The 61,297-nt window shown below is 39.3% G+C and overlaps 7 protein-coding genes across 8 annotated transcripts in view; 2 read left to right on the forward strand and 5 right to left on the reverse strand.

The window, feature by feature from the left end:
* The window catches only part of LOC145227543 (uncharacterized), a 6,373-nt gene extending 5,857 nt beyond the window's left edge, over nt 1–516 (forward strand). The window contains exon 7 of the mRNA XM_080092390.1: nt 1–516. This exon is cut by the window's left edge and continues 1,391 nt beyond it. The gene's annotated coding sequence lies outside the window, so the exon portion shown is untranslated.
* The window catches only part of LOC145227542 (collagen alpha-1(XII) chain-like), a 10,726-nt gene extending 1,579 nt beyond the window's left edge, over nt 1–9,147 (reverse strand). Inside the window, exons 1-26 of the mRNA XM_080092389.1 lie at nt 8,966–9,147; nt 8,531–8,682; nt 8,298–8,400; nt 8,067–8,236; nt 7,809–7,971; nt 7,352–7,474; nt 7,167–7,286; nt 6,913–7,035; nt 5,885–6,004; nt 5,597–5,761; nt 5,093–5,206; nt 4,876–5,033; nt 4,672–4,810; nt 4,473–4,606; nt 4,262–4,406; nt 4,009–4,145; nt 3,702–3,846; nt 2,945–3,099; nt 2,793–2,872; nt 2,652–2,727; nt 2,173–2,303; nt 1,935–2,061; nt 1,726–1,880; nt 1,289–1,555; nt 1,142–1,232; nt 570–688 (exon numbers count right to left, since the gene is read on the reverse strand). Of these exons, the coding sequence (XP_079948515.1) occupies nt 570–688; nt 1,142–1,232; nt 1,289–1,555; nt 1,726–1,880; nt 1,935–2,061; nt 2,173–2,303; nt 2,652–2,727; nt 2,793–2,872; nt 2,945–3,099; nt 3,702–3,846; nt 4,009–4,145; nt 4,262–4,406; nt 4,473–4,606; nt 4,672–4,810; nt 4,876–5,033; nt 5,093–5,206; nt 5,597–5,761; nt 5,885–6,004; nt 6,913–7,035; nt 7,167–7,286; nt 7,352–7,474; nt 7,809–7,971; nt 8,067–8,236; nt 8,298–8,400; nt 8,531–8,682; nt 8,966–9,047 (3,494 nt within the window). The 5' untranslated portion in view covers nt 9,048–9,147. The remainder of the gene's footprint in view (nt 1–569; nt 689–1,141; nt 1,233–1,288; nt 1,556–1,725; nt 1,881–1,934; nt 2,062–2,172; nt 2,304–2,651; nt 2,728–2,792; nt 2,873–2,944; nt 3,100–3,701; nt 3,847–4,008; nt 4,146–4,261; nt 4,407–4,472; nt 4,607–4,671; nt 4,811–4,875; nt 5,034–5,092; nt 5,207–5,596; nt 5,762–5,884; nt 6,005–6,912; nt 7,036–7,166; nt 7,287–7,351; nt 7,475–7,808; nt 7,972–8,066; nt 8,237–8,297; nt 8,401–8,530; nt 8,683–8,965) is intronic.
* A 2,074-nt stretch (nt 9,148–11,221) lies between these two features.
* Nucleotides 11,222–16,374, reverse strand: LOC145227544 (uncharacterized). Of its 2 annotated transcripts, none has more exons than XM_080092391.1 (14): nt 15,605–16,373; nt 15,323–15,527; nt 15,037–15,127; nt 14,604–14,725; nt 14,404–14,526; nt 14,193–14,342; nt 13,945–14,042; nt 12,845–12,972; nt 12,526–12,621; nt 12,418–12,452; nt 12,224–12,291; nt 12,017–12,129; nt 11,866–11,934; nt 11,222–11,804 (listed from the first exon to the last, which is right to left on the reverse strand). In XM_080092391.1, exons 2-14 carry the CDS (start codon nt 15,352–15,354, stop codon nt 11,697–11,699), a joined length of 1,233 nt encoding a protein of 410 aa, XP_079948517.1. In that variant the 5' UTR covers nt 15,355–15,527; nt 15,605–16,373; the 3' UTR covers nt 11,222–11,696. The 2 variants fall into 2 exon arrangements, with proteins under 2 accessions (XP_079948517.1, XP_079948518.1); XM_080092392.1 differs by having other exon boundaries at nt 11,743–11,804; nt 12,073–12,129; nt 15,605–16,374.
* A 2,399-nt stretch (nt 16,375–18,773) lies between these two features.
* LOC145227547 (salivary plasminogen activator beta-like) lies at nt 18,774–21,159 on the forward strand. Its single transcript, XM_080092395.1, has 6 exons — nt 18,774–19,010; nt 19,077–19,235; nt 19,608–19,685; nt 19,972–20,106; nt 20,464–20,566; nt 20,653–21,159. The coding sequence occupies exons 1-6, from the start codon at nt 18,866–18,868 to the stop codon at nt 20,702–20,704; spliced, it is 672 nt and encodes a 223-aa protein (XP_079948521.1). The 5' UTR covers nt 18,774–18,865; the 3' UTR covers nt 20,705–21,159.
* A 2,775-nt stretch (nt 21,160–23,934) lies between these two features.
* On the reverse strand, nt 23,935–26,046 carry LOC145227545 (carboxypeptidase B-like). Its single transcript, XM_080092393.1, has 11 exons — nt 25,988–26,046; nt 25,841–25,919; nt 25,695–25,765; nt 25,470–25,632; nt 25,185–25,385; nt 24,955–25,065; nt 24,673–24,876; nt 24,453–24,539; nt 24,302–24,386; nt 24,071–24,183; nt 23,935–24,001 (listed from the first exon to the last, which is right to left on the reverse strand). The coding sequence occupies exons 1-11, from the start codon at nt 26,044–26,046 to the stop codon at nt 23,939–23,941; spliced, it is 1,236 nt and encodes a 411-aa protein (XP_079948519.1). The 3' UTR covers nt 23,935–23,938.
* Nucleotides 26,047–28,070: 2,024 nt separating this feature from the next.
* Nucleotides 28,071–30,193, reverse strand: LOC145227546 (carboxypeptidase B-like). Its single transcript, XM_080092394.1, has 11 exons — nt 30,135–30,193; nt 29,985–30,063; nt 29,825–29,895; nt 29,601–29,760; nt 29,344–29,544; nt 29,158–29,268; nt 28,877–29,080; nt 28,621–28,707; nt 28,463–28,547; nt 28,200–28,312; nt 28,071–28,133 (listed from the first exon to the last, which is right to left on the reverse strand). Exons 1-11 carry the CDS (start codon nt 30,191–30,193, stop codon nt 28,071–28,073), a joined length of 1,233 nt encoding a protein of 410 aa, XP_079948520.1.
* Nucleotides 30,194–34,888: 4,695 nt separating this feature from the next.
* LOC145228126 (collagen alpha-6(VI) chain-like) lies at nt 34,889–48,809 on the reverse strand. Its single transcript, XM_080093118.1, has 33 exons — nt 48,713–48,809; nt 48,569–48,651; nt 47,766–48,394; nt 47,421–47,574; nt 47,158–47,269; nt 46,957–47,075; nt 46,585–46,735; nt 45,584–45,835; nt 45,136–45,260; nt 44,636–44,873; nt 44,427–44,567; nt 43,898–44,088; nt 43,098–43,190; nt 42,475–42,631; nt 42,207–42,375; nt 41,693–41,870; nt 41,496–41,627; nt 40,911–41,019; nt 40,444–40,631; nt 39,642–39,851; nt 38,943–39,105; nt 38,823–38,867; nt 38,311–38,443; nt 37,980–38,153; nt 37,693–37,915; nt 37,307–37,402; nt 36,957–37,247; nt 36,759–36,812; nt 36,447–36,695; nt 36,331–36,391; nt 36,076–36,270; nt 35,827–35,999; nt 34,889–35,485 (listed from the first exon to the last, which is right to left on the reverse strand). The coding sequence occupies exons 1-33, from the start codon at nt 48,807–48,809 to the stop codon at nt 35,357–35,359; spliced, it is 5,514 nt and encodes a 1,837-aa protein (XP_079949244.1). The 3' UTR covers nt 34,889–35,356.
* Nucleotides 48,810–61,297: the final 12,488 nt, after the last annotated feature.

Here is a 61,297-nt window from a genome sequence, read left to right on the forward strand (position 1 = left end):
ATGTCAAGCAGAAGTAACCAACCTTGACAATTTCAAGCGTGCGGTTTGCGATTAGGGTTTGGTCCCCCGAAAATCCCGGGATTTAAAGCTTAAAAGATTTTTTTGAATCCCCATCCTGGGATTATTTTTGTTGAAATACCGCGATTAGAACCTAGCTTATATTACTTAATGGGGATGCGTGTTTGTTCAATTGAAGAAAACTTTATATTGTGGCAGCTGCGGCATACAGTTAAACTTCAAGTTGCGCGGTAAACTGAGGAGATAAAAAACGATGGTTGCATTGCGGTGTCTACTACCATTGCATTAAACCGCTTGTTGGTTCGTGCACCCGACCTGCGCTGTTCGTGTTCTATATGTTTCTACATTCGCATATTTCCAACCTTAGGGTTTTCACGACCGTTTCCTTATCCTCTGTCACTGCAATGTAGTGTTTTTGTACTAAAGTAGCCTACCTACTATATTATGCTATGTTCCGTTTCTTTATGCGCAGAAAATAAATTTATACAATGCAAATTATACATTGGTTTGATACTTTATGAAGAAAACTATAATACAAGTCATTTTCTTACCTTTCGGAAAGTACTTGGATCTGCTGGACAAGTTGAAACACTGTATCATGCATGCGAGCTTGAGTTTTTAAATACGCACGGCATGAGCATCCTCCAGGTATTGAACTGAGCGTGGTAGCCTAAATATGTTTTGTGTAAAGTGTGTAAGCTAAGGAGCCGTAAAAAAAAGATTATTTCCTTGAAATCTAAAATAGCACTCTTTGGTGGTTTCTAAGGTCTGGTGCGAGCCGCAAAATAAGTAGTTGGGAGCCGCGTTTGAGAATCACTGCGTTAGAGCCTCGTGGAGCCATTTGTGTCCATAACCAGCGGGTATAAGGAAAAACACATATATTGTCTGATTTGTACAAACATGGTGAGCTTTGACGCAAACTTTGTTCGGCAAATTGAATGAAACTTTTGGGTCCTAACAATTTGGCTGATCAAATATCGCATTAAAGCCCTCCAGTTTGACAATATAGCATGTGTTTTTCCCCAAACCCGCTGTGTTACTTTGGACACAAAATGGCTCTATGGCGTAACAATTGAATGGACAACTTGTGTTTTATATTGATTTTAGGGTAGTGTAAACTTACGGTTCCCGTTATCGAATTGCTTTTGCTATTGCCTGGGTATCGGGCAAACACTGTGACGTTGTAGGTGGTTTCAGGAACGAGCTCTTCAAGCCTACCACAATCACTGATTAAATATTGAGTTAACGCAACCATGCACATGCTACTTACAATAAAAAGCTGTTTATGACGCCTTGCATTGTCAGTGGTACTGAACCAGGCGAGGAGTATGTTACAACATAACTAGATGGCACAACGTCACTTTTGGGCACCATCCAGCTAACAAGGAAGCTACTTTCTGTTAAATCAGAGAAAGCCAAGGGACCGATAGGGGGCAGTGCAAGTGTAGTAACTGTGTCACTGGACTCATTCGAGCTGCTGCTTGACGAATAAACCGCCACAAGCGTAATACGGTACGTTGTTGCCGAAGAGAGGTCTCTAGAACAACAATAAACAAATGTTAATCGCAGAAAACGTTAAAAAATACAAACTTGATCTTTAATGGTTAGGGATCAAAATTAACGTAGCTGCATACACGAAGGAGGGTTAGTTATTTGCAATGGGTTTTATTTAGTCTCATTATATAGGCCATAGGCAATATTGTCAACCTGAAGGTAAACATGTTTGTGTTATTGGACACAGTAAACTCTGCGACCACATTCTGCTTGGACAAGGGATGAATAGTCAGTACGTAGTGCTGTGTATTCTCTGCTCTCGACATTGTCCACGACACATTGATGGTGTAATAATCCACTCCATTAATCTAAAAATAACGAGCTGCATTATGTCTATCTACGAAGGTTATTTTCAATTGTACCGTAAGTAATATGACATCGTCCAGTGTTTTTCCCGAGCTTGTCTGAGGTTGTGAGTGTTCTCCATTAATCACTGCAGTTACTTGAACATTGTACCAGGTGCTTGGGATAAGGTCTTCCAAAAGCAGCCTATACTCAAAATTAGATAGGAATTTTATAATGCCTTCAATGGAACACACTTACCTCAAAGACTTGTAATAAAATAGGAACAAAATATTTCGAAAATAGCAAGTGACTTACGTATTTAGATATCCCGGTACAACGACAGTTTGCGTATCGCTTAGCGATGAGTGGTAGGTCACGTGGTACTCGATGACGTCATTGTCCATCTGTGGAGGCAGCCACTGCGCCAACAAACTTGTGGGTGATGGCTGTAAAACATGAAGAAAAAAAATTAGTTGTTTTACCCCATGTTGATGTTATTGTTTTATCCTGAGCGCAACCAGATAAATGACATTTACCCACTTCAAAAATAATCGAATATGACCTCACGGTACTACGAAATGATAAAACAATTACCCTTTGCAAACGATAAATTATCCATATTAGGGAAAAATTTCCCTTGAAGGTTCAGAATCATTGTCATATTGCAACACCATGTAGAGCTTAGTACATTTAGCAAAGTGGTGTCTTCGGTGTGATTTCAATTAATATCTTCACTTATACCTAGGTCACAGTTTTCTGCTAACTGTGGAAGCATGATCAAAATGGCCACTTACTTCCAAAAGAGTCAAACCGCGTGGTGCAGGGGACAAAGTTTTGTTGACTGTTGAAACATGCGAGCTTTCCATGTCTCTGTAAAACAACTCTTATAGTAATCACGATGTCAAAATTTTTGCCATTATATATGTATACGCAACCTGTAGATAGTCCACACAAACATGGTGTAATTGGTAGCAGGTTTCAAACCGTCGCAGCGTATCTCGTAGTTTGGTGGATCCTGCAAAACATAATCTTCAGGAATAGCAAAAAAATCGACACAACCCTTTTTGTATGTAACGAATAAACCCACCCCAGTAACTGTTGCTATCACCGCGGTTTTATCTGGAGTGCTTGCCACACATTCTGCCTCATATCTGTCAGCGTCTCCACGCGAAGACCGAAAGCTTGCTACGAGATATGTGAAGCCTCTGTCAGTGACTCGTATGTTGTTCGGAGGTGCTGGCACTGCAACAGACGAGCGGGTAAAATAATATAAACGGACGCCCACTTTTTACAAACACTGAGCGATAGGCTCTGCTAAGTGCGAACTGATTTCTACACAGAGTTAGGAAACTGTTGTTTGCCAACATTGTCCCGGTTACCTTCACTAAAGCAAAAAAAGTCAGTGCCATTTAGTAATTGGCAAATAGTTATGTTTTAAGGCGTTTGTGCACAGATAAACTGTACACTCATTGACAACAGTATTCCAAAGAACGGCCGGCAGAGGGCAGATACATCTAACGTAAACGGCCGCTTTGGTGGTTTTTATTAACACCAATAAAGTTGTATCAAAACAAGTAAATGTTCCAGCTGTCTAATGACGAGAATAATGAACCAAATAGACGTGTCAATAAACGGGTGCAACTGATATGATCCCTCATATCATCCACGATGGCATGAGCGTTTGCCGAAACGTTTGAGTGATAAAGCATGTAGCCGTTGACGTTTATTTAGGCTGTTATTATCGTCATCAGACATGAAGAGATCCGAGTATAGTGTTCCAAATATCGGATGTTAATATAAACAGTTTTTGCAGTAATACCAGCATCTTGCTTTCTAATAAATACTTGTAATTGCTGTGTCTCTTCCTGGATCGCTGTTAAAGGTTTTTCCATTTTCGCGAACATGGCCGATCACTTCCACAACGTACTGCGTAGCGGGACGAAGTTGCTGGAATGTCGTCGTACGCTCGTTTGCATCCACTTCCACAGTCTGTAATAATGATAAATGACTTACGCATTGTTCTACCAAATGCTTATGACACATGCATTCTGTCGCCTTTACCGAAAAGTGTCAACCAATTGTGTATTAGTTTTATTTGTGTGCATTATGGTAGATTTGAAACTTTATCTATAGATAACATTCTTAACGTACCTCGACATGGCGGTTTCGTCCCTTCGGAAAAATGCGAACAGTCCAATAATCTACAGGACAGTTAATGTCACGCCAATCAACAGTCAACGTGGATTGCGTGGTATTGGTAATATTCACCAATGGTTGATTCAAGGATTCTAGAAAACAATGTTAGGAAATATTAGAGTGAATTTTGTAATTTGTCAGTTGTGTTGTATACACATAGGGGGAGGCCAAACATGTCGTTTGACGTTGTCATCAAACCAGAACTTACGTGTGACGCCAGTTGCACTTCCGGCAAGACTGTCAAATGTTTCTCCACGTTCAATCACGTGACCAGTCAATTGCACAGAATACCTGGTTGATGGCAAGAGATCATTGAACCGGAACTCGTTCATGTCGCCGCTTATTTTAACCGACTGTTAAAAAATATCATGTCAAACCAGCTAAAAAAACGTAATATGTAAAGGTAAGTAATTGCGAACCCTCGTTTGTCCTGTGATATCTGAAGTGATAACAGCAGTCCAGGCTGAAACTGCATAACTGATATTTCCCCATGCTGCTTCAAGGCTCGAAAGTGTAGTGTTGACAATATTTACTTTCGGAGCACCAAGGCGATCTGCAGAAAATAAGCGCAGATTTGTAACCCTATTTCTATATTTTTGCTTTTACTTTAGATTTAACCTGTTTTTTCTTCGTCCATTCCGGTTGTCCCAGATAACGTCCCATACAGAGGGATCACTTTTACAGCGTAAGGGGTGTTTGGTGTCAATCCAGTGAGTAGCAGCTGATGAGTATCCGCCCCAACGAGGCGTACGATTGCCTTTAAAGTAAAGTTTAAGTTTATCAAGCAATCGGTGCATGCTCATTTAGTGCAATATTACTTACCACAGGCGGGGGACCTACACCCGCCGAACTGGGATCCATTTTCCGTTGGTACCTGATCTCGTATCCAGTTAAACCGTGTCCTCCTGCTGGCTCCCAATTGGCTGTCAAAGTCGTCAGCGTTGGGTTGCTTAGAGTCACCACCGTGTCACCAAGCGATACTACAAAATGTTTAGTGGTTAAAAAGTTATAATAGGCAAGCTATATTTAAGGTACCTACGAGCGGTAAATGCTCCTGTAACGGGCCTGGATAAATCCTCCTGTGTTGCAGCTCTAACCGACACGTTGTACGCTACAGAAGGGTCTAAATCAACCAGATCGGCACTTCTATCAGCTTAAGAAAAAGTACATGAGTTGAGTTTATTTCCTCAGTTTCTTAGCACTTATATCCGAGTCCAGCTATTATCAAGCTATGTTGATCATTCTTGCTTGTACATGTATTTTATGACTGTTGGCCTCAAAATACAAAAGACAGATCAACATAGGTGCAGATTTACATGTATTGTGATATGTTTGTGTTGAGAGTTGCCAGCAGGCGCTCAATTGTTGGCCTCAACCCGACGTTTCGGCACAATTAAGGCCCAAAAGTTTTATCAAAATGAAATTATGACACCAATGAGGCGTATAGTGTGGAATCGGACCCGAATCAAGGTGGTTATTAAAACCCAACTTAAATACAGCAGCCTAGTTTTTCACATTTAGCAAGAATACTGCGTTAGCTTACTGATCTGCAAAAGAGTGTTTTCGCCTTCGCCGTCAGCTCGAGTGTAAACAAAAAGATAGTGGCTGATGAATCTTTCGTCGTAGTCGCCGATTTCCCAACTGGCTTTGGCACTGGTATGCGTAATACGGCTGAACCTCAAATTGCTTGGGGTTGGTGCAGGCAAAGCTAGAGCGGTAAAATAGTGCGTTTACACTTAAGTTTAGCATCGGTAAGTAAAAACTACATCGAAACTATTATACGTTTTGTATGATTGTTTTAAAACGTTAAATTACATTGTTGAACACCTACCAATGCAGTTCACTTCGCTGTGGTCCAATTGCATATTGTTAGGACAAGAACAGACAAATGTCCCGGGTGACTCCACACTACAACTATGCGAGCAAGGATCAGCAAGACAAGGGTTCATTTCTAGTGAAAACACGAGTAACTTTAGATTGGAAATTAAACAATATTTACTACACTGATATTCACACGAGGAAAATATTTTATGGGGGAATTGTCTAGTTCAGGGGCGGGCAACATACGGCCCGCGACGGGATTTTGACCGGCCCGCAGACAGTTTCCGGGTCATACATGGTAATGTGGCCCGCGGCCACGGTCTGCCGCAATCCCCCACTACTTGCATACTACGTCAAATTATAGTTGTAACGGACAGTAACGCTCCCCAATAGCAAAAAACTTTCCCGCCGTTACTATCTAAGCAAAAAAAAAACTATCTAAGTCTGTGGTGTATGCATTAAATTGGTGTATGCACTATGTATGGTGACCGGCTATACCTTTTTAATATAACGGTAACGAGCTTCCCTCAAACTTGTTTCACTTTTACACTTTCTATAGGTCTGCTAGCGCTTCAAAAACTGCGAAGTTTTTGTATCATCCTTAAATTTGATAAATCTAGTGTAAGTTATTAATGTGGAATGTATAGGTTTCTCTTTTGCCGAGTAATGCCCCATTACTTTTAATCAAAATAACAAAAATAGCTATTGTTTGCGCATAATCGTATGATGTTATCTTGTCTATGACGTCACAAACTTTGCTTGGATGCGTTAGAATTGCGTGAAATTGACCCTCAGTGTTGTTGTAGCAATTAAATTGGGTTTTAATTCGATATTGAGTCAGTGCCCTAGCAAGGGGGCGATTTCGCTAAAATGGTTGAAGACCACTGGTTTAGGTGGTCAAAATCCGTTTTAAATCACTGGATAAATACGCGATTAATGTATCGATTCGGGAATCCGGCCCGCCAAGTACTTTATTTTCCCATATCAGGCCCGCCGACTGGAGAAGTTGCCCGTCCCTGGTCTAGTTACTACACTTACTGGTACAGGTTCTTCCATCGTCTTCCAAAGTGTAACCATAGCGACAATCGCACTCGTAAGATCGATGGGTATTGATGCAAATCTGATCACAATCGTGCTCGTTTTCAACGCATTCTTCCAAATCTACAAAAATAAAATTATTCGTATAATGTCTGCATTGACAATTAATCCTTCGGTTTATCAAAAGTACTAAGTGACACATGAATGAGTTCATAAGTTGAAACCAGTCACTTTGATACGCATTAGTAGCTTACCCACGCAGTTGACGGCACTAAAGTCAAGTCGCATTCCAACGGGACATTCACAACGAAAACTTCCCGGTGCAACTGAAATGCATGTGTCCGAGCAGGGAGCAGAGAGACAAGGGTCGTTTGCTGTTGGACAATCGATACCAGTTAAAAGTTTTTTCATAGTTAAGTTTAGTACGAAAGTTGCCTACCAAAGCAAGAATATCCATCTGGTTGCAGGGAAAAAGTGTCGTAGCAATCGCATCTGTATGAACCAATCGTGTTCACGCAGCGTTGACTGCAGTTGTGCGTTTCCAACACACACTCATCGACATCTGCCAGAAAAACATTAAAATAAAAAAAACTAAACGTTGCACATTTTCATTTAAAATTTATTTCTATGCAGACCAATTGACCTATTGGGTCTAATGTATGTCATTTCGGAGCAGTGCACTTAGCACAAGAATGAACGGAAAGGATAGTTAACGCAAAAAGACGTTAGGGTAATTTTACACATAAATGGTCAACTGCAGTGAGATTCTATTTTTAGTGACCAACATGGCGTAGGATTTTTGTGTTAAACTAGTGTAGGTTTGGAACCAGATTTTAGGCATAGTTATGTTTTTCAGTTAAAATATTTGGTTAACCTCAAACATTTTTGTACTTTACCGCATATAGTAGTGTCGTGGACATTCACATCGATCATGTGGATCGCGTCAAAGTTTCTGACGTGAAACTTATGTTCTGCTGTCGGCTTTGAAGCGATTTCGGTCAGTTCTTGGGCATTTGCTTTCCTTCCAATTCCAATGGAGTATATCTCGATTCCAGATTCCTAAAAAGATATTTTTGGAGTAAGCCTGCATATGTGGAAATGAACAATGATTTGACACATGACGTTTTACGAGTGCAACGATTTTAAGCACGAACCTTTGCCGTTCGCTGCCATTGGGTAACAGTTCCTCGAAAATAATCCTGGGATCTGCCGTCAGTGATAATTACAGCGATTCTATGAACCATAGGATTGTCCAATCGTGCTCCATGTGCTTTAGAGAAGGACCGTGTGGTCATAAACTTTAGCGCTTCACCGGTCATAGTACCTGGATGCATAAAATCATTATACCACCGCCAAAGTGTTGAGTTACCAATAAGATCGTTTACCAGTTTGCATATAAACGATGTTATCAATTGCGTTCATGAGATCACGTTTGTTGTCGAACTGGTTAAGTCGTATTTCTTCGCGAACCACGCTGCCGTATTGCACCTGTATTACACAGCAAGGAAATGCCAGTCAAAGTCAAGTTGCGGTATCCTTTCACACGGTGACCGCAACAAGGCAGTACTAACTATCGCAAGACGCCTTCAACAACATATGCGTAATACTCTGTACTCACCACTCCGATTTGATTCGTTTCCGGTCCGATGTTGTGAAAAATCGTCGTGAAGTTTTTCACGTAGCCCTTGACGAGTTGAAAGTTCCGCGGCAATACGCTGCGCGAACCGTCGAGAACGAACACCAAATCGAGCGGGCGCGCATGACAGTTGTCTGAAAAACACCGGTTGTCAATCCTAGTTTGGGCACTACAACCCTGAAGTTGTTTGTGTGAACTATTAACGTTTCCAATTGGGCATTTCTAGAGGTTCAAGGTATTTTGGGGCAATGTGGTCAAAATATTAAAGTACCACCATCAAATAGAAAGTGTTCGGCTTACGAATGAACTCGTTGTCGATTCTATAGTTGGATAAAAAAACCATCCGACACTACATATGCGGTATTTAAACATTCCTGTTAAGCTTCTTAAACTATGTACAATATTTTTGTGTCTTACCTCCGTTGTCGGAAGCCGCTAGTTTCATATACACCACAGAACATATTACAGCACATCTTATGGCCTGACTGTACCAACCCATGTTTTTAAGTAATTTTAATGACTTGTTTTTGTGTGAGAGGTCACGAACAAAGCGTTTAGCGTCGTATCGAGACTATAAGGTAACGAGTTCTAGACCAAACAACCCTGAAACAATTGATGCAAAGAGTTTTAATCTTAAGTTTAAACACTTTGTTCACACAAGTCGCCCGATTTTTTTAAGAAACAGCATAAGTGGTGGCGAGACCGACACCTCAAACCCCGATAAATAAGGCTTTGAAAACAACTACTATATATCACTGTCCAAAAAACTTCTATACATCACTACACACACAAAAATTTTGCGATCCAAACGTCTTGTATATAACACATTAAATAGAGCAAAATGTTGTCAGCTCCAACTAAGACTAAAACCAGACCTAAAAAATGAAGTTTCCTAAACTTCTTTTCCACGTAAACCAATCTGCTTTGTTTCTAAACTGCCTTGTTACCGCGTTTCTAGTGTTGACTTTCTGACGGAGATTGAAACCATTACACTATGCTCCAGAGCAAAATATGCTTTGTGCGAAACTAGAAACAGAATACATTTCCAGGCAATAATACTCCGCATTGCATTCAGCGCAATTCGTTGGTTTTTATATTGACGCAAACCACTGCTGGCCAACTTTTTTCTGTCCCTTTTCCCTTTTCCGCGATGGATGCAACGTCGTCATGTGCGTACTTGAACAAGAACCAGACAAATTAAAATGCAACCCGACTCAGTGCGAAATAAGGAACCTGTCTGAGCAGAGAGTTAACCATGTTGCTTCTGGGTGCAATTCATCGTACAATGCTTTCGTTGATTCGAACCCAGCTGGATGGCGGACTAGCCACGAACGACATACACCATTACGTTCACCGCTTCAAAGGTCAAGGGTGTTCAGTTTCCAGCCATTTAACTAAACCGAGTTCTGTTGGTGGCTGGTTTGAAATTGTTGTCGAAAAATGACACGCTTGACTATGCGGCGAAAATAAATACAATTTGAAAGAGCTATGGCTTCACACTTACAAAGCTTGTGTTGTGGCAAGCGGTCATGCCACAGATAAAACTGTTGGTATATCGCATTCTACAAATACTTGTAACATGCAGTTACCTTTAGCGTGTAGAGTTTTTAAATGATGGCTCATGCAATATCTTACACTTACAAAAAAGTGTTTTAGCTAAAACTCTACCAATACGTTACATTCCTATAGCCTGCAGTCGTCCAATAAGTTCAAACGCCACGAGAACTTTCTCCCGCGGTCATGAATGCAAGTGCATGCATGACATCACAGGCATTTACGTCAGCTTATTCGGTGCTGTCGCGACGATGCGTTTCCTAAACGACTCTTTGATGTTGAAAAGCCGGCAGCTATGGGCTCCTCCCATTTGCGACCCTGGTCAGTACCGGTGTCAGTAAGCATTGAGAAGCGACATTTCAATTTTTCCGGTTGTTTCGGACGTGGACGTGAATCTGTGGGAAGCAATACCTCTTGGAAATGCATATGTCTGCCAATTGACGCGATCAGTGGTAGATAAAAGCCATTACAAAGGCATGTGGTGCTTGTTTCGGTACGCTTTGACGTACGTTGACACTTTTTATTGATTTTTCTAGGAATTACTTGCGATTTTATCTCGAAATCACGAGGGAAAAATAGTTTTGCAGGTGCAAAAATCGTTTGGCTCTTGGTTACCACTGTTTGAACTATATGTCGGCACTTCTTTCGTTAAGACCAACTTGCAAGCATGTATTTATATAGATATATTCGTAACTATACTCCTTTGTATCATTGCAGCTTATTACTTTGAAGCACCACACGAAGCAACTGCTCATTTGAGAAGTTTTTGTAAGCCATGGTTTAACAAGACAATACATTGCTGTTTGCCATATCCTAACTGCGTCATTTCACCAAAAGTACCTGACGCAGTTCAATCGATTTCGAGACAACCTAACGTTATGTAAATGTCAAACGCGTAAACCAAACGCAGTGACGTCACGACCCAATGCCACCGGCTGGGAAGGAGGTGTGCTAACGAGACAAATCCAAATGCAAACTTGGCAAGCGGAAATAACTGTGGCGTACATGACCGAGTCGATTGTAGTGTTCTCAAAACCCAAAACCCTGATATTTTGGAAGCTTATCGACTTTTCGGAAAAAGACTTCATAGGTAAGGTTCCTATTTCGCCGAAACCCATGTGGACCTGACAAAGTAGTATTTTTAGATTCAAGGCAAAGCAAGGCAAAGCGACACCGAATGACAACTTTTAGCTAAAGGTTTGTTTCAAAAGTAAGTGAGACGGGTACATGCCACTTAACGGTATTTACAATACACATGCGAATTCCATTACGGCCTTTTAAAATATACGCTGCAACAAATACTGACTCAAAGCACAATAACGGGATGTGATAAACCAGTCGCCAGTAACACAGTGAGTCAGACTGGCAAAATGTGCCGACAAAAACTTGAAACCCACAAAACTAAAATATACAGCACAGTCAAGCAAGTATACTTCCCTGAAAATCGAACAAGCGAAGTAAAAATATAAATAAAATACACAAAACCATGAAGAGCTCTTAGTATTTGTTGCCGCTTCATGTTTTCGTCAAAGTAAGTTGACATTACATTACATCCTGAGTAATGTTTATCACCGCGGCGGCCGCAAAAATCAGTTCAAGATTTGATAATCGCGCGGTGTTTTTTGACGTCATCGCTGCTTATCACTTTGCTCTGTGCTTTGTTCCGGCCGGTGCTCACCGAATTTGCAACTTCGTGGTAGCACTATCAACAAATCATAAACATGAGTTGGATATAAAGTAAGAACAGCCTATAACAATAATACCTTTAGGCAAAACGGCAAAGCATTCAGCTCATATATATTTTCGTTTCCATCCGGTGCTCGTCGGCATTTCTAAGCAAAAATGTAAGTGTGAGATTTGAGTTTGCACATTCAGTTCATACGAGGCTGTATGATGCTCGTTATGCAATTTTACCTGACAAACAAAGCAGTCAGGGTGCCAAAAGTTTGACATCGCTTCAATGTACGAACCCGTAATTATTGTGTCGCAACCATGACATGTCCTCGCGTGCAACGTGAAAAAATCGTCTATAAACGAACTTTGCATGTTAAAATCGGTTTACTTGAGGTTAGTTGACAATCCATATGCCACTTTAAACAAAATTACACAAGTGTCGTTTACCTAAACAATACGGCATTCCGTCTTTAACGATGTACGAGTCCATTAAAGGTGTGTTGCAATGGCAGCACCTTCGTTGAAAAAAAAGAACAAATAAAGTGACATTATTCAGTGATCTTTGTATTGGTTGTTATAAATGTAAACGCTAATTTGATTCGCTTGTTTTGTGTTACATGTGTGAAAAAAAGTGAAATTACCTAAAATGTTTCAGATGCCAATGTCTTCCAAGTGCCTGCAGAACAAAATATGCATTTAGTGTGTTGTTTGTCAAAATGATATGGCATGGCGCATTACAGAAACATAACCTTTATATAACCCTGGTCGGGGCGGATTCGCTCTCCACAATTACTGCATGATGTCCCAAACCACTTCGACCTTTCTGACAATGCAATGGGTAGCAGCTACATGCAAAACACAAATCGTATAAATAGCATAAATAATGTAAATCAAATGAGATTAAGCAATAGGTAGCCACAAATTTGCGACCCCATTTAGTTTGCCGTAAGATAAATATCCCCTCATGCTATGACGTACTCTCGGTCTTAATTGAATTGAATTTTCTCTCAATTCGATGGAGTTATGATTCTATGGCAGTTGATCTCAGTTTTAACGGGTTATTTATACCTCAATTAAACGAATCCTTTTTTCACTTCCATCCACTTTGTGTCGACCTGTATCGTTGTGAACACACGGGGTCAGCTGGGATCGTTGCAACTCTGTCCATGCGCTGGAATTGGCTAAAATCTGTCCGCCTGTATAACAAGGCATTGTTACGAAGAGGACATGTAACGACAAACTTAGTAAGAAGAAAAACATCCTAATAATATAGTGGTATTCATTGCGACACTGGAATGAACTGTTTTAAAGCAAAAAGTTTAAACCAGTGCACATTAATGTTTCAACATCTACGAAAGATTTTGTACAAACCACCCATCAGTGGGCAATTATAAACAAAAATGCTTGTATATAATAAGTCATTGTTACAAAGAGCATACCAGTTGACTTAAACTGAGTTAAAATTTGATCATAACGATTATATAGTCCAACCCGAGCACAGATAATATCAGTTTTGATGTCCTAATAATGTGTAATGCAGGGGTCGGCAACCTTTTAGGCGACGCGTGCCAATTTATGTGTTATTTCCATGTGTTAATGAACTCGCGTGCCAACGTTATTCTAAAGAATAGTGGTTCGTGCCAGCTGATATCAATACTAAAGAGAAATCGAAAGAGTGTTTTGTGCATGTAAGGCCGAATTGTATAACAATGGCTTGATAAAAACTACAAATAAGCAGTGTGACAGGTTAAATTGTTACTTCAATATAAACACGCAAATCGGTTGGCGTGCCATGAAAAACCACCTCGCGTGCCAAGCTTGGCACGCATGCTAGGGGTTGCCGACCCCTGGTGTAATGTATTCATTGCATAAGAACAATGGAATAAACTATTTTGAAGTAAACGTTTGAACCAAATTATTTTGGCAACATGTACTTACCCCAAACCACAGTTTAACCCAAAATCACACATAACAATGCCGGTTTGATTCGATCTAGTGCCTCTACAAGGTCTGGTATTTACTTTGATGTGTATATTTTGTAATGACATTCACTTAGCCACTGAACTAATGAAGCATTTCAAAAAAAGCAAAACACTCCAATCGCTCTGCTTTGTATGGTGGAGCGGGGTCGTGTCGAATTTCATTGTAAATTGGTCTCAAAAACCTACCTTTTGCTGTTCGTGCGATGCCAACAGCTACGTCTAATTCCGAGCCTCCGTATTTCGTATTGCCCGTTGGATAATCGTACTCGGAATAAACTTTACCTCTATCGAACAAATACTTGTGCTTACAGACACCGTAAGACACAGTTCAAAACTCAGTCGTTAGTCAAAGCTCATTACGTTGCTATAGTTCATAATATTGTAGACTCAGGTTGCATAACAAGCCGAAAACCGCAAAGACGTTTTGCTAATACCTTGTTACTCCCATTTGAACTCGAGGTCCGCTAAAAAGAAGAGTAGATCCTGCCAAACCTCTAGACTCATCTTGTCGGGCACAACTGGGACAAGCCAGAACGTCTTTGGCCCACGAAGTTTGCACCAATGCGGATTGGATAGTCAAGCAGCTGTGAAATTAACATAATGTTAAATATGTAATTCGGTTGTTGGATAACGTTGCATCTTTACCAGTTTAGGGCATCCCAAGGCTTCTGGAACACGATTAGGAATTGATCCTCGTAAGACGATATTTCAAATCCGTGAAAATCTTTGGTGCAGCGGTTGATCACGTCACAGTACTGGTGCAAAGTACTGAAAATGTTACAAAGGTCTGGTGTAAGTTAAAGGGGAATCATTTGTGGCATGTTACACCTGTGAAATTGGCGTACCTGTTAAATGTGTCGGGAGAGCATTTGTGCATCAGTTCTTCTATACCGTTCATTCGTAGCGAAACTATAGTTACCACCCCACTCGGACCTCTTCCTTTGGATACGAGGGGTGAGGAAACAATCTGAAATTTCGGTTTAGTTTATTTGGGTTAGTGAACAAAAGAATTTCATGCCACATATAGTTTTATACTTTTCCTACTGCTGTTATTGAGTTTACCCGGGGAAAATAACGTGTTTGTAAACCATGCGTAAAAGTAAAATTAATAACAGATATATTACACTAACAAACAACAAAAAGAAGGTTAATTAAGGATTTTTTTAAACCGTTTTCTGCGACGATAACAAAAATGTTTTGAAAAAGAACGACAATTTCAGCAAAAGGGCGACGTATGGCTGCCCTATCTTTATGATCGAGGAATACACTGGAACATACCCTAGTTTCAGGTGGAAGGTTGCTGATAGGGGAGTTGTTCTTGTTCATGGTTTGTGTCTTGGATCCCATTTCACCATCGGCGTCTGACGAACTGAAAAAGCAAACATGAAAACTATTGATTCTTTGTCCCTAAGTGAAGGTACTTATTTACCTAACGCTGATATCAGCTCACACTATCTTACTATGACGTATTGGCAAATAAACACCAATTTAAGAGGTGTCGCTGGTACAACTGTATTAAGTCTCGTACCTCAAGAAGAGGTATAAAAGTGCTTTAAACCTTTACCTCGATTTGCCAGTCATTGCCCCAACCGCCATTCAGCGGTATGGTCTCTTCTTTACGGTTTACTGCTGGCATATGACGACGAAACAATGCCTGTGTACTGCAACTGTATATTCCATACTCTGTGTATTTGCCAGAATGACGACGTCCTTGAAAGAACTGGCGGTTGGCGAGGCCTGGTCCTCAGTGAAATATCGAGTATCGTTCGCTGAAATGACAAGAAATGAACATCGTCAATTAAGTAGCAAGTGGCAAGAATTTAACAAAGGTTTCCATTCAATTAACCTGGCCACGGGCGAATGGCAATGACAGGCAATTTTCCAGACTGCCTCTTTTGTCTTGTCTGTCCAGAAGCCGCCGCCGTTGAATAGGGGGAAGCGAAGGCAGGTAAACAATTTGATGAGATTAAGTGAGTGGAACCAACAAAGTGCCTTTATTGCGATATACTCTTACAATTCGCGCCAGCAGAAGCTATTCGTTCTATCACTATGGCATACAAACACTTACTACCCTTTCAATCATTGCCTGGCATTTTAACAAATGTGATTGAAAATCCTTTAAAACCTATACACTTTTCTGTACGCTAAGCCCTGTAGTAGCTTACACCTTGTGTCATTTTTAAATAAGGTTCTTCCTTCGAATTCGAGGTTAATATAAACAGGCTTTCTCTGCTACTCTTGTCTCAAGTAGTGAAGATTCCATCAATGAAGGTTTCCACAATAGGCCCAGCGCGTAGTTGTATTGTTTATTATGAAACACGCGTAAACCAGATGAATGCGGGTTAACCACGCTAGACTTCTCATGTATCCACATTTTGCTGGGGTGTTTCTTTTGTGCACGAATCGCTTGGACGTGATTACAGAACAGCCCGACAAACAAGCAAACATCACATATATACAAACTTACACAGTCAATCTAAAATAGCGCTTAACAAAAGCAATGCACCAACTATTACTACACTTGCACCCTGTCTGTTAAGGCTTGTCACCAGTGTGCAAAGGGGTACATTATGTACGTCGGAGTGCCTTTAGCTCTATTTGTTTAGACCTAGCATAGAATACGGTGCGGCTTTTACTAACTTGGCTTGTTCGATTGGAAAACAAACAAGCTCGCAAAACGTAGTCCGAGGTATGTTTCTGGTGGAGTAAATAAAAGCTACCAACAAGGCTTCTGAATTTAAACGAAACAGGTCTATAAAGAAAAAATAAATACCGCATAAGAGACATACTTTGCATCATATTGTTGTTTTATTGATTGAGTCAAGGGTATTTACCTTACAGAAATCTTGTTGCTCAATGTCGCACAAAGTAACCTTGCATCTAATCTCTATCGACGTTGCTCTAAATCCACTCAACAAATCAATATTGAATTTAAAAATGACATTGTAGCGACTCTTTGTACAAATGTTCGTCGAGTCTTTGTGATTCCCACAGCTGTCATGTAAAGGTATCATATCTTAGCAGTGCGATGCATAGTTTATGAAACCACGCTTGGACCAGTGCAGTCTGTTTCAAAAGTTAGTTTACCTTGTTTTGAGAATATCCTGGGTTTCCTCGGTTGTTGCATTTGCTGTATTGTTTTCAAAACGCAACCAACATTGGGCAGTCTTGCAAAACACAAGTGTTATACTAAACTAAATCAAAATCCCTGAATGTATGTTACCTGCAGTGCGAATCGCCCCATAGGGGGCTGAAGAATTTCCAAAATACAAACATTTACTTGTCCAATGCTTACAGAGCGGTTAGTAGTTTGTCGGGTACTACAGTTCATATCATTGCAAAAGGCCAAATTGACTTCCACACTGGTGGTAAACGATGCGTTCACTTGCGTTGCCCTACAAAATGTTTAAAGTAACACAATATTACCTAAAACCTTAAAGATTACCTTATCAGTGATTACCTTAACACGATTAAACGCTGTGTGGCTGAAATCACGCCCTTCGTTCGGAATGAACATGTTTTAACCAAATGTATATTGTGGATGATTTTTGGATCTGTATTGTTTAGCCCTCTTGCCACAATCAAGTACGAAACATTGGTAAAAGTTTCTGTAAGCTGCTCAAAGTTAGTTTTGTATCAAAAATTCATTACAAATTAATTGCAGAAATGGCACCGTTGCCTTTCAAAATGTTGGGCAACAACGTTTAAAGCTCAAAAATGATGTGGCAATGAGTTATAGTTCCGGTGTGTGTTTTGCGGTTGGCACGTACCGAAAAGGAGGCACACTGCGCGAACTCCTGCAAGTTCAGAACAAACTCATCTCCGGCATTCAGCATTGAGCAGTTTCCTGTTTCGGTCGTAATCGTGGCATCAATCACACTACTAATGTTCAATGTCTCGATGAGAAATGATGTGTTTAACCTTTATAGAAGACACAGATCTGCTCACAGCTTTAATAATATATATACAAGCATATGCAATTTTAGGGTGTACTTAAGTGTATGAGTAAACTCTCTAAACTGTGGTTCTCAACCGCGGCTCTCAGGGTCGCATGCGGCTTCCAACTACTTATTTTGCGACTCGCACCATTTAAACATTTCTAAATGAAACGTATACAGGCCATGCAGCATATTTATCTCGTCTTTAATTATTACCATCACACTTTTAACGACTTTTTCACCTGACAGTGGTGGTGTAAGGTCGACACGTCACAGTCACAAATGCATTGGTCTAAATAAAAAAAAAACTGTTACCAAACCATTAGGATATCGCACAAAACGTTCTGTCACCTGTATCACTGGCGCAACATGAAGTAAGATTATGCTGCAAACAGTTAAAAGTTTGATCATGTTTACGACTATGCTTGCCATCCGTTGTTAATATTGTCGTTTTGCAGTTCACAATATATTGAATGAATTTCAAACAACATTTCCGCTGCTTTATTTTTCTCAACTGTATTTCAGTTGTGGCCATTCGTCACTTATTGGTCAGCCATTTACGGCTTATAATTGAAGCTTTTTACTATTTGGTATGTTTTTTGTTCAGTGTAATAAATAATTGCGAAACATTGACTTGGACCATTGTCCAATAGCCTAAGTTATCGACCAATTTTGAAACACATGTCTATCTTGTAGTTTTAAAGAGGTTTTTGTAGTTTTAAAGTGTCAACCCCTAAATTCTATGGAACCAAAATAAAATCTAACATAGCATTTTTATTTGTCCGTGGCAGAAATCACTCGGAACGTGCTATCTTGATTGAAATAGAATTTTATTACTGACAAAATGACATGCGGTGCAGAACACATTACGGTAAACGCATGACACCAAACGTCGCGCCCACAATCTTTAATGCCTGCCAAGTATGCCCTAGGGCCGTTGTTGTTCACTGACGATACCTACGTTTTTTCTCAGTTTGACTGAAAGTTAGTGCCTGAATACTGTACCTACTTTTTATATTTCAACCTGTGAAAAAGTGTTTGTAGTTTTAGGCATGATGCCAAGATCAGTCTTTTTAACATAAATAATCTTTGTGCAGCTGTGTAGGGACGCTTTGAAACTATAGAATATATAACTATAGTTACATTTTTTGAGAAATGTAAACACAGGCATGGTTAGCATTCCTACTGTTTTGCTTCTTGTTTTTGTTGCGCACTCGAACGCTCAGGTATGTCGCAATGGTGGAGAACTACATAAAGAACTGGGGTTGTGTATTTGCACGCATTCTTGGACGGGAAAGGACTGCTCAGAGTGGAGTATGTAACACAAACCGACATACCTTATACTGGAAAGCGAGTTAATGTAATTCTCCTTATTCTCAGAGCACCATCTTTGCTATTTCGACGATGGTTTTTCGTACAGGGGATTTTTGAGCCGCACCAAAAATGGCTTGAGGTGTGCACCATGGACTACAGACAGCAACAACCTCTACCCTTTGGGAGAAAATGGAGTTGACGTTCATAATCACTGTCGCAATCCCGGTTTGTTGTTTTGTCACATTACCAGAGTTGTGATTTAGAGTTGCACCGGGTCTAAAATTGGGGACCGAACCCGGGTCAAGCCAAAAAGTAATAGCCCGCAATCGGCCCCGAATCAATTTCGTTAAACATTGTGTTAAAAGTCCAAATTAGGCACGAAGGCTGGTGAAATAGCTACAAAAGTGAAACCCTAAGTAAAATCAAGCCTGAATTCAATCCGTTTGATTCAACCTGAATCATGCCTGAAACATCTGGCTAGACTTATAAGTCTGTTTTGATGCCCAGTACACATAACACTTTTTCAGTCCTAAAACTACACATTTGGTTAACAGATTGTGACAAAATCTTGGGCTCATAGATTTTTTTGTATTACAGATCATGATCCGAAAGGGTTGTGGTGTTATGTTGAAAGCTCTGAACTCGTTGGATACTGTAACGCAACGGTGTGTCCAGGTACTTGATGACATTTATGACATATTTGAATACATTATATTTTTCAAGCGAAGGCTAAAAGCTGCGACAATTTTGTGTCAAATATGTTGTTAGTAGTAACTATTAAAACATTGAAATAAGCTATTGCTGCCAGGCATAATGTATGACCAAGTATTGCTCATCCAGCAGTTTTAATGTAAACAATCGACGTTTCGACGTCCTATACAAGACGCCTTCATCAGGATAATGACATAACTTGCAAGACAAAAAAACATTGTTTGTGCAACGTGATTTGTTTTCCATCCAGACCACTACAAGTCCCCACCTAATATCACTGTGAAGGGTCGAGGAAAAGACGGTAAAGATAATACAGTTCGATTTCTGTACGGACCATTGGTGTCGGGAATATGTGGTGGTGTCGTCGCTCTTCTTTTAATCATAGGTCAGTTTCGGTTTCTCTACCATTTATTTGTAATTACAAAACTTGAGTGGAGTCTCTACTTTAATCGAATCAAGCGTATTGCTGGAGTTTTCTTGTTTCTCGGAAACGTCCAGTGAAAGAGGCTGTGTCCATAATCATTACACCTTTAGCTTCCCTTAGTGTTAAGCATTTTTTGGATAATTTAGGTTCAAGTTGATTGTGATATCTGTTTAATGCGTTTTGTAAACAGCTTCTCGCCTTCGGTCGACCTTTGAATTACATACTGACATAGCAATAGATTGTACAAAACAATGTATTATTGGGCTGCAAAATGCGTTATTTTTGGTTATTGTTTGGTTGCAACTATTTTAAATCCAGGCTTGGCCGAATATTGTCGACGAAGGCGGGCAATTACCAAATCACCACAAAATGGCACCAAACACCTTTCTTCGAAAAGTGATGTCAATGAACAACGCAAGAGGTGATTTTGTTGTTGTAAAAATCTGTTTATAATGTTAATCTAAAGGTTTGTGTACTTCATAAAGCTATGTGTTTTCATCCACAAAGGGGCGTCATAACTGTGAATATGGATACAGGAGAAAGTAAAGAAGTACAATAAAAGGGGCAGGAACTTGGCCGAATGGCCTGGCGCGCCTGACCCACATACAGACATAAAAACGTGATCGGGATTCGTCCCCGGGAGTGTCCTGGGTTCGATACCGGGGAAAAAAAGAAGTACAATAAGATTTGTTGTTGATGAAAATCTAGAGGTTTCCTCTCTTCGATCGTTATGTATATTGTCATTTCTCAATACATAACTAATTATGGATGAACCTCAAGCAAATAGCAAACTAACTGTCACAAACAGTTGTTGCTGATGATCTAATACCACAGAGTGAAAACGTGAACAAACCTTTTAAAAAACAAGTTATTATCGTTTTTATACACTATTTGTTTCATTGTTGTCTTTTTTGTGAATGTTGTTTTTTTCCTTGCTACTAGTTTACTTCCCCAAAGAGTCTATGTGTGTGTTTTTCATACATACTCTTTAAAATTAAACTTATTCACGTGCAATACCGTTTTAAAGAAATAGGATAACTTGTTGCCCACTACAGACCCTCCCATGTTTTTCATGACGAACACAAACCACATACAGTCCCACAATTGTGTTGTTAGTTTATTACGTACTAACACTCGACGATTACATGACGTGTTTAATAATGACGTCAAGGGCTGCATACACCTCGTTACAGCTGGGTTCGATCTGGAATACGAAACATTTGTGGTACGAAAGTTTTCAGCCAGTACACATAAGTTTACCTGATGGGTCTGCGGCAAAACGAAACCATAACGGCCTTCATATCTCAACACAATGGTGTAAGAAATGCTAACACCGTTATCGAAAGCAAAGTCACCGGAATCACCAGAGGCAAGGACTGTAAAAGTAAAGGTTTGCTACAGTGGAAAAAATAATACAAATAGATTTACAATAAGCTGCAGACAGTGCACACTGTTTCGACCTATAAGGTCTTATCAGTGCAGCTGGTGACGAGAGATCGGCCGCATTGGCTAGTGTAGCCATTCAACGGCACTCCAGTTTGTTGGGAGCACAGGGTACAACCCCATGCATCACCTAGTCCGTGCGATGCCACAACTGGACATACAGCACAGGTGAAACTGGCTCACAATGGCCAAGCAACTGCTTGGGAACCACAGTGAAGTCGGCTCAGTGTCACAGTATCAATGTAAAAGCATATAGAGCCAATAAATGATAAGCTGCAGACAGTGCACACTGTTTCGACCTATAAGGTCTCATCAGTGCAGCTGGTGACGAGAGATCGGCCGCATTGGCTAGTGTAGCCATTCAACGGCACTCCAGTTTGTTGGGAGCACAGGGTACAACCCCATGCATCACCTAGTCCGTGCGATGCCACAACTGGACATACAGCACAGGTGAAACTGGCTCACAATGGCCAAGCAACTGTTGGCTACACTAGCCAATAAACTAGTAAACTAGGCCCGCAGAAACTACCAATTTTAGGAGTATGGTCACACTTTGCAAGTAAATAACTGTTACCTTGATGCTGCCGTTATGAGCTTTAACGAAACGCTGCAGAGCGTTGGTCAATTTTTCAGAGGCCACTTCAAGAAGTTTCTAATCATTTAGAATAAGCTTGGAGACGCACGCTTTTTTCTTATCAACAGATAACAAAACTTTCAAGTTACCTTGAGCTGAAACTCTCTAAAATCTAAAAAACAGTTTAAATGCATATGGACTCAATCAAGGTTTGGTGTAGTGTAGAACAGCTAACGAAATTCACGAAAAACTTTTAACAAACAGAAAAGGGTCAATTATGAAAGCAGTAAACGTTTATAGGCCTATGAACAAAAGAGGCCACAGCTAGGTAACAATATCGAGTGAAGAAACATTCATTTGCACAAACAATCACACCCACAAAGTGTTTTAGTGTGCTAACATCAGTTGCTACGTAAAGATTTAGATTCTAGACGCATGTTGGGAAGGGAGGAAATTGAAATCGTATATTAATTGTTCTTTTTCACATGAAATACAACATTTCTTTTGCATAAAACTAAATAGGAGGGGATGTACAGTAACTAACGTGCTGTATCCCGTGTCAATCAATAAGTAACAAAATTTACAGACTTTTTTCGATGCGCGGTCGGGTTTCGCTAAAGTAGTTAGAAGCGCACCTGTGTCTTGGTCAAAAAAACGTACATGGTTCGGAAACAACAACGCGTCTCGCTCTACATCTTTAGTTTACCAAAGCGCGTCAACACCCTATCCTATAGACACGCGAAAAACTAAACTATAAGGACATGTTGGTTGGCTGGCAGCTGACGAAATTCTCACATTGTCTTTCCAAACGCTATATGGTGCATTGTTCTTGGGTGATAAGTACAGGTGCACTGCAAACCCAAACCTTATACCGATGTTACATGCGCACGCAGAAATACGTCAAAATCTAAAGCGGACAATTAATCAACGACCAGAAACAATTTGGAAACAGACCATTAGAATAGGCTAAAACTTCTTGATGGTGTTCATTTTGTCTTTACTGTTTTTAACCGCGTTTTCGATAGTTTGCACTTTTTCTTTTTGAACGGTTTTGCTAACCCAACACGTAAACATTCTTTGTTTTGTATTTTCTTAAGTTTGCATTTTTTCAATATTCTGTTTGCACCGGAGTTTTACTTGAGGAAAACCATTAGTCTTTAAACGTTTCGTACCAGTTAATTTGCGGACAAAGATTAGATTTTCTATCTTGTTTTTAAATGGTATACTGTCGTTGCTTGATATTACTTGAATTACGCAGCAGATTTGTTTAGCTGTTGTTTAGAAGCTAGTAGTCCATATGTTCATCTATTCTTTAAACAGTTTCTAGCATTTGGCGTTTGATTTGCCTATTGACGAAACTGCTAATTCTGCAAAAGCTAAACAATGTATTGATAGATTGATGAATATCAATGGGAATTATAGTTCGTTACTTTAACAAAAACTATTTTGAATACAGTTAGAGCAAAATATTAAAACGCCTGTTGCTGATGATATAGCAAAACGTTCCCAACGTTTTGTGAGCCTTATTCGCTTTTTGTTACGATGCTGTTTCTTGTGTGATTTACTTCTTTTTTTCGAGCAAGTTTACTTGCCTCAGAAGTATGTCTTTTAGTGTTTTTAAATATCCCTGTAAAACTATTTTGTGTCTAACCGGTTTGAAAATAACATGTCCTCTCCGATCGAACCCAAACATTCGCATCGGTTTCGCAACTTTCGATATCAAATGCACTATTTCTGATGACAGTTGACGTTTATTACGTACTAACATCTTGGCACCTACATGATGTATTTTGAAATGACGTCAAGGGCGGGATAAATCTCCGTGCAGCTGTCTCCGATCTTGGAAGAAAAAAACGTTTTAGGTCTACAACTGTTTTTAAACATTGCAAAACACAGGCTTATTCTTACTTGGCTTTCGGGCAAAAGAAACCCGTAACGACCTTCATCTCTCAACTCGATGGTGTAAGAAATTGGGACACCGTTATCAATGGCAAAGTCATCAGAACCACCAGCCGCGAGATCTGCGGCATAAGGGTAAAAATGATATATATGTCTTTAAGTTGCGCCAACACCACATTGGGAATAAATATGCAAGACTGTAAACTGCATTGTTTTACAAGTTTACTAAAGATAACGTACACATTGTCGCGTGTCCAGATCCGAAGGTAAAAGTTTTCTTATTCACGGCATAGATTGCTTCAGTGGAATCAAATGCAAGGGCAGCCTAAATACATAACAGTTAAATACATAACAGCACACCAACCTAAACGCTTAATTCGACATTTCTTACCAGTTCGTCTGCATTTTCTGCGTCTTGCCTCTTGCATGAGTAAGGATAGATATATTGTTGACCGTAACTGTGGAAGGTGACGTAGGCCTGTCAAACGCAAGGAAAATAGAAGAGTAAGTTTAATTTTTTTTTCTTTTTTCTATAGATTAATAGTGGAACAACTCGATAAACCAATACAAAATTTTAGGGTATAACAATTTACCAACAAGAACCCTATTACCCTAATGTTTCCATTGTTGTCCGTAATGAAGTCTTGCAGAACATTGGTCAGTGGCTCAGATGCACATTGTGGTCCGTAGTAAGTCTCGGAGCAAGGGTTTGATGAAGATCCCGGGCCCGACCATTCGGCATCAAAGTTTCTGTTGGGGTCAACTCCGTAGCACACTGTGCCGTAGTTGGATCTAGTTTTTCTCCACATACGATCCTGTATAATTAAATTTGCTGCAAACTTTGCCAACAGACAGGACATTTAAAAGAAATACCAACATCACAATTGACTTACATCGGTCCAACTGTACGCGTATCCGTCCACGTTCAAAACCGGAAAGACAATAAAAGTAAGAGCATCCATCATGGTGGTCACTTGAGAGTCTGTTCCGTAGCTGCTTAACATCTATTTCCAAAGATAATTTTAACACAACAGTAAATTCTGGGCAAGTTTATTATTAATAGAATAAACCTAAATTATTTTGTTTTAATAACAACCCATGCAAATAAAGTCAATTAACTTACGCGATTGACGAAGCATTGGCAAACTGCTGGGGAAATCCATTCTCGCGCGTGAATGCCGCAATCGATAACGAACATCGGGTTTGTAGTTTTGGAGCCAAGGGTTAGCTTTTTGATATCTCTGCCTTCCGTGGTACTTCCCGCGGTTTCACTTTTGGCAAGGCTTGGATATCTTGCGGCTATGTCATCACTCCACGCTATAATCTTAATTTTAGATATATTTTAGATTATAAAATGTAACTTTCATCTACACACAGAAAGGCACATTTATTATGTTTAATGCTTTACCTCGTCTGCAGTGTGATAGACGTCGTAGTCGTAGGCCAAAGCAGCTTTTGATTTGCGTGGGACGTCGAATTGGTTGTCGATCAGGCTTTGAACATTAAATATTTTTACTTCGTATTCCATGCCGACTTTCTCGAGTTTGCGTTTGACAACGCGAATGTTCTTGCTGTGAAAAAAAAATATTTGTTCACCCAAGACTTTGCAGGTATTTATCATTTACGCACTTACGTGGAAAAGCGAACATCGACAGACTTTCCAATGCTAACAAGATCGGCGGAGTCTGGAGACCAGAAATCGGCCTTCAAACAAGTTACGTTTTGCGTAAATTAAGACAAACTTGTAAACAACAAATAAACTGAAGTACTAAATCTTACCAATCCATCAATTGATCCAAACTCTTTAATTAGCTTTAAATGCGCTGGAGCTTTGGGAAAGAGGGTTAGTACCTGATCCCTGTCACACAGTTTCCACAAATAGTTAAGCGATAACCGATATTAAACATAGTTTTAAGTGTCACTTACCCATCAAATCGTTTGGCGCATGTCAAAGCAATGCAACTTAGGAGCAAGACAATCTTCATCGTTATTTCAATGTCGTTGTATCGAATACTAAAATAATATGAACTTGACTGCACTTAAATAACGACAAGGTTAACGATAAATGAAAAAGGCTACCTGGCATAAAATGTTTTTGTGTGGTGAGGTAACAGTAACACAAACACTGCAGCGTCGCTTCGATCCACTTGTGGTTTGCTCTCGGAACATATGTTGTTTCTCACAGCTATGTGGATGGAGTTGTCTGCAATGCATTGAATAACGACGTTTCAAAGCATCTGGAAAACACATTATTATTTATTATTATTGGGAATATATCATTCACTTACATGTCGTCTCTGCTATACAGTGTTCATATCCCGCGATTTTTCGAGAACGAACTTATCTACCACGTGTCTGTTGGTTGGTTGTAAAAGTAATGGTAAACCTCTCTGATACTGTGTCATTAATACTCTTAAATCATTCTGATGAGATATGTTCTAAACTCGCAATCACATAAGACAACTCAACATAGCTAACACATCGGCCCAAGATTTTCGTCCTGGGCTAACACACAAAAAGATTCATCAATGTTGGGGTAAGTCGTGATTTTTATTATGGAAAAAAGAATAAATATTTAATTGGGCATAAGAAGGTTAGAATAGTTATCTTTGGATGTTAATATGTTAATACAATGCTAGTCTAATCTCTGCGCGATCCCAAACAAACTGTGTAGATTTCAGCAAAATGTAAAATCGGTGTGATGCGCAGATCATTATTACGCGACTCAAACGAGATTGGAGTAGCATAGCTATAAAGGAATATAAAACTTTGACAAAGCGCTCCAGCTAACGACAAGAATTGACAAAGCGCTCCAGCTAACGACAAGAATTGACAAAGCGCTCCAGTTAACGACAAGAGTGCCAACAACATAGACGGCAGAGATGTATTTTTGTTCGGAAATAGGTAGATATCGTTTATGTCGGTCTTTGTAAAACAGGGAAATGACACATTTTCTTTGGCATGGTTCTAACAATATCGATATGAAAAACATCCTTAAAATAGTGGTTCATTTGGTGGCAATTGGTAATAAGAAAGATCTATGTACGTCGCTTCGGTAGAGCTAATAACACCATAAATCACGTCAGTCCCACAGTTAGCTAATTTTCGTTTGGTGGCGTAATAAGCTGATTTATTAATTTGCAGTTAAAGAGGGGTAAGGTTTAGGAAGTATGTCTTTGAGATTTAGAGTTAGTTTTATTGAATTTTTATTAATAAACCCCCAACTCTAATAGCCCTGGCCGTAAATATGTTTCGAGAAATACCATTTTTAATAGGTATCGGTACTTTTTGCGAAAAAATTAGATATATGTGCGGCTGACGTAAGTTATGGTGTAAATAGATTTCCCCTCCGCTTTACCTCATAAACCCTTTCCTCGTCTGATCGCTTTTCGCTAACGTGGCTAAAAGCGCATATGTTTCTTGAACGTACACGGTTCGGCAACAACAGCGCGTCTCGCATTATAAATTTAGTGTACCTTATGTCGTCACCACCCGAATTATTGACGCAGGGAAAACTAAACTAACACAATAAAGAGTTGTTGTTCGGCTGGCAGCTGAGGAATATCTCACATTATCTTTCTGCATATTAGGTGATACATTGTATTACCTGCGTAATAAGTACGGGTGTACCGCAAGCCAAAAACTTGCTGCTGTTACATGTGCACGCAGAAATGAGTCTGTTGAATCGAACGATTGAACCACAATCACAAAGTAAAACTTGGGAACGTAACATTAAAATACTGCTTGTTTGGTGGTCGTTTTGTCCTTTGTTGTCCCGATTTTTTTTTTCCGAACGCGTTTAATTACCCAACGTATGAACATTCTACAGTGTTTTAAATTTCTTGTTCTATCTTATCCCACTGTGATTTAAAACAAATAAATTAACTAACGGACTTTAAACCTAAAACATATTTAATGATTTCCACGTAACGTTCTGACAAACGCAGTCATTCAACACAAAACCATAACTCGTTTAGTCGTAGTTTATTACGTACTAACGATTCGACGCTTACATGACGTGATTAATGATGACGTCAAGGGCTGGATAGATCTCCTGGCAGCTGGGTTCAATCTGCACACAAATATTTGAGGTGAAAAGTTGTTTTTGCCACATCCTGAAAGGCAAAATAAATTATACTTGGTTTTCCGGCAAGACGAATCCATAACGTCCGGTATCTCTCAACTCGATTGTGTAAGAAATGCTTACACCGTTATCAATAGCGAAGTCATCAGAACCACCGGCGGCAAGGTCTGCAAAAAACATTTGATCATCCATTAATGGGGAAATTACCGTGGTACGCAAAAACACCACGCTGTAAAACAATTCGCAAACAGGCAATACGTAAAGAATACATCTTACCAAAAAAAATAGAATTTTTTTACTGTGTATTGCAAACTTACACATTGACGAGTGACCAGCTCCCCAGGTGAACCTTTTGTTGTTTACGGATTGGAGTGCTGCAGCAGAGTCGGCTGCAAGGCTATCCTATATACACAACATTACATTAAGCACATTAAGGTTTAAATTAAGGAAACCATTAGTCTTTGATGTATCGTACCAGTTCTGCTGCGTTTGCCGCATCTTTGTAGTCGTAGGAATAAGGATAGATGTACAATTGGCTGTAACTGTGGAAGGTGACGTAAGCCTGTAAAAAAACAAGCAAAATCTGGGCGTATTAAGTAAAATTTCCTTTAAAATACAAAGATTAGATTTTCTGTCTGGTTTTAAATGGTATACTGTCACTGTTTTATATTACTTTCCATGACCAAAAGTAATTTCGAAACATTTCCGACGAAATAGCTGACTGACATTACCTTGATGTTTCCTTGGTTCGCTCTAACGAAACCTTGCAAAACTTGGGTCAACTGCTCGGAGGCCATTGAAGGTCCGTAGTACGTGTCTGAGCAGGGGTTTGATGAAGATCCCGGGCCTGACCATTCGGCATCAAAGTTTCTGTTGGGGTCAACTCCAGTGCACACTGTGCCGTAGTTGGATCTAGTTTTTCTCCACATGCGATCCTGTATAATCGCATTCCTTTCCATAGCCACAAACGGCATATTTTTAAAGTACTTTTATAACAGGACAATCCACTTACGTCCGACCAACTGTACGCGTATCCGTCAACGTTCAAAACAGGAAAGACAATAAAAGTAAGAGCATCCATCATGGCGGTTACGTCAGGGTCAACTCCGTAGTTGCTTAGCATCTATTACGGTGATCAACGGTGATTTTGAACCCAACGGTAAATTCTGGGCAAATTCGTTTAATGACAATAACTTACGCGATTAACGAAGCACTGGCAAACTGCTGGGGAAATCCATTCTCGCGCGTGGATGCCACAATCGATAACAAACATCGGGTTTGTAGTTTTGGAGCCAAGGGTGAGCATTTTGATATCTCTGTTTTCCTCAGATTTTCCCATTATTTGACTTCTGGCAATGTTTGGGTATTGTGCGGCTATGTCGTCAGTCCATGCTAAAACCTGAATATAACATCATGGAGAGTTCGAAGAGGTCTTAAAAAATTCAAAAACTTTACCTCGTCAGCAGTGTGATAGACGTTGTAGTCGTAGCCAAGAGCTCTTGATTTTCGTGGGACGTCGAATTGGTTGTTGATAAGGCTTTGAAGATTAAGGATTTTTACTTCGTATTCCATACCGGCATTTTCAATTTTGCGCTTAACAACGCGAATGCGGTTGCTGAAAAAACATAGAACAACATCAATTTAATTTGCGCATACTGATTCCGAGCTTTATCACCTACCTTGGAAAGCGAATATCAACGGAACCTCCGATGTTGACAAGGTCGGCAGTGTCAGGAGCCCAGAAATCGGCCTTTAACCAAAAGTAATTGTTTTATTGTAAGCTCTTTGTTGCTGTTTGTGCAAGTCGAGCACAAACGTGTAACAAATACATGATCTTACCAATCCGTCGATGGATCCAAACTCTTTAATCAGTCTTAAATGTGCTGGAGCCTTGGGGTAGAGGGTTAGTACCTGATCCCTGTCACACAGTTTTAACAAAAATTAGTTTTTTTTACAACGGGAAAAAAGTTTTTATAACTTGGCACTTACCCATCAAATCGTTTGGCGCATGCCAAAGCAATGCAGCCTAAGAGCAAGACAATCTTCATTGTTATTTCAGTGTGGTTGTACCGAATACCAAAATATTGGTACGTGAACGCACTTTTAAATGCTGTTTGAGGAGAATCGAAAAAAGTTGTTTGAGGAGAATCGAAAAAAGTGGACAAGCCAGTTGTTTGTCCAATTGCCGTCTGTAATGTTTCCCACAGTTTTGTAGGGTTGCGTAACGCACAAAGACACTTGTTGTTTTAACCGCCCACAGTCCATTATTTGTATTATCTCTATTTGTACTAGTGATGTACCGAATCGGCTAAGTTTCGATTCGGCCGAAACCGAATATTCGGCGGTTTTGCCGAATAAATTCGGCCGAATCAACCGAATCATTTATGACGTCACGCGAAGTCGTACGCTACGGGTTTGACATGAAAAAATGTTTATCTACCAGGCAATTAGTGCAGAATAGTTCTGTTTCGTCCTCATTTAAGTTCTGTGAGGTTCACAATTGCCTCAAGAATGATTGGCAACCTGCCAATGAATTACTAATTTTTTTGACTACAGTGGGAAAAACGACAATGTGTTGAAAAAGGTAAAAATCGACGCGATTTTCGTTATGTTTGGGCTTGTGAAAGATTGCGTGGAGCTTAATAAGCAGCAAAGACACGTTTTACGCTTCAAATTTGTGTTCGTAAAAGATTCGGTTTCGGCCGGATCGCAACAAATTATTCGGCCGAAACCGAATCTTTGCACAAATGAGCGATTCGGCCGAATAAATTCGGCAAACCGAATATTCGGTACATCTCTAATTTGCACCTCTTGCTTCTAAGCGGAAGAAAGCGAGTATTGTTTTTTAGTCTGTTAAAAAGCATTTTGCATTCATATACGTTTAAAACGCACGAATGTAACACCAGTATTATTGCCTATTTCCATAAAGTACCCGCTTTATCCAGTAATCAAATTTTTTATGTCCTTGCGTTTCCCGTTTATAACTGAACGAGGCTCGGATAGTAGTTTCAAATAGTGATGCACCGAAGTTTCGGTTGGCCGAAACATTTCGGCCGAATCCGCTGTTTTCCAGTGTTTCGAATTTTTAAAAAAGTTCGGGCCGAAACCGAACTTTTTTATTGCATTGAATTTAGGCCTTAAATTTCATTTTCGCCCATACGAAACATCAGGAACTAACTATTTGTTGTATCTATAAAATACGAGCCACGTTGTCTGCAAAATATTGGATGTTTACTAAAGCTTATACATTGTGAAAGTGATTTTAGTTTGTCAAAATTGAGTTCTCTCGCATAAACAACGCAAGGTTTAGTTGAAAACATCCATAAGAAAGGGGATTTTAGGTTCGGCCTGATTCGGCCGAAATTATTCGGCCGCATGGCCGAATATTCGGTTTCGGCCCGAACCTTTTTAGTCGGGTTCGGTGCATCACTAGTTTTAACCATAGCAAAAAAGTAGCAAAATAAAACACAAATGACCAAAACTAAATTTAGAGTACTAAAATTACCTTCCAAGTTGCGACGATTTTACAACGAGAAGATTTCCTGGGCATGGTCTCGACTTCAGAATGTTATTTGCAAAGTTTCGTAACAAATTTAGCTGTCCAAGGATCAAGATATGTTTTGTTTTTTGCAACAAAACCGTCCCCTATGACCAAATCTAACTCAAACCTCTATTATCTGTTCTTTGAAAAACGCTATGTCCATGTAAATTGTTTCCCCACGCTTTAATGTAGACCAGTGGTTCTCAAACTTTTTTTTGTTGCGACGCCTCTGGAAAAGTTTTCTGGTCTTGCGACGCACCAGCAAATAAAAGTTAATGAGGAAACTTATTATTAAAGTTGTGTTTATTGATACAACCACAAAAAGCCACGAAACGGAACTATTCTGCGAAGCCCTTGGAAAATTGAAACGACGCACCAGGGCGTCGCGACGCACAGTTTGAGAACCACTGATGTAGACTATTAAGATAAGCTGGCGGTTTCGGCTTTACCAATGTGAAAAAAAACCGTTTTATTCTTTAGTGGCAAAAAATGCTTACGCAAGTAAATTTTCTTTTACATTAGTTATCATAGTAACGAATTTTAAACCACAAATGATGGTGAACTACAACTACAACCCTACACCAAAATTGGTGCCATAAACTTATATAGACGCAAAAAGCAAATTTTGGGATATAAATTAGGTGAATGGAACACCACATAAACTGTTCTAGTCGGTCGGAATTCTCTGTGATGTTTCAATATTTATATATAACGTGGAATTTTAGTCGTCTTTTGTCAAAATATACGTGTAATAACCAGGGAGTCGAACCGGAACTGAACCCGAACCCGCGAACCGGTTTGAGTGGTTTATTTCATTAAACCCGAACCGAACCCGAACCGCAAAAAACGATTCCCTAACAACCCGAACCGGAGTTAAACCCTATATTATATTTGGTGTTGAACCTGAACCGGAACCGAACCACTAAAGAAATAAAATCTTATGGAATTTTTGTATTTTTTCCAAAACAGCGCCATGAAGAATATACGCAGGATAACAGCTATAGGGCGTGTCAAAACTGACAAATTTGAAAGTTTTCCGCAATGAACGGTCGAACTTCTTGTGAAGTATATAACGCCATGCAGATGATTGGTAAAATTAAACAAAAGAGGATTTAAATTTTAACCGGTTTAAAACTGCAAACCGTTTGGGACCGGGTAATTTGCCCGAAACGAAACAAAACCCGAACCCGAAATTATATATTTTAAAATTTCAAACCGAACCCGAACCTCTTAAAACAAAAGTTGTATGTTATTTATGTTAGTTGTATGTTACAACACACCGGTTAGAAACGTTATTTAAATCGTAAAAAGGATCTTCAAACATGCATATACTGTATATGCACAACGGAAACTTGGTCAGTACATTATGATTTTAAGTTATCATTAATGTAGGTACAAATCATACTACCCCAGACCTATTGAAAGCTTTATACCGAATAACATTTTTCACATATGTAATGAAATAGAAAAATCTGCTCTTTGGTTGGATTTGATCCACGACAGGGGCTTTCCGTAACTCGAGCTCTACCGTCTGAGCTATACACAGACTCAGTGGAGAGTCCGCCGAAGTTGCATCACAAGCACTGATGCTTGCTGACTCGTATGCCGCACATGTCAGTTTCGTGGTAGGGGATCGCCAGATTGACCAGTATTAGTTAAGATGAACATAAATTCATAATTGGGATCTGCTCTGAAGCATCTATGCCAGGGGTGGCCAACCGGTCAAAGCCTATGAGCCACATTTTTTACTGTGTTTCCACAAAGAGCCACATTTCTCTCCCATTTTAAAGGCTAACTTGACAAAAAATTCTTACTCAAAAGATCTTCCCTGCTGAGAAACTTTGCGGTATTTTCATCTAACGCGCATGCGCCCCAAACTTAGGCGCCGAGTTTCACAAAAATGCCACGTTCGTCATAACCCGAAAAACAACGGATTGAAGCATTGTTTATTTGGAACAGATTTGTTGTAAATATTGCTGTTGCTTTGTGTCTCATTCGCATTGTACGCAACAATGAGCAACCATTCATTGTTCCACAACTGAATATATGCCTTGCCTTTTACTTGAAAGGAGATTTCAATAATAAGAAAAGAATTACTACGTTGAATATATGCCATCATAATCAAGCCATTATTGCCATTTAAGGTTCCAGTTTTAAGGCATGGTTTGTGGCCATACGGATAATAAATTTGTTCAAAAGCAAAATTGTTAAAGCTTTACTTTACATTTCACGATTTTTGTACCAGATCGCCACATACTAACCAAAATATACACAGTGGCCCCAAACTTCGACAACGACGTAAGAGCCGCATAAAACCAGACGAAGAGCCGCATGCGGCTCGCGAGCTGCGGGTTGGCCACCCCTGATCTATGCAGACAGCGATCACGACACACTCATATGCCAATCACAGTAAGCATGCTTAACCCACCGAAAGTCAAATCACAAGCACAGTTGCCTGCCTTGTATGCTGCACACCTAAAAAAAACATATATATCATCCATTACTAACAGCGATTGGACCGCGATCACTGCATACAGACCACCGATCACGGCGTACACACATATGTTTGTTTAGAGGCTTTATGTGCCAGGATCCACGCACCAGGGAGCTAAATTGGTGAAACTATTCTACTTAGATATTCACATCATTTCCTTGTACCGAAAATCCAGGACATTTATCGTTTGTATAGTCCAGGGATCAGGGATTGCAATTACTTTTGTTGCCTATGTCATAATACTAAAAGTATGTAGTGATCTAAATTAAGAAAGATCAACTCGAAAACAATATGTTCGTTTAAAGGAAATGTCAAAAGTGTATCTACACGTCTTCTTAACTCTGAAGTGTACTTTAAAAATGCCTACGTGTCTAAAACTATAAAATGTTTGTTGGGAAACTATTATTCTTTAATGTTTGCCTTGTCTCTAATGTTTGCATGTCTTTATTATAGCTCGCTGGTGCTCTGTAATCATGATCTATTTCCAATAGTTAATTTGGCAGGTGATGTTTTTCTCACCACTTAGGCCCCCTCGACCCGTAGCTGAGGCAGAAATTGCTAATCTACTTTTCTTCCCATGCCAACCCACGAACATAAACCAGGTTAGATTTTTTGGCAATATGAATAAATAGAAAAACGTGTTTTAACTTCAATTGGTTATATTGCTTCTCTGTTTGTTTACTGTCTCCTTACTAGCACGCGTTCAGCCAAAAGCAGTGCGGTTTTAATTAAATGTAAAAATAATGAGATGCATAACATATATAGGGCTCCAGCGAGATGGGCGCAGCATAGCTAACAAACGCAAGTAAAACAAATACAAAAAGCGGCAATCACATGAGCAACAAAAGTTTGAAGGAACAAAAGATGCTGATCACAGATAAAAATGCCAATAACATATGCTGCAATGAAGAAATAATCGTTTGTAAAAACAACTGACGACCACAGAAGTTCGCTGTTATTTGAGCATATTCTACTTGAAGATTAAATGCAGTTTCGGGCAGTAAGAGGTAGAAATCTAGAGTTCATTTTTAGTTCAGGAGTATATCGGTCATTTTAGTCGACAATAAATTTTCTATCGCGAAATACTGTGGAGATGCAAAGCATAATGACATAATGAAATTGTATAAAACTGCTGTCAATCGACAAGTCAAAAGATCTGTGTCGTTGATTGACCTTTTACCCCTTTTCGTTGCCCGATTGACGGTCGCTGACGTAGCTAGAAGCGTATCCGTTTCTTTGCAAAAGTCCGTACACGGTTCGATAACAGTAACGTGTATCGCAAGTTCCAGTAAGTCCTGGTGGGCCCTAAAACAGATGCTGCATGCGTCAGATAATACACTTAAGTTGCTACTTGCGCAAACACTTGAGGACGCTTATAGATATATTGTAAACACCACTTGCCTCCAACGCCGCAACTACAGTCAACTTAATGCTATTTTAAGTTTTTATTGTTGATGAAGCAAACATGTATATTTTCAGTCCACGTCATCCAGTCTAAAGTTATAATGGAAGAAATTATGAAAATGCTAGTATGCTCAATTTTACAATTTGGTATTAAAATAAACTTACCAAATGCATATATATACCTTATCTATTTAGACAAGCAAACCAAGTATCCAATTTATCTCAGCTGCAATGTATATTACCCTGTATCCTTGTTGTCCAGGTGTACCACGGACACCTTGAGGTCCTTGAGCACCTCGCTCTCCCGGTGGTCCTTGAACCGTTTCTCCAGGAATGCCTCGGTCACCTTTCGGCCCGACTGGACCACGGGTTCCCACGCCTTGGGCCCCTTTATCGCCCTTGCTTCCATCTTGGCCTGCAGTTGTGTGAGCAAATTTGACTTTAATGTGTATTTTTTATCTTTTAAGGGCAATAAGTGTGAAGAAACTCACCTGGTCTTCCTCTTATACCAGGAATTCCTTGCACACCTCTTTGTCCACGATCACCGGGTGGGCCAAGAAGACCTCGGACTCCGGTGTTACCACGGTAACCGCGCGGACCACGTGGACCCACAGGACCGCGTTGCCCCTCTCCCAGCTGCAAAGTTCCGCTTTCGATCAGCTCTACAACTTTTCGTGGCACTTCAACTGTAAAAGAAATTATTTATCGAAAACGAAAACCGATTTTTGACAACCACACCAACTTACGTTCAAGAATTTCGTGTACAAGCTCGTACACTATCTGCCGCACCCGTTGTTCCGATACACCCTAAAAATGCTTTTGGATGTATGGTTGCTTTAAGGTATACAACAAGTATCCTTACCCTTCGAATTCCTTTTACGGGTCCGTTTACTCCGTTACGACCGACGTCGCCCTTTTCGCCCTTTTGACCTTTAAAACCCGGCAATACATTGTCATCTATTTCATTTGGTGGCCTATCAGGCCCTTGAAGTCCAGGCGGACCCGGGGGACCGGCCAGACCAGGGGCCCCAGTGATGCCAGGGGGACCAGCAGGACCCCGTGGCCCTGCATCTCCTCTAGGACCTTGTATGCCAGTGGAACCGGATTCTCCCTAAATATAACAGTGTCAGTTGGTAAATGAATAACGTACAGTATTTACGTGATATGAACCCACTGGTAATCCTTTGGGCCCTTGAAATCCAGGCAAACCCATGCTTCCGCTTTCTCCCTGAAAATTGAGTGGTGGGTGTCATGCAATGAATGAATTTGTTGAAATTATGAGTGTGTCGCAGAACAAACTTATCGAATATGCAACAGGCATGTTTTTCAAATGCAGACCTAAAATCTTATTGTTGTTGCATTCTTAACTTACCTTGGCTCCGTTTTCACCAGGAATACCAGGCTCACCATGTCCCCCAACTTCACCGGTCGGTCCTGGTGGCCCTGGTGGTCCAGGTAGTCCAGGTGGACCAGGTAGGCCAGAAGGTCCGGGTACTTCAGGAATTTCTTCAGTGCGAGGTTCAGTTATAGCTGGGGATGATGCTGATCTCGTAGTAAATTGAACAATTTCTTCCGGGACTCCCTCGACAGGTTGTGCTTTTCCGGTTGTTTCTGGACGTGGCGGTGTTGGTGTGACGAATTCCGGAGAGAGCTCAACATCACACTACGAGCATGGTTTTGGTTATTTTTATGAATAAGATGAATACGCGGTATATATCATACCAACGGGTTAATGTGATCCTCCATTTCACAGCACAGTTCAGGTTCGTAAGTTTCTGGTCCAGCATGACATTTAACAGCTAAATCTTGCAGTGACACCTAGACATATAAAAAAATGTCATAATTACCCAGTGGTGGAAATCAATGTTTTTGTCAGTCTGTTCTATTACAAAATTCATATGTGCTAGCCGGTTCTGTTACAAATAGTCCATTAACTGTAACCATTAATGCTAACCGGTTCGCTAAACTTATAAAATTTTGTGAGACAGTTCTATAGAACCAGTGCGAACCGGCTGAAACCCACCACTGTAATTACTTATTCTATAACGTACATCAAACATGCGAAAATATCACACAACTGTCGATCTTAAAAACATTTCGAAACCTACCACTGGAGTTTTGCCTTTTCTGAGGGCGTATGCAATGGTCACGTCTCCGGTTTGGTTAATCGCTTGCATGGATGGCGACCCCAAGTGGTAGTCTCCCACTTTCTCGCAATCCACATAAACACTAACTCCGTTCTGTTCCACGCTTACTTCAAGCTTATGCCACTTCTTATCAAACAGTTTGTGCGATACTTCGTTATCCACCAATACGTCGGGTAAACCTTGCCTAAAAGGTAATAGGTTATGTGCAAATTACAAACAAAGCAGTGTACATTTTTGTCGGTATTTACCGTGTGATTTTCATTAGTCTCTTCGATCCGTGAAACGAAATCGCGAATTCCGTATCGCCCAAATCGTTGCTGATCTTGATCAACTGCCAGTTGCTCGATTTTGATGTGGATTTTTTCATTTGCTGAATGCTTACAACAGTAAAGTAGCCGGGAAACTTTCCCGGGAAAATTGACCTGCGCGGAATAGTTGATGAGCGATTGGCATCATCGATGTTTTTTAGTTTATTATTTTACGTTTGTCTTACACGTTATAATGTATTTTTGATTTAGTTGGAAGTAAATTGTAAAAAAACTCCTGCGCATAACAGTAGTTTAGTAAATTGTTTCTTACTGTTTCGATTTTGTTAATTTGCTTCTTCTCGTGTTAATGCGGTACGCAAATTTGCCCTTCATGTTTCCCTTTTCTCGCTTAACGCCCTTCAGTGGGCCTTGCGAAAACTCAAAGACCTCCATCAAACTTACGCCTAAAGAAAAATATAAGGAAACAACAACATACCCAAAATACTTTTTTCGTCTGTATTTGGACAAAGGAAATAAATGACGGGAATCATTTAATATTTTGTCAATTGATTCTTTTAATACCCTTGTTGTGGTCACACAACTTTGCCGTGTTACAAAACTAATTTTGCAATAAAGGAAAGTTCAACCTATAATCACTAATATGTCAGCAAAATGACACTGAAACCAAACTGAGTCATATTTGATAATTTACATGCTATCGCTTACATTGGTCGATATTAAAGAAAATGTCACCATACTGTAGCACCTGATTCAGATTGAACTTCTAGTTATAAATTCAAAAGTAGTCCGCTAAAATTGCTCTCGCAAATTACTGCTACCAACCTTGTACAAATCCGTTGTTTCGTTGCATATTGGGACATTGACAATCTGGAATAGACCAACATATATATTAATAAGTTAGTTTACTATTATGTGAACATGCCTTCTTGCGGTAAAACAAACCTGTGCATGTTCGGCGTCTTATTCTCGAATCAAAAGACCAGAGTTCAGAGTAATCTTCAGCAAAGAGAGTGTAGTCCTTATTCGGTTGACTTGACAACCTTCCGTACCACGATTGCTCATTTCCAATTCCAACTGCAAAGACCTTGACACCGTCTCGACGTGCCTAAAATGGTAGACGTTGAATTCAATTAATATAGTGTTGTTGCCAGACATGTTTAATTTGCTCTTCGGATTGTTGTATGCAACTTATCCGTCGTTTCGTCCCACTAGCGATGTTTGCATCGAGGTAAAGGTACACATCTCTACGCAATCGTTCTCTTAGCGCAAAGTAAGTCTTTTGTGTTTGTACCATTCTCTTTCTCGCGTTATCACTTCGGATCAGTTACAAACCGTTACCACTAAACCAAACATTAATTTAAAGTTTAATTCAGTGGTTATCAATATTTTTATGTACCGACTCTATTAAAACTATGCGCAAAAACATTACCCTGGAAAAAACATTTCAACAGATTTCTTAAGTTGTAGGGCCCATTCCGTCTTAACAAGTTGCGCTGCGAAAGACCAATGAAACATGTTTGTTTGTAGCCAACACTTTTCTTAAGTTAAAGGCTCCTTCCCGTCTTAGAGTAACAACCGTCCGATAAAAATATCCTGTCACCTCCTGCTTAAATCAAGTTGTTAATGGCGCTGGTTTCATACCTGCTCAGCTTCAAAAAGGGCAAAGTTTTCCTCTCTGATACTTTCATCCGAAACGATCAACAGCATTTTCAAGGCCCCTTTTCTTCCTCCTCTGTTGATTGCAAACGCTTCAGTTTTGGCAAACGAAATCATTTCATCTAAACCCGCGCTTCCCCAGGTTTGCTGAAGTCCCGCGATTGCATCAAGAATTCCCTGGGTAGTGTTGTGATCCTGTAACACAAAAGTATACACATGAACATTTTACGACCCACTGATCCCATCCGATGTAAAAATTTATACCGGCTCACAACGTTTTAGAAAGTTTGCCACCAGTAATTGTAGAAAATAATTTGTATGTTAGCCTTGATACCTGCAGTTATCTGATTTTGATTTAAGCATTGATTACTTTTATCCTACATAAGGTTGCGACAGTACAGCAATAACTCTAGCGTTTTTGTTTTTACGACTTATTACATTTAATTGAAGCGCATGTGAGATGTACAGTGCTGCAAATATGAGATTGGGTGGGAAGCCCTAGTGCTTTGTCCAATTATCACTATGTCCCAACAAACTGGAGTGCCGTTAGATGGCTATACTAGCCAATACGACACATGGCTTCTCATCAGCTGCACTGATGAGACTTTGTATGTCGAAACAGTGTGCACTGTCTGCACCTTATATTATTTGCTGGCTTGATGTTTGTACAAAATGTCTTTTATTTCAGACAGAAAATAAATTAACTTGAATATTTAAACTGTATAATTGAAAAAGTGGAGTAAGTGCATTTTCCACAATTGTCATAGGGCTTAATCACCAGACATACCTTTAAGTCAAACTCTATGATCGGAGAGTCTCCTCTTTGAATCAGTCCGATTTGGACTTGGTTAGGTCCAATGTTTAATTCGCCAACAAAATTGATGAGAAACGATGTAATTCTTCGGTAATCTTCAGTCTCAATAGATGATGATCCAGCAAGTAAGATAACCAAATCAACAAACATGTAACCACAATCTGTACGCACAATTTTGATAAAAAAACACGATATTAGCCATATAATGTTAATATACTAAAAATGTGTAAATAATCGCAAACTTTTAGCATTACATTCCACAAACATTATCAGAATTTGACAGGTGGAATTACTCTTAAGTTTACTTTTTTTTTGTATCGAAGTAAAACGAGTATTCAATTAGATTTACAATGTTGAAAAACTGTTCAAAAATTAAGTATTGGTAATTTCATATAGTCAGTTGTGAAGAAGGTGCAATTAAAAATTGTTAGATAGCCTACCTCGTGAAGCAGCTGCGCAAATTCCACGGGCCACGGTTTTGTCGACTTTTCGTAACTCCCCTGCTCGCCTGACAGCGTAAAAGAAATCAGACTCAGGTGGACTGACAATCTGTGAAAATTGCCTCGGTGGTAATTTATGCTAATTAGAGCATGCTTCAAAGACAAATTGCAAAACGAAATTGGCTTATCAGCGTATAGAATTGTCTAGTGACTTTACTATCTTGAAAAAAAAGGTTTCTGCATTAATCAAGACAAAATAGAAATACCAAATACAAATGACAATATGTTCAAAAGAATTTTCCATTATTCTACTGCCCTTAAACTTATTCAACGTTCGGAAATTCCTCAGCTATAAAATGTGCTTGGTAACTGTTAATCAGGTCTTTACATATTTTTACAAAATAAAAGCAAGTGAAAAATATGATGAAGATCGTTTTTGTGATGAAGAAGCACAATTTTCAACACTTTTTCGCCAATACCAACTTATAAAGGTCGTATTGCCTAAGAGCAAAGATCAGAGAGTAATTCCATTAAACACCCTAATTCACAGCGCAATAGAAACCTTAAAATCACTTTGTCGCTCACCTGTTGAATTTGAGTGTGATTGACTTTGGAACCAGCAGCGACAGCAAAGACGAGAATGCCGTCATGCACGAGCGCTCTTGTCGGTATAGTGAGGTCATCAACCGAGTTAGTCGATGTTATAATTGCAACAACCTGAAAGAGGTGAAGTTAATAAAGCCCAGGTCTGACGGATCATAAAAGCGTCTGGCTTTTTTTACCTTTGGGACGTTAGCACGGCCGCCTGCTGAGTTGTTGGTAAAGCGGGTGTGCACGTCGTTCAAGGCCGCGCCAAGCCGACATGGAGGTCGAATGTCATTGTTGTAACTGGATTGAAGCTTATCTATCGCATCTAGGAGGGATTCGGTATCGTTGTGGGTCAGGAAAGTGAAGTCCCATCTGCCGAACGTGTTATATTTGAATCAGTGGTTTCCAACCTCAGATGAATTTCTCCCCAAAGGGGAATTTTAAGGGGAGAAATTTAACATACATTTAACATACACGGAATTTTGCAGTCTATGTAAGGCCCTAATTTGATGTTTGTTCAATTTAGCCAAGAATTTCGAATTTGTGGCATTTCGGTGAGAAACGAAAACAACTCAAATTTTCTGCTAAAGAAATTGTCATATTATAAAAGGTTGTCTGCTAGTGACTTAACAGACATACGTAATGATAAAACTCATTTTCGTTATGGAAAGCTACAATGGTTCATAATTATATATGCTGGACATAAACCTGGTTGTGTTGTCGAACTGGAGCAACGATATCTTTGTTCTGTACTTCCCGATGGCAAACGAAGCTGCGAGACCAGTGAGAAACTTCTTCACGAAATTGAAAACCAATTTCCTTTTACCGAGAGAGGCATCGAGCATTACCACAAGATCCAGTTCGGCATTTGGGCACACTACAAAACAAAGTTATAAAACCACATATTTTTGCGTTTTCAAAGACCAAACCTCCTTGATCTTTTGTCATAACTTTATGCTGGTATTTCGAGACTTACGTATCCGATTTCGATTCCCAGCTGCACAGATCTTGTTGACCAAATTTCCTTGGATGAGGTTGATTGCGTCGAAGTTGTTCACTTTATACACGTAGTTTTTGTCCGGATCAGATGCGATAGTTTGCAGTTGTTCAAGTGATGCTTCACCAACCCCAATCTACGAAGACACAAACTTGTGAGTGATTCCGAATGAAATGTGTCTGAAGAAACCTTTTGGCATTGATAAACACAGGAATGTATAAAGTATAAAAAGGGAAAGCAAAGTGGTGGCTGTGGGGCGCTGAGATAATTTTGGACAGACAGAACAAAGTCAACCGTTAACAGCTGTTTTTTATTATTTGGAAAAATGTTTTAATATCCTAAGTTTAACCACTCACTGCCTGTGAAAATATGTTTTTTTTTACAATAGGGGCGTTTTCAATTTGCTATATGTTAAAGGGGCTATGCAAAAAAAGTTTAAGAAGCATTGATATAACTAGTCCGCGGAAATTTACATTAGAAATAAAAAGAGGTTATGAATACACTATGCCGCCACACTGAACAACATCGATGGGGTCAGGCGAACTTCATGGTTCAGGACCGAACAAAGAAAAGTAAATTGCCTCCTACTGAGTGATACTAACCGCAAAGGTTTTTGTGTCTTTCTCGTTATGCATCACGTTCGCTGATTCCGCGATCGAGTCCTGAGAAACGCCGTCCGTCATCACTATTAAAACCTGCAAACAGTAAAATGACGGGAGTGCGAACACAAAGTTTAATCGTGCGACGCGTTTGGGTGAAGCAACCCTTAAGTTTTTCATTGCAACAGCAGGAGAAAAGTGGATTCGTTCATTAAGTTAAAAGCCTTGGTACTTGATTTCCCAAAACTATGCACTTCGGCGGACTTTTAACGGTAGGTGCAGCACACATTTGTACGGTAAAAGCATGTCACAAAATTATGTTTGAATGCCCAGTTGTGGCATCGAACAGAAATGGTAAGTAATGGCTTTTCAGCTTGGTACTCGCCACAAACTGGAGTCCTTTTAAATGGCTCCACTAGCCAATACGGCTTATGTCTTGTCACCAGCTGCACTGATAAGACCATGTGGGTCGAAACAGTAATTTTCAATACATCGTTTTGTGATTGGTCGATAGTGACCTAATCAGTGTTCCTTATTGTCTCGCCTTCGTTTCTAGCGTCATTGTGTCTTTTGCACCTTCGACATTTCCAACCCTTTGTGGTATCGTCCTTTGTTTGTTTTTTCTCGCATTATTTTCTTGTATTATTTTATTTTCGCACCTATAGGGTGCGAACGCTTGTTTGTTGGCGAAACAATAAACAAAAGATGCAGTAATTTTCAATATGCTATAACGCTGCACAGTCGGAGTTCGTATTCTTACAACTAGATTAACCGGAAAACTATTTTTTGTAATATTTCTTTACCTTGGTAACGCCTCGTCTGGTGCCTGCTTCTGGCACCAAACTTGTTACACGTGTAAAGTTCAGGGCTTTGCCGATACTAGTATATCCAGTCTTGTAGAAAATGTTTTCTATCGCTCCAAGCACAGCCGTTTTCGAAAAATAATCAGACATTAAAAACTCCACGTTCGGATCATCACTATATTGATTCACACCTGTCAAAGCAATTAGTTCAAAAGAAGTTAGTTTTAAATGTATCAAAGTTTGGTAGAAATTTAAAACTGTTTGTGCTGAAAAAAGCTCGGGGCATAATGTAGGTAAATTTACTATCAAAACGTTTCCTCCTGCCCTCCTAGAGAGCTAGCAAACTTACGACATCGCTTTGAATAGCGCTGAGTTGTAAACGGAAGTGAAATTAGGATTCAAACTTAAAACTACAAGACAAACCTGACTTTTATCTTAAAAGAAACAAAGCCTGAGAACGTAACCCGAGTTTTACTTCTAGCTTACAAGTCAGTTAATAACAATGTTTCATGAATTGCTTTTTTCGTACCAATTCTTGTGGTGTAAAAGCCAATATCAAGGGTAGCAGAAAGCGAACGGACCCAGTCCTTTACTTTGACGAAGTTCGCCGGGTTGATGCTCGTTGAACCGTCGAGTAGGAACTGCACATCTAGTTCCGTGTTTTGGCAAACTTTGAAAACAAAATAGCTCTGAATTACCACACAAATATCCTTGAATAAACTGATAATCCACTATTACCTGAACGGATCTTCTGACAGGTTTTCGTCACGAAAAGAGAGCTAACAGCGCGTAAATCAATGACACCATCTTGAACGTTTATGACATCTTCTGGTGATGAAACTATACCCTCTAAAAGTGTCGAGTCCACGCTGGTACCAAAGTTTACCAAAAGCACGCGCACGCCGTTTGCTTTTAGCGCATTTGAAATTTCCGCAGCATCATCGACTGAATTTTGGTCAGTCAGCACGACTAACAACTGCAAGCAGAAATTGGCGTTTACATTGAGCCCATGCCAACAAAATACGAACCCTAAGCAGAGCGCTTGCATGCGGTAATAATCGCACTTGTCAATCAAACTCGTAAGACAATTTGCGGTTCAGCGTTTATAGCATTAATAACCATTACTCCGTCAGCTGTCAGGGTCCACCCACTTGGACGACAAAGGCATATTTGCAAAGCCCTGCACTTACTACACAGAGGCCTGCGGAAAGGCAAATCCTAAGGTACATAGGCGCTACCTTTTCGGCACCTTCACGTTGATCCCTGAGCATTCGTTGAAGGGTTTCGTTCATTGCCATCCCGAGGTGAGGCGGTGATCCAGGGACAATGCTTGTGATTTCCCCGATTCGTTGAAAAACGTCAGCTAGGAAAAACAAACATTGAAATGCGCTATCCGCATGGGTCGATATTTTTCCCGAGTCAAGATAAGAAGGTGTTTGGTGACTGATGTATGTTTGTAAAGGAAACGAACCGGTACACTATTCACAGTGAAACGCTGCTAGCTATTATATTCGTTAGCAATAATTCATTTGTAGACTGGTTTGGCAATAAAAGTTATGGTCATACCCACAGGCAACACATTAGCATACTGTACGTTTTCCATTTTGGCAAACAAATCAATTCAATCAGCTTCTGTATTTTATAAGATTAAAACGAATTACGACAAATATGCGCATAAGTACATACTTTTTGTGTCGGTGTTGTTGAACTGGATAGCGTGGTCCGCTGTGTCACCAAAGGTGGATACCGCTACGCGGGTATAATGCTCGCCAATGAAGTAGCTGTCAACCACAGTTTTAAGCCAAGTCTTAAGTAAGGCCCCTGTTATGACTGTGTCGTAGCGTTTCATCACGAATGTGTCTTCCTCTACTCCGTTACCCGGATTGGGGATCGAAGCGTGAACTAGGAACTGCATGTCGAAAAGTGATGAAGGACAATCTGCAGAAAGTACTAAGCTTAGGTTATGTTTGCTTGAAACGTATTTGATTTTAATAATGTGTTTCAATTTTGACACAAAATACTGGTACAAGTACTACATTGTTTAAAAATAATCGCCTGGCCCTCTGATCAATGCGGTTGCCCTTCGACCCGAGGTTTATCTAACCACGACTTAATTTTTCGGTTTTGTAATGTTGTAACGTGTAAGTTGTTGTTGATCCACATTTGTTGTTTGCGTCTTTTGACCAGATAATTTGGAATTAACAGACCGATAATCAAATAATATTATGCAGACCAGGCCAAGAAAATATCATGCGCTAAACGGTTTGAGTCGCGTTTCTCGAAAACAAAATATTCCTCCTTTGTGTGGAAAGTGTTGTGGTCACAAACCCAGACGTAGAGGATTTAGCTATGAACTTGATAGAGGCCTTTGTGCAACAATTCACAAGGAAAAGGTTGTTGGTCGTGAGATTTTAATCCGCTCGTCGTCGGCCACCTCAACGCTTTGTTTGCTCAAGTGCAGCAGGGCAAATATTTGCCTGTTTCAAAGAGACGTAGATGCTGGGCTGGGGTTAAAAGTTACAGCGCATACTTTAGGAAGCTGACATCAGATCGGCGCCACAAACCACAGGACTGTTACCGATCGCTTTACAACCGGTTAAGTTGATTTAAACACGGCAATAGGGGAACAGCAGACAGACAATATACTATCCACACTTGGTATAAGTCAAACGATGTATTTGACGTACTTGGATGAATGAGTGTGCACATGTGTTTGATCAGGTGACTTTTGGTTCCCGTCAGTTTTTCGTAGCCCGAGATGTTAATCACGTGATGGGAGGCTGGCCGCGACCCGATGGTTTTTAGCTTTGCTCTGGTCACCCTGTTGCCCACACCTATCTGTGCAAAGATCATAAAATTTCTTAATGTCACATAGAGTTAGTAAAGCGGCTTTTGTACGAAAGTACACAAATTAGTGTAAACAGTGATTTATTAAACTATAATTGAAATAATGTTATGCTCCAATAACTCTTTTTTATTGCGGTTGTATTGACGGTTTTGGGGCAAATAACAAGGCGTCCGCGGTTGGTACGAACTGTTATAGGGAAAGAGTTTTATACCGCGAAAACTTTTGCTCCAGTGAATTGAAGATTCTCCACAGCAGCCATCCATTGATCGCGGTTATCTTTGCTGCCATCGGTGAGGAAAATAACAACCTGATGCACATCCTCTCTCATACCTGCCGTCATATTGAAGAAAGTAATTACAGTTACAGTTGTTTAAAAGTGGATTAAAATTTCAGGTTCGGTAAAAAAATGTACCGTTGTATTCTGTCAAGGTATCCTCAACTAGAAATTGTATGGCTGAAGCAGCCTCCCCTTCCCCATGTATTTGCTCCATTAATTCCATTGCCGCCAAAACGTCTCTATTGCTCTGCACAACATACTATGGTTTTATTTTGTTTACACATAATGTTCCATATATGTACGTTGCTTTGTACAGTTTAATCACGTACTATAGCATCACGGAAACTCAAGTTAAATAGGTTTAGGCGGGCAAGACAGCTTTCCATATGTCGACTTACGTTGTGTGTGTTTAGCTGGAATTCGGATCTCACACTCCCTCCGAACTGTACAACAGCAACTCGCGTATCGTTTACTCCTATAACAAAGCTTTCTGCGATACTCGTCATCCATGAAACCATCCAATCAAACTCGTCTGCGTCCACACTGTCGGATCTAGATGATAAAAATGAAAAATAATGATTGTGGCTTGGTATGGAGTGTTTAGGTTTAAAGTTTTATCTTCTATAGGCCGCATTAAGCGTCACAAAAACTACGTCATCAAAGCTTTTGTAGAAACCATTTCTGTAAAGTAAAAGCCAAGAATGGTTAGGACGTATAGTTAAAGCAAGCATAGAAAGGCATACCCGTCAACAAAAAACACCAAGTCATGTTTTGCGTAGGGGCAGTCGTGGATCGCGCTGTTGCAGAGACTTAAACCCACATCGTTGTCGACCTCAGCCAATCGCCAAGTCCCCTCGAGGCGATGCAAGCGACCAATGTGTTTGCTGCTTAAGGATGCAGTGCCGCGATCACCTATTCCGACTCCTATAATGTCCACGTGGAAGTAGTTATTCACTGGCGTTTGCGAGAAACACGACAGTTCGGTAGGGATCATGTCAAGCGAGGATCCAGATGAAATAACTACGATGACCTTCGGCACCGGCCGGATTGAGTCCAAATCGCCAGCTTCACTTTTTCGCATTCCAAATATATTATCGCAAACGTATGATACAGCGTTCCCCACACGCCTAGAACCTCCAACCGGTTGTGCGTTTGTAACAAGTTCAAGGATAGCCGATTTGTTTTTCAGTCCAGCGTCGGCTTCCCCAGTCTGAGGGCTGGGTTGTTGTAAATCAAGAAGCACGTCCAAAAATCCGCCCGAAACTTGAGAGAGATTGTTCAGGGGCATTACGTCGTTTCCATACATTATCACAGAGGGCCTGACTGTGGCAGACGTTACGTCGAAGGCTTCGATGATTCGCTTGACGAAGTTCTGGATGAGAAAAGGTTTTGTGATCGACACACTTTGCTGAACCTATTGTGATCATGATTACGTTTAACTGCGCATGTAATAGCATGATTGCTATAAAGTAAAATTTTTGATGACTGTTTGGACCATGTATTCGATGTAACGATTAACGGTATTATGTAACTAAAAAGTTTGTACCTTGTAACTTCGCAAGTTGCTTGCTGAAACTGTACTGGATGAATCGATGAGAAATGCGACATCCAGTGAAGAGGTTTGACACCCTGAAAAAATTGCCTTGCTTTCGTGCCATGTTTTGTTGCATTTACTATAAATTAGCAATACCTGCTGGAAGTCGGCTTAGAAATCCACTGGAGTTGGGTAATAGCAATGCTAAAGTAGCCAAGCTAAATGCCAGCACGTATCCCCGACACATGTCCATTGTCAACAAAAATCCTGTATTACATATTCCTCACAACTTTTTGTCTGTTCCCGAACCTGACATGTGTGAACTGCGGGATATATTACGGTTTTATGTAGCAAGCTAGCCTTATCTTTAACCTAATGTTAAGCCATTGTGGTTTTAACTTTACAACGCGAGACCTTCAGTGTGTAATTCTCAAAGGATCATTACCTTTTCAAAGCACAACATTAGCTCCACTATTGAGACCCCCTGTAATGATACTGGTGATGTTTTTGTGCCGGGACTAAAAATGTACCATTATAATAGACGTGGTAATACATGTAAACAATAGACAGTGCAATTATCATCATTACACCCAGACGTGTCGATGTGGGTGTTCCACAAAATTATTGAATTTGTGTCAAGCACATGTGTTCTTATCCTTCTGTCAAGGCTGAAAACTGCCTGGGTTTCCACAAGGTACTTGATGCACTACCTGCTGGCATGAAGCCAAGCTTCAGTCTTGTCAACTGAGTGCTTATACTCCTTAAGTACTTCTCTAATTGGTTTTACTGAGAGGCTCTGCGACAATTAATGTTGGAAAAATGTACGACTGACGCCATTAACATCAATGAACCTATAATACTAAACTTTTATATACATGTCTAATCTTACACACCTACATGACCAGCCATCGACTGCGAGCTTTCCGCACGAGTGCACACACTAGACGCAGTGCGGCTAGTTCAAAACGAATATCTGTTCACAGTAGTTGCCTTTCAGTCACCGTACACAGGCGCGACAATGTAATTATTTGTCGAGTGATGTTTAATTTACTTACTGTCCGTCAATATAAGCCTGGCAGTATAAAAACACACTTTTGCAAGACCTCAAGTCCGTGCAACTGCAATATTATTTTTCTCTTGTTTGTGACTGTCAGTGGACATTTCTTTGCAAAATGGTCAAGGCAAAAGAGATCCTTTACACAGGTATGTAATGATGACTGATGAATTGTTCTGAAAGAGCTTTCCCTCTTGCGTTGTAGTGTCTGCCTAAAAGTCACGGTTAAGTGAATTCAGTATGCGCTCGGTGACCCAAAATGCGGCCCAGCCTTAAACTAACATAGCAAAGCCGCAGTTGTAAACGAAACGAATCCTCTATTGTGCTGGTTAATATTTAATTTTAGCTAAGAATTCGGACCCAATCGTCGGTAACAATTTCAAAGCGGAAGCGGAACGTCGCGTTTATCAGACATTTACCTTTTCAAAGTAGGCCAAGGGTAAATATCACAGGAGTTCGTTCACCGAAATGGCAACAACTTCAATAGGCAAATATCACGCAACTATTAAACCGAATTGGGATAACATTTACCAATCTGATGTGGGCATGACATTAAACACAGGTTGTGGTCGGTTTTATGTTCCAACTTCTGCAGGCGCTGAAGTCGAAATCCCTGGTGACTTCAGGTTGGTTGGTGGGTAGTGCAGATTTAAATCAGTCCCCCTAAATAAAGGTTTTGGGCTTGTAAACATCTCATACACAAAAAGATTTTCAACGCTACACTGTTTTGTATCAAAAAACCTAACGCGTTTTTAGTTTGGCATTTAGCTTCAGGTACGGTTGCATTATTTCCAATTATGTGTTTAAACTACAGCTGTATCAAGTATCATTTTAAAAATTAGGAGCTCGAGAGCGTTTTGGGAAAGGTTTCGTAAAGAGATTGTTGTCAGAACTAGCAAAGTATGTTATCAAGCGTACAATCTACAAATTTACATGGCCATTTTGCATGGATTTCTTTGCCCACTTCGGATTAATTTTCCAGCTGTTGCCTATGTAACAACGTTTACAAATGTTCCCAGATCCACCTGTGTTTGCAGGTTAGCCTAAGATGCTATTTTATAATGTCATCACATACCCATATACCGTTTTCATGCATTTAGCAGTAAGTGGTGGAAACCAAACGATAACATACTGTTTCAAACCGGTTATGGCCTTCGCTTAACGCTGCTCAACAAGTAGTTATAACTACTATATATCAACGTGTGTTTTCAAGCGCAATTAGATGGCAGTTATTAAAAATTGCAGCAATTACGGCTGCGGGACAAATTTGTCATTTTAAACAAACAACATATTGACAATTTGATCAAATAATTTTAGAAAATTGGTACTTAAACATAGGAATTCGGAGTGAGATTTAAAATAAATTGGTAGTTACGTTTTCAACGTTGTAAATTATAACCAGTGTTTCATACCGGAACGGAACGGAACGTTATACCGGAACGAAATAAATACTTTTTGGCTCAAATACCGGAACGAAATACCGAAATAAAAAATATTCAAAATACCGGAACGGAACGAAATACCGTTATATTTTATTCCGGTATTTCGTTCTGGACATTTGACATGAAACAATTGCTGAAAATTTCGCGCTGTTAAGATATGATAAAAATTGAGGCTCCTGCAATTAACATCCGTTTGACCATTATTGACAAATGTTATATGACGTAACAACTACCGACAATAATTTTTGTGTGTTGCAACTTTCTTTCTTTTTTCGCTTAATAGTTGTAAAGACCACAAAGAAATGTTCTTTTTTAAGACCGAAATACCGAAAAATACCGTTATAATTTTATTTCGGTCAGACCGGAACGAAATGCAAATATCGGTCCAGAACGAAATAACGAAATAAATAATTTGGTCAGAACGAATAACGTTATTTGGTTTCGTTCCGTTCCGGTATGAAACACTGATTATAACCGTTAGGTTAGGGCAGTGGTTCCCAACCTGGGGTCCGTGAGACGGTTTCAGGGGGTCCGTGGAGGCAAACATTTGTAGTAGCATTAACAACAATACAATATTTTTAAGTTCCCAAACCGTTTTTACAATCCTATATGCAATTGCAAACTCTTAATCAAACCCTTGTATCAGGAAAATTTGTGATTGTTACCATTGTGAAATCACAACACACATTAACAATAGAATTCTTTGTGCTTTGTTTTAAGTATTGTACACTAGAAAATTTATCTCTTTTAGTGCATTGCTACAGTACAGGACTTTATTGAGATTAAAGGACTGTGAAACCACAGGAGGAGAGCGTGAAAGAGTGAAAAGATATTAATGACTAAGCACTTTTTGATTGGCTGTGTTGAAAACTAAGGATGCAACCATTGGTAAATCACTGTTTCTACGTTTCCGAATGGCTTCACACTGTTTTAAGCCGATTCGAGCACTTCTTTTTAACGGACATGAAAAGCTCAAGAACTGGCAGTAATTTTGTGGAAATCTGGCAACTGCACTTATACTGAGCGCGAACGCACATTGACATTTTCTTTGTTATATTGTGCACCACCACTGTTTTTTTATTATTAGCTCTCTGTCATGATAAGTTCTTGTTTCGGCATCGTGTTGTTCGAACTGTTGGATCTGCAGAACCAAAGTGCGGTATATGTTTTCAAAACTCTCATGATTTGTCTGCTGCTGTTCACGATTTCATTTTGCAATGCAAAGGATAAAGAGGAGTAAGTTTTATTCACTACCTTACAACCCTTTTTGTAAAAATAGAAACATTTTTTTTGATTTGTTGTGATTGAACTCCATATATCAGAGTTGTACCTTTTTCCAAAAGAACGGCATTTTTCATTTTAGCATTGACAAAGGACCTTCACTACCTGATTATAGAAATGGTGAGTAAATCATACTTGTTTTAATGTTATTGTATTATTACAGCAGCGTAAAAATCCCTTAACATTCTGATGAACCGGTTCAGCTAAATACAATATAGAACCGCTAAGGCAGTGGTTCTCAACTCGTTTCAGGCAATGGACCACCAGTCCAATTAATCCAAAAAGTATGGTGGACCAGTGCATTGTTAAATAAGGGTAAAGAAAGCATCCACAACAAGTATGTTGGCTTGAAATAATTTTTATGGAAAGTAATTTTTCTTTTAAGGAAAGATAACAGATAACCAATAACTTGGATAAGCTTTTTTATGCTAAATATTCAATAAATCATATGCAACTAGCTTTTTTTAGTTTAACACAAAATATAATTAACGTCCTGTGGACCACCCAAAAAGTCATCATGGACCACCAGTTGAGAAACACTGCGCTAGGGTTTAATGCAATTTACATAAAAGGAGAATAAATCTGAAAATAAATTTAAAAAAAGGTTTCTAGTGTAACATTGGTTTCACGTAAATGCGTAGTAAATCAGTGTGCATTAAATGGGTTGATGCAAAATTATGTAACAATATGAATAGTATTTTTGTCCAATGTGGAAATATTTTTTGTCTGATCCAATAATCATTTAGTGTCGCGTAAGTTACATTTATGATTGTTTACTTGGGAAGTTCAGAAGAGCTTGTCTTTTTTTCGTTCCGCGCCATCTTTGAGTTTTTACCTTATTGTAACTACATTGTTCTTGACAGATGAAATACTAAAGCCGCTCACAATTTCAGCGGATTTTAGCTCCAGTGGCGGGACGGGTCGGGAAGTATACCATGAAGAAAGTGCTGCAAAACTGAAACGAGATTTTTGCACCTAATAAAGAAGACTCATTTGTGTATGGTGTTTTACGCATACATGCCTTTGCGCATTTTAGAACGGCACTTCGCTATAGTTAAGTATATAGGCCCTTTACCTTTGTAGTAATTGTAGCAGATTTACACGAAGGGTGATTTGCTTGTTTTAAACTCTGCTACTAGACAAAACTATTCGCTTTGGATCGAACATAACTTTGCTTTTATTCTAACCTTCGTGCGCAAAGTGCTCTCTTCGTGAACCAATGTAGCTGTACTGGAAAAACTTTCCTACCACAACAATCCGAGCTTTGTTATTTTAAATTTCAAACTTGATTATAACAAAGTCACTGAAACGAAAACAACAACTAAAGGCATAAATAAGGCGAAACATTGTTGCGATTATCAAAAAATACAAAGAATGCATTTAGCCCAATGCAATAGAAAAACACACACAATAAGACTGATCATAGTAGCCTACGCCAGGCCTATTAAAGGCGTCATACCGAATCAGTCGGTCTCCCAAGCATTCCCATATGGCATGGTGCAGGCTAGAATCTACCCTGCGGTTGGATTCGAATCCACGACTGCAGTCTTTCCGGGACTCGCGCACTACCAGTGGTGAACCATACCGAAAGTCGAATCACAAGCATCGTAAATTTTCGGGAGACCGGGTGATTCGCCACGACTTCTGTAATGCGCCTGGCGTACTATGATTTACCGATAAGTATGCCGTGATCGCTGGGTTGCATCGACGCTTCAGGACTGATCCCAGTATGATATTCATTTTAGATGATATGGTCGAACTGGCGACCCCCTACTACGAGGTACAGAAAAAATTTAAAACCCTAGTGGTTTGTTCGATTCTATATTGTATTTAGCTTGTCTGGTTCATCAGAATGTTAAGGGATTTTTTCAAATGCCGTATAAATGTTAATAACATCAAAACACTTATGATTTTCTCACCATTTGTAGCATCGAGTGATGAACGCCCTTTGTCAATGCTAAAATAAAAATACCGTTTTGTAAAAAAGCTACAACTCGGATATCTGGAGTTCAATCATAACAAGTCAAAACTTAAAAAATGTTTCTATTTTTATAAAAAGGGCTGTAAGTTAGTAAATAAAACTTACCCCTCTTCATCCTTCGCATTGCAAAATGAAATCGTGAACAGCAGAAGACATAATCATGAGAGTTTTTGAAAACATTATACCGCACTTTGATTTCTGCAAAAAGTATCGAAGCAAAACCTTTAATATAATGCATTTCTAACCATAACTAAACATGTATATACCGATTATTACAAAATTTAAAATCATTTTCCGAAGTTCCGACACTGTACATTACCACTTTTAAGACTCTTCAAACAACACGAGGCCCAAGCGAGAACTTATCATATCAGAAAGCTAATAAGACAACAGTGATGATGTACAATAAAACAAAAAAATACAATGTGCGTACGGGCTCAATACAACTGCAGTTGCCAGATTTCCACAAAATGCCAGCCTGTTCCTGCGCTTTTCATGCCCATTAAGCAGAAATGCTTAAAAACAATGTGCAGCCATTCGGAAACGTACGGAATAAACAGTGATTTTTTTGCGGTTGTGCAAAAAACCTTTTCACATGACATGTGTTTAACTTTTTTGTTGTTGAAAATGTTTAACACCTTGTTTTTTTGCTCAGTGATTTTACAATTAACCAAATGATGCATCAAAAAATTCGTTATCAATATCATTTTGTATACTTATTCACGCCATCTTGTTGGTTGTCTAACACTATGGTTTTGTGCAATGTACATTAAAGGAAAATAATCTGAAAATAAACAAAAACATGGTTTCATAAAATGTAACACTCGTTAGTTTTTTTCCCCATATTGTACTACATTGTCATTGACAGATGAAGAAATACATGAGCCGCTTACAGTTTCAGAGGAACTCGAGTTGCGTGACGGTGACGGGTGGCGTCGATAAGCATACGTTGATGAAATATTGTTGCAAAATTTGAGCAGGATTTTGTTGTTAATAAATAAAATTCATGTCATTTTTAATTCGTCCAGTAAAGCTTGAAGGGTCAAATATGGTCAGGGTTGCCATCGACATGGACCCTAAAATAAGGACGATCGAGCCAGCACATATCCCCAGCCATATTTTCTTGTTCGTACAAAATAGTTCGTGCATCCCACGACAGCTCAGGTCTATAGGTTGACTTCTACTTGTAGCAGGGACTTGTAATTGTTGAAAATAAGACAAAATAAGGACTTAAGTAAAAAACAAGGACATTTCTTAGAAATAAGGACAGTAAATGTTTCTAAGACATTGCACTTCAAAATAAGGACAAATCTTAGAAATAAGGACGGTATGCCAACCCTGAATATGGCTATTTACGCATACATGTCTGTTTGTTTTTTTGCGACCAGCATTTCGCAATAGCGGAGTATATAATAAGTTATTATATACTCCAGTATTACTCCACTAGTTATTATTAATAACTATAAGCCCTTAAGTTTTGTAGTGATTGTAGCAAAAACCCACATGTGGTGTGATTTGCTTGTGTGCAAACTCTGCTACTAGACACAATATTCTCTTTATATCGAACATAACTTTGCTTTCGTTCTTACCTTCGTGTGCAGTTTTTTTTTCATGCGGCAAAAAATTTAGGCCAGTGGTTCCCAACCAGGGAGGAATTTCCTACTACGGGGGAATTTTGTAATTTGTAGGGGGCACTATAGGGGCACTATGGAAATTTATACCACACCCGCTGAAGAGAAGTAAGTACGTTAGACCTACCATACGTCCTCTTTTTGGAGGACATGTCCTCCGTTTTAACAAAAGTTTTCTCCCGAGGACAAAGAAAAAGTGCCCAAATGTCCCCCCTTGTAGAGAATTTATGATTTACACAATACACATGTGACAAATATGCCTTTGAAAACAGCCAAATATACCTAAATCTTTAGCTTATTTTTTAACGAATAAACTTACAGGTATTGTTTTTGAAAATACAAGCTTATTTTAGTGTTTTGATGTGATAAACGTTAAACTTTATCGAAACTATTGTATACCGTGTAACTTCTGGGGCTATTTTTTTGAGGCGGACCTTAAAGTATGTTTTGTTCTTTTCAACAATGTGTCTTCGTTTTGGGGGATGGAAATATGGTGACTTAAAGTACATGCAACATTTGTTCGACTTTTTAGATATAAATAACAATTGTAAATTGCTTCTTTTCGTCGTGTTTATACAGCATCAAGAAACGACTTACATATCGCTATCCTACAAATATACAAACATTACAATCACGTAACTGCTAAATAATAGAGCACAAATCCTGTATTGTATCCTTACGTGTTCCTGCGCTGTTTCTTTGCAGATGGTGTCCTGCATGAAAAGAGGGACTCGACGATTCATAACAAAAACGGATTCGTGCGTTGATATTCGTTATTTTGCTGCATATTTTAAAAACCAAATATATAATCAAAATTGACAGCCTCTTTCTGGGCTAAAGGTTACATCTCACAGGTTACTTTTTGAAAATGTCAAAACTGTGTGATGTAAAATCAGTGTAAAGGTAATACGTACAGACAAAATCTGTCTGTATTGCAATGTAAACATATCTTTGAGTGTTTTAAAAGCGTTGCTGCCAAGAATATTTGCTTTTGTTGTTTTATAGTTAGCTGAGGTTTGTGTAATAAGACATTCCCTTATCCTGATGAACGTGTCTAGTACAGGACGTTCAAACGTCGGTTGTTAGTAATAAAACTGCAAGAAAGGCAATATTTTTTTATAAGCACGTTACTTACAAACGCTTAAAATGCTTTTGTGAAACCGATAAAAATCACTGTTCATCACTTATGTTTCCTAAACACTCGGTTTTCTAAAGTAAAACAATGCTACATTTCTGACTAAAAAGTTTCAGTTACATTTTCTTAGTTCCTGGTAAACGGGCGACGCCAAATCCTGTTTGATAGAAATGGCGAAATGTTTTGACAGAAAGAAAAAAAAGAACAGATTGCTCATAGCAAACTTTTTTGAAAGGTTTGCGCTTGCATAATAATTTTTTTATTCTCTGCATGAGATTTAGATTTGAAATAAGAAACAGAATATAGGCTTTTTTTTAAACACTTTTGTTTTTAGACACACAAAGTAACTTACGAAACAATGTTTTCTAAAGTTTTGATAGTATGTCTTCTTTTGTGCACTGTACCAGTTCGTTGCACAGAAGCTGGAAAGAAGTGAGTTTTAAACACCATGCACTTAGAAACACTGTTTTAAATGTAAAAGAAATAATATTCAAACATGCACCAAAAAATATTGTTTCACCTATCGAATCTACAACAATTTTGTAATATTTTTTTTTGTTTGCACAGATCACAGAAGAAAGGCATATATACTTACCCTGTTAAGCCACAAAGTAAGTAACATGGAAACGTAAACCAGTATCTAGTAAATATACTAAGTTACTTAAAAACTTATCAAATAGCCGCGTAATCTGGCAATGCGATTAAAAACAGTGCATTGTTACAATATATTCTCAAACGTTTATCTATTTGCAGTCGGACTGCAGCACGTTTTGGACATGATATTGTCTGAATCAAGCGACACTGGTGATCGGCACTGATGAAGTTTTAGTGTGAAGGATTTCTTCGCCAAATAAAAACAGCTCAAATGCATCGTTTATGAATATTTAACACCGGAATGTAAAGATCCTCTCGTTACACATCTTTGTAGCTTGTTTTCCGGCTTTTATTAATGAATAAATATGTCAAATCTTTTGAATTCCATCGGGTAATGCAAGGAAACCTATTAGCAGGCAACGGTGCTTGGGATTCGACTTTCGGCGTTTTCGTCACTGAGCCTGTGTGCAGCTCAGTTGGTAAAGCTCGAGTCCCGGAAGGACTCCTGTCGTGGGTTCAAATCCCACCGCAAGGCTACATATTCTAGCCAACGTCTTGCCGTATGGGAATGCTTGGGAGACCGGCTGATTCGGTATGACGCCTTTAATAGGCCTATGGTACCATGATTTATCGATAAGTATGCCGTAATCGCTGCTCTGCATCGACGCTTCAGGGTTTATCCCAGTATGAATATATTCATCTTACAATAAAACTAAGATTTACTAGTAATGATGGTGATTGCTTTGCTTACCACAGAGTCTGCGTGTTGTTCGAACTGTTGGGTCTTAAACGTGGTATAGTGTAGTGTCGGAACTCTGGAAATTTATTTGCCGTTACCGAACTTTTTCTGTATTTGCATTTGTATTTTTTATTGAACTTGTTTTTATTATATCACGGATTTCCTTACGACGCTGTAGTGGAACCAGAGTTGCAAGTCGGGCCGGGCTTTTCGGGCCGGGTTCGGGCCGGGTTCGGGCTTAGGTATTTGTGAGAAAACGGGCTTAAAACGGGCCTGACTTTGCGTTCCGTGTCCGCCATTTTTCAGTAACAATTCTCTGGCTTTGACCTAATGCCCACCCTACTCTAAAACACATTGTTTACGTCATTTTCTACTATTGTTCATTGTGTTTGTTGTCTTTCTCTTTTTTATTTCTCATCCTTTGTTGCAAGGCTTTCGTGGATAGGCCTGTCAATCAAAATTTCGGGCCTAAACGGGCTTCTCAAAAACGTTTCGGGTTCGGGCCGGGCTTCGGGCTTATACTTTCGGGTTCGGGCCGGGTTCGGGCTCAGATTTTGGGCCCGCTTGCAACTCTGAGTGGAACTATAGATAGGTTTTGATGTTTGGTTAAATTGCCTAGTTCAAAGTTTTGGAGGCAGAGCCGAAAAACTGCATGAAATTCTCCCTGCTGTATTACCATCGAATAATCAGAGTTGTAACCGGAGCTGCCAAATATTAATCTAAGAAGCATATCCAGCAGGTTCTTGTGTTAATAATACCAACAGCGGTCTGTGTATGTGTTGAAAAACATCAGGGAAAGAATTAAATACAAAGATTGTTAAAATGGATAAGAGCGCAAGTCAAAAAAGCAAGCTAAGAAATAGGGAGTGAAAATGACTTCGCCGATTGTGATGGTGTATTATTTGATAAACACTGTCGTAGGTTCAAAGTTTTTGTTGGTTTTACGGTGTTACCCTAATGTTTTGTTTGTTGCTTTGATTTCGAAAGAAATCAGGCCGTTGCAATAAATATCAAATGCGCTTAGGCAAAGGATACAGTTTAATTACAACGAAATTAAAATGGCCTGGTCGGTTTTGGGATGACATCATGCCACGTAGTTGCTTTAAAAGCTGTGGGTTTTAGATCCATTTCTTTGTTAAACGTGCGGTTTTTGCATGGCGGCCTACAGCAGCTGTCGTTTGTACTACCACACCATATTATCCTGTTCGATGCAGAGTGGCCAAGTATTTTACTCAACACGGATAGAAATGCATCGCTTATTCATTTCAGACATGTAGTCTATGTTTCACATTGTTTTATGCAGCTTGATTTCGACAAACAAGTGAACCAAACAAATGAAACCGTTTTGCTTGTAAAAATAAATGATGTTTTTCCTTTCTTCATAAAATTCAGATTCCAAAAGAAAACAGAAAAATATTTTTACGTCCTCTGTTTAATTGTTATCTTCACAAATATTGTAGATAGTTAATGGTTGTAAATAATAGCCTATACATTTTATCTGAATACAGGAAGTACAGTAAAATGTTTTTAAAGCTTATCATTGTATGTGTACTTTTGTGCACTACGGCAATTTATGCCACAGAAGAAGTAAGTAATTGCAACTTTTTTGGATTTGTTCCATTTACAACAATAGTATAATTGATTCTGTTTGTCGTGTTTACAGCAACAAGAAAAGATATACACTTCCCTATCCTACATAAAGAAATGGTAAGTAACATAAAGAAAAAAGCTATACATTTTTGTAATTGCCCCTATCCTGCAAAAAACTTTAGGATTCGCATATATCGCTAAAATTTTGTCAAATTTTGCGTAATCCGTCTAACTCAGGACAAGTTATACAACTAAAAACTATAGCTAATTTATTTGTCACCAATATTTCTAAGTTATATGTTAGATTTCACAGGCCTGTTGTACAAACACAATGTTGTGTGATGAAAATGAGCCTAAAGTACAGACGAAAATGACAAAAAAGAGTCTATTGCGTTGTATATGCCTCTTTATCTGTTGAAAAAATTTTCCTTTTAAAGCCTAATTGTAGTGAGATATTATAACTAGTCTGTCAGCAATGCAAAATATAAGTATGTTTTACAGGAAAAATATGTTTTTGAGTGTGTGTGTGTGTGTGTGTGTGTGTGTGTGTGTGTGTGTGTGTGTGTGTGTGTGTGTTACCGATGCTTTTGTTGCTTTTGTTTATACGAATCTTTCTGTTTAAAGATATGCCATTATCCCGTGATTTCCGATGAAGGTGTCTCGAATGAGACGTCAAAACTTCGGTTGTTTATAATAAAACTGCTGGAAAAGCAATATTTGACCATGCATGTTACTTTTAAATGCTAAAAATGTTTTCTAAAATACTATTACTATTCATTGTTGTCTATATGTTTCCTAAACACTCGGTTTTCGAAACAATGCGTCAGTTGTGGTTGAAAAGTTTCAGTTACATTTTACTGGTTCCTAGTAAACGGGTGACACCAAATCCTGTCCGATAGAAGTGGCCGAATGTTTTGCCACAACAGAAATAAATTGCTCGTTTCTAAAAAAATTATTTCAACACAACTGAGAACAAAATAAATGAAACGTTTTTCGAACTTATTTGGTAAACGTGCTTGCATAACAAGTTTTTACTTCTGCATGAGATTTAGATTTTCATGTTGCTTTATTCGTATTGTTAGTAAGTTAGTCATTTTCAGACATTGGATGTTTTGTAGGTACACGAAGTTACGCAATAATGTTTTTCAAAGTTTTGATAGCATGTCTGCTTCTGTGCACTTTAGCAGTTTTTTCTACAAAAGCTGAAAAACAGTAAGTTAGAAACACCACTTAGAAACTCGTTTTAAGTGGAAAAAAGTTATATTTTCCATACAGCAACTCATTTTATCGGCCT

This window comes from Phallusia mammillata, chromosome 5 (genome assembly GCF_965637545.1).
Source record: "Phallusia mammillata chromosome 5, kaPhaMamm4.hap1.1, whole genome shotgun sequence".
Classification (NCBI taxonomy): domain Eukaryota; kingdom Metazoa; phylum Chordata; class Ascidiacea; order Phlebobranchia; family Ascidiidae; genus Phallusia; species Phallusia mammillata.

Coding starts and splice junctions, on each gene's coding strand:
- LOC145227544 (XM_080092391.1), bottom strand. CDS start 15,354: ATGGCGGTTGGGGCAATGACTGGCAAATCGAG. Junction 14,527..14,603: donor TCTCCCGACACATTTAACAG/GTACGCCAATTT, acceptor TAACATTTTCAG/TACTTTGCACCAGTACTGTG. Junction 12,622..12,844: donor AAAGGATTCGTTTAATTGAG/GTATAAATAACC, acceptor TTTTGCATGTAG/CTGCTACCCATTGCATTGTC.
- LOC145227547 (XM_080092395.1), top strand. CDS start 18,866: ATGGTTAGCATTCCTACTGTTTTGCTTCTTGTTTTTGTTGCGCACTCG. Junction 19,011..19,076: donor AAAGGACTGCTCAGAGTGGA/GTATGTAACACA, acceptor CCTTATTCTCAG/AGCACCATCTTTGCTATTTC. Junction 19,686..19,971: donor TAACGCAACGGTGTGTCCAG/GTACTTGATGAC, acceptor TTTTCCATCCAG/ACCACTACAAGTCCCCACCT.
- LOC145227545 (XM_080092393.1), bottom strand. CDS start 26,046: ATGAAGATTGTCTTGCTCCTAAGTTGCATTGCTTTGACATGCGCCAAA. Junction 25,633..25,694: donor GTCGATGTTCGCTTTTCCAC/GTAAGTGCGTAA, acceptor TTTTTTTCACAG/CAAGAACATTCGCGTTGTCA. Junction 24,387..24,452: donor CAGAAAATGCAGACGAACTG/GTAAGAAATGTC, acceptor TTATGTATTTAG/GCTGCCCTTGCATTTGATTC.
- LOC145227546 (XM_080092394.1), bottom strand. CDS start 30,193: ATGAAGATTGTCTTGCTCTTAGGCTGCATTGCTTTGGCATGCGCCAAA. Junction 29,896..29,984: donor TTGGATCCATCGACGGATTG/GTAAGATCATGT, acceptor TTTTGGTTAAAG/GCCGATTTCTGGGCTCCTGA. Junction 28,313..28,462: donor AGCTGGTCACTCGTCAATGT/GTAAGTTTGCAA, acceptor TGTTTTTTGCAG/ACCTTGCCGCCGGTGGTTCT.
- LOC145228126 (XM_080093118.1), bottom strand. CDS start 48,809: ATGGACATGTGTCGGGGATACGTGCTGGCATTTAGCTTGGCTACTTTA. Junction 42,632..43,097: donor AAGACACAAAAACCTTTGCG/GTTAGTATCACT, acceptor GTGTCTTCGTAG/ATTGGGGTTGGTGAAGCATC. Junction 38,868..38,942: donor AAGACGCCGAACATGCACAG/GTTTGTTTTACC, acceptor GGTCTATTCCAG/ATTGTCAATGTCCCAATATG.